Source organism: Cheilinus undulatus, linkage group 15 (assembly GCF_018320785.1).
Source record: "Cheilinus undulatus linkage group 15, ASM1832078v1, whole genome shotgun sequence".
NCBI lineage: Eukaryota > Metazoa > Chordata > Actinopteri > Labriformes > Labridae > Cheilinus > Cheilinus undulatus.
Window position 1 is genome coordinate 42,470,617 of NC_054879.1, and position 72,089 is coordinate 42,542,705.

General features: G+C 38.1%; 2 protein-coding genes across 4 annotated transcripts; both read left to right on the top strand.

The window, feature by feature from the left end:
- Positions 1–15,184: 15,184 nt before the first annotated feature.
- atp5mc3a (ATP synthase membrane subunit c locus 3a) lies at positions 15,185–17,647 on the top strand. Of its 2 annotated transcripts, none has more exons than XM_041807855.1 (5): positions 15,185–15,275; positions 15,476–15,572; positions 16,395–16,469; positions 17,056–17,246; positions 17,345–17,647. In XM_041807855.1, exons 2-5 carry the CDS (start codon positions 15,534–15,536, stop codon positions 17,457–17,459), a joined length of 420 nt encoding a protein of 139 aa, XP_041663789.1. In that variant the 5' UTR covers positions 15,185–15,275; positions 15,476–15,533; the 3' UTR covers positions 17,460–17,647. The 2 variants fall into 2 exon arrangements, with proteins under 2 accessions (XP_041663789.1, XP_041663791.1); XM_041807857.1 differs by having other exon boundaries at positions 15,261–15,363.
- A 1,307-nt stretch (positions 17,648–18,954) lies between these two features.
- atf2 (activating transcription factor 2) lies at positions 18,955–49,349 on the top strand. 2 transcript variants are annotated; one of them, XM_041807784.1, is made up of 12 exons: positions 18,955–19,008; positions 19,696–19,766; positions 22,411–22,507; positions 22,580–22,698; positions 22,785–22,910; positions 23,279–23,457; positions 24,237–24,351; positions 27,143–27,253; positions 33,225–33,467; positions 36,858–37,064; positions 41,576–41,681; positions 47,535–49,349. In XM_041807784.1, the coding sequence occupies exons 2-12, from the start codon at positions 19,719–19,721 to the stop codon at positions 47,738–47,740; spliced, it is 1,557 nt and encodes a 518-aa protein (XP_041663718.1). In that variant the 5' UTR covers positions 18,955–19,008; positions 19,696–19,718; the 3' UTR covers positions 47,741–49,349. The 2 variants fall into 2 exon arrangements, with proteins under 2 accessions (XP_041663718.1, XP_041663719.1); XM_041807785.1 differs by lacking the exon at positions 27,143–27,253 and having other exon boundaries at positions 18,984–19,008.
- Positions 49,350–72,089: the final 22,740 nt, after the last annotated feature.

Consider the following 72,089-nt stretch of genomic DNA (forward strand, 5'->3'; position numbering starts at 1 on the left):
CACAAGGGGGCATTTGATATATTTTATTTCTGGAGCCTTCACCATGTCTATCACTGAGCTTGATGTTAATATGCTGTGTCGTGAGGGGCCATAAACACATGCAGCAAACAGATCCCCTGTAAGGATTCTCAGAGGGGGAAATTGCACTCTCAAAGAGTCTTAGTCGGAAAATTGATGCAAAAAAGTTTAAGTTTAATCAAGATAAAAATAATGAGTATGTGTTTACCGTGCCAAAGTACAGTGTGCTTGTCTGATAAGCCACTAGGTTGAAGGTTTTATTTAGACTTCAAGAAAAAAAAATCATAACAATAGTATGCCATATTTTGCCCTTTCAAATTTTCTGAAGTTAATAATCATTTGGGGGCCGGACGGGAAGCCATGAGGGGCCTGATGTGGCCCCCGAGCCTCCAGTTGATGATCACTGCCCCAGATTATCTAATATTTAAGGCAACTCAGACATCAGGATCTGCACATAACACATAACAAGGGCTGTCAAAAATTTTGAATCACGATTAACCTCCAAATTTCTGTAGCTAATTGCGATTAATGGCATCCTTTGTAGTGCATTTTTAATTCCTTTATTTCTCATTTTAACAGTTTTTGCCTAATTTTAAATTTTTCTACTGTCTTAAGGGGTAATTGACTTCCTGTTTGAATTCTGACGTGCATTTATAGGTAGATTGAAGATTATAAATTAACTTTACCACAGAAAAATGTCCAGAGCTGTCTGTGCGTTTTTTAAAGTTAAATGAGAAATTAAGATGTAGTGGTGTACTTACAGTGTATGGCTTTAAACAATGAGACTGTGCTTATGAGGATAAAACCACGAGGTTAACACTTACAGAGTGTTTTGTATTAAAGGTTCACGCACAACTCCTGTAAGTTTCCAGTAAGTAATTTCTTTAGTTCCCTGCTAGCTACAGATTGAAGTCCACATATTTTTGCTAAGGCATTGAAAAATGATTAGCTTAAAAGTTGAGGATTAGCTTGAAATTTTGGTGAAATTGAACAAAACGGTAGCTGAATCTTTTCCTACATAAACGGAGGTGTATGAGGAACTGTCTGAATAGCACCGAAGATTTAGTGAAGGCAGAGAGGATGTCCAATACCATGAATATTCTGGATGCACATCAAAAACTTTATTCAACAAATTGAACAAATCATTCAAAATAATCAGCTCAGTTTAACAGTTATAGCAGGAATGGTCTACATTGATAAAGAGACAGTTCTGCAAATTTTGCTTGAAAATTTGAACATCACCGAAAGTGTGTGCCGAAGTTGTCCCAAAACTTCTGACTCCTGATCAAGAGGAGCAAATTTGCGGAGAAATTTGGAACAAATTGAAGGAAACCCAATCTTTTTAGAGAGTTGCTCAACTTTTAAGCATATCATTTCCAACACCCTAGTAAAAACACATCAGTTCATTCAGTAGGTAGCAGTAAATAAAAGACATCACATTTGAAACTTACAGCAGATTTGTGTGAATTCCCAACCTTTAATATAAAACTCTGTGTGACTGTGAACCTTGTGGTTTTATCCTCCTAAGTGCAGTCTCATATTTAATATCCATACCTTGCATGTTACATCACTTTGGCTGCAGGGAGATGCTAACATGACTTAATCAAAGGGTGATGAAAGGGACAATAAAGCATGCAATTAATCATGATACAAAAAAATGTAATGCAGTAATTGGGGATCTTAGTAAATCGCAATTAATGAAATTAATCTTCTTTAAAGACTCTGTAAAGTGAAATCCAAAGTTTTTGTCTTAACACACTCAATATGTTGGAAAACGGTTAATGTAAACATGTGAAAACACTGAAATCTACATGTGACTGAATTCTGGATTTAGACCGTTACAAAGTTTTTCACCTCTTTTCTGGCTTGGTTTAATGTGGGCGGGGCTAATATGCAGGCTCATGATGTCACAAGCCCACAGTGAGGAATGACCCTGCCTCTCTAACACTACAGTATAAAATCACAAAGCAGTTCATCTCAGCACAGTCTGTTGTTGGCTGATGTCTTTATTGAAAGTTAACAGTCAGTTAAATGGGGTTTTTTGTTCATTGTGAGGTAAATTTGCCAAATCTATCAGTTAAAGTGGACTATGAATCATTCAAAGCATCATAACAGAGATTTGAGCCAAAAAACAGACTTTGTCTCTTCTCTGGCACAGAGCCAGGCAGAATTTCTCCTGAGTGGGTGTGGCCTCAGCTCTTCCAACAGACACGCCCACACCAGAATTTACGGCCTCGTTTTTCATGATTTTGAAGCTTCATTTTATGAACTTAGAGATATTTTATTTCATTGAAATTTAATTTAGGGATTCATAACACAGTGACCTATCATACAGCAAACCAAAATACAGATTCATTTTTCACTTTACGGGGTCTTTAATGTATCCTTGTTGTACCTATTGTTGTATGTGTGTTTTGGATATTTTTTTCTGTGCCTTCATGTGTAAATGTAATATTTTCTGTTTTAACTGGCATCTGTTTGCACGTTAAAGCCAAAGACACATTCTGTCACCTCTTCTTAATTTCTCAAAATAAACTCAGGTGTTTCATTTTATTGAAACGACAGTACTTACCCCCCAAAATAACAAGTCTTTAACAAGTTTGACCTCCAAAAGCATGATATATTTACATGTATGAAGCTGCTGCTGTTAAAAAAGACCATGCTTAGGGTTGAAAGGACTGGAACGTTTGATAATGTCATGCAAACTAGCTGCACAATCTTCTAATTTTTTTCTTAAGTTTTTTCTGGAATATGGTGGATTCATACAACTCAAAGCACATCAGATCTGTTCTTAGTCATTTGCATTCCAACTCTGTATTTTCCCTTTAACTTGATTCCTTCAGAGTGCTCTCCTTTACAAAGCAAATGCCTAATATATTGTAGAGGAAGATAAAAAACAATGTGTTACCTGGCTGATGTGTTGCCAGCAGCGACTGTTTGTCTGCACTGGTACGCTGGAGAGAGAGAGAGAGTTAATGCATATTAATGGGGCCTATAAAAGCAACTAATTGAGCATTCCGGATCTTGCTGAGTTGGGGATCTGTGAGTGACATTGTGCAGCTCCAGGACCTCCACCAGACTGCCTTTATTAGCTCTCTGAACTGGGCTGTAGGTCGCCCCATTAAAAGCAGGAAGGGGCTCTTTCACTAAATATTGCTGTGACAGCCTCATATTTGACACCCCAATCTGTGAGCGCTGCTTGGGAGATGTTTGCAGCAGGCGCGCGCTGAACAGCTCCTGAGTAAGGAGACGTTATATAATGAATCGCTGCTCGAAAAAGTTAATCCTGGTTTAAAGCGCTTTAATTGAACACAATAAAATGCAGCCATATGCGCCCTATAAAAATCAACAGCGTTCCATATGAGTGCTAAGTAAACATGCCTTGAGTATCAGCTTATGGGTAACAAGTCCACGGTTGGTAATGAAATTTTGTTGATGATTGAAACAAAGACGCTGTTTACTCTGTGCATGTATAGGGATTTTTAGGGTATTAAAATAAGCTCAAGAGTGACATGTTGATGGAAAATAAGCCGCACTTTATGAGCCCATTATTATTTTAATATATAGTTTTGTTGTTTGACAGCCTCCAAATTCACTTACAAGTAAATATAAAGAGCTCAAATGTTTTATAAAGGAGCTCCAGCTTAAATAAACCTAAATAGACTTAACATGACAATAAATCAGGCTCTTAAATAGGTGATAGTAGGGCAATAATAATTCAACAGGGGGCAGCACACTGCCATCACAGATTGGCTTTTAAATCACATTTAATTGCTCTTTTGTGTGGAGGTGTATAACTAGTATATCTGCAGCTTCTAATGCAGGATACAGTGTGCACCATGTACTGTCTGTCTATCAAATCCACCCTCCATATGCCGTCTTTAACAACCTTCTGTCTGCTGAAACTATCGTGCAAAATCTCTTTTCGGTGTTATGATAAAAACAGACAACAGTACATCCTGGTAATGGATCACAGTATGAGGTCAAGCATGTTTTCTTCTCCTGTCGTCAGTTCTGGGTGGCTTTTACTAAAGTGTCATAAGCCGTTTTGATTGTAAATCTTAGTGACCTTGAAGTCACCAGAAAAAAAGCACAGATCCGTAAACCAATCATCGCACGGCTGCCCCTGTCAGCCACGCTCCTGTTCACACAGTCGCCGCCTGAATTTCCTGATGTTAAACAGAGGCAGGAGAGGGGAATAAAGCTCAGTGAGAACACAGTGTCAGCTTTAAACTTTATTTAAAAGCCAGTAAATATCAGCCTTGTGGTGCTTTTGTTTCAGAAATATTAAACAAGATCGCTCTGAATATTTCTAAGCATAGCGTACCCTGTGGATGTAAAGGTGTTACAGACTTAGCTAAAAAAAACTCTGGCTAAAGAGTAATGATACTGCAAGCCTCAGCATTTCTTAGACCACTCTGCTCACCAGCAGCACAAAGATCAGTGTTATTATGGATTTGTTGAAAAATCAATTTGGTGCATGCTAATGTCCTTTAAATCTTTCTGAGATAAGAACGCTTGGTGCATTTCTGTGGGATGATTTCCAGCTGTATCCGAGAACTCCCTCCTCTCTATACTCCTACTGAGGATTATTGGGCCAGTATCTTAAGGGCTCTGGAAACAGGAGATCTCTTGTTCTGTGTTTGAGCCACACAGGTTAAAGTATCATGTTTTAATCTTTGAAATTTCACAAGTTTGTTAAGGTTTTTTTTTTTTTTAACATGTGACCTGGATTTGGTTTCCACCTGATTTTCCAGCTGTTCTTTCCTTTGCTCAGGGAATAAAGCTGCAAGTGGTGAATGATAATCACTGTTATATTTATCAACTGTGCCACCCAGGAGGAATGGCAGCAACATATTTTTTAGACCTCATGGCATATTTGTAAAGTTAATCCTTCATATTGCCACTAAACCCCAGAAATTTCTAATAAAGACTAAGAAGTAAGGCTGTCAAATATTTAAAGGTTTTCATTGTGATTAATATTACATTTTTGAAATTCCACTATTTTGTATTTAAACAGAATTTATTTGAATATTTGTGCTGTCCTAAACTAAGGGTTACTGACTTCCTGTTTGGATACAGGCCTGCTTTTATTTTGAAATACAATAAGTAGATCAAAGATGTCGTCATTAATGGAAAAAGGATCTTGTTATGGATCGAAAAGGAAATAGGTGTCCACTGAGCTGTAAGTTTTAAAGCACAATAAAGCACAGATTAATGGGATTAAAAAAAATTAATGCACTAATCTTGGACCTTATTTTATCAGCATTAATACATTAATGCTCACAACCCATCTGAATCAGTAGTGTCATCAAATAAAAAAAAACCCAAGAAGTTCCTTTTACTACCAACCACTACCTGATTGAAACCCATGCAGTTTTATGATCATTTGAAATACATGAAGAAACACAAAATGCACTCATATGTTTCAAGTTTTATGCAAACTTTACATGTTTAAGTCCTTGAACAAGCACCTTAAATCAGAAGTACTTTATTCATTCTGTGGTCAATTTAGTTGTTTTGGATATTCATGCTCACAGTGAGGACTACAGAACAGCATTGGGCCTATACATAAATAACAAATGAAATAAAATAATGAAAAATGTGATTTAAATAAAAAAAAAAATAATGCATAAAAAACTGAAAGAAATGTATGTAAAGTGCATAAGAAATAAGCCATATATATAACTGAACAGATGGAGGAAGAGTATTTAGAAGTAAATATGTCAGAGTATTGCCTTATACCCAGTAAAATAATATTATCTGGTTTAGTCCTACTATTGCAAACATAGGCTACTGAACTCATTACTGACCAGTTTACAATAATATTAAAATCACACAGATTGAATAAATTAGGAAAGTTCAACCGATACTGGTTTGTCATGGTCAATATGGATACCGATTATAAGTAGTGCACGTGATAATTGGAATCGATATGAATTTATCACAACAGGGAAAACTGGCAAAAATAAAACTGCACGTTAAAAAATTGAGGAAAATAAGCAATTTAGCACTAGCTCTGTCAATATGCGAAACAGCACAGTAGCAGCAGGAAACAGGAAGTGATGCCATAGGCTCCCTGTGCCAGTGCCACCCAAGCCTTAGTGCTGATTGGCCAGTAGTTGTGTGACATCAAACCAGTCAGATAGTGATGTGGGTGGGACATGAGGGAAAACTGTAGAGAGTGAAAACAAAGCCAAAGTAGCACCCCTTCATATTGACAATTGGCTAAAGGCCACATAAAAGCCTCAATAATGAGCCAGGCTGATAATCGGTCAACTTCTAATTTGAAGGACCACTGTATAGCTACAAACCACCTGTAAAGGTGTGGACACTGGTTTAGCTCAGTAGGTAAAGCAGGGGCCCTCATGCTGAGGCTACAGTCCTCAATGCACTGGTCACACAATCAATTCCCGGTCTCTGCACATGTTTGGTTCATGTCTTCCCTGGTTCTCTCTTCATGTTTCCTGTCTCTCTTAAGCTGCCCTATCAGTGAAGGCAAAAAGCCAAAAAAGAATCCGTACAAAATTGTCTCTTGTTCCCAATCTAAGATTGTGTCGTCCCCTGAACTCAGATCCTACTGTAATATTTATTCATTTCGGATCTTAGAATTTCAATTAGGACCCCATGTGTATATAACATGAACTATCACTGCATCTGAAATAGGCTTCCACAATATGACGCATACACATGATGTGTGGTAAGATTTTCCTTTATACAATAATGATATAAAGCAGAGTAAACACAAATTTGAGTGTGTACTAACTATAGCCCACACTGTCCATATCTTTTAACTGTTGCTGCATGGTCAAATAAATCCTGAGAGCTGTTTTTACGCATTTAGTTGCTTCATGTGGATCTGAGGATTGATGATTTCTATCTTGATCTTTATCCCATTGCATCATGGGGAAAAAACATGGACATTATACTTAGACCTCCACCAAAAAATAAGAAAAATAAACATGCTGATTATGAACCCCTTCTTATTTATTACCTCCGCCAAGGAGGTTATGTGATCGGCAGGGTTTGTTAGTTAGTTAGTTAGTTTGTTTGTTAGTTAGCATGTTAGCAACATAACTCAAAAAGTTGTGGACTGATTTTGATGAAAATTTCAGGAAATGTTAGAAATGATATAAAGAAGAACTGATTAGATTTTGGGAGTGATCCGGATCACCGTCTGGATCCAGGAATTTTTTTAAAGGATTCTTTACTATTGGGAGATAGGGCTAATGGCAGAGGTCTGCACTCTCCGAGTGCTTTTCCAGTTGCAATTAAAACAGGCTTTTACAGGGTATTGCTTTGAAAGTCATTTTGTCCCAGTTTAGATGAAATTGTTTAAAAGTATGTTTTTTATTTGAAGAATTTTGCTGGAGCAATTGAAAGTGCATTCATTGTGTAATAACTGGTTTGTGCAAGTCAGTTTTAGAGTTATTATTCATTTGTTAAAGGGTTTGACCTGCAGAGACTACCTATATAAATATAGCATAACTTTATAACTAAGTCATAAGGCAAATAGCAGCTGCCCTATCATGAAAGTGTACATAGAGATAAGTGATCCTGTGCTCAGTCTTCCTCTGTCTAGGTTGCAGGAAAGTGAGTGGATGACGTATAGAAGCTGCAAAAATGTTCAATAACTTTTGTACTTTGCATAGTCAGTGTTTATTTTTTCATCATAACACAATTTAAGAAGGTATCCGTAGCTATTTTCTCCTTCTACACAAACAAGTTGGATTGAAAGCCCAGCCAGATGTTTCCATAAGAGCCTGTTTAATTATTATCGACTTTAATTAATACTTTGAGGAGAATGAGCTGCCTTCTGTGATGTTTGGGGGAGTAAGAAATCAGAGTTAGAGCGCAGCTGAACTGTAGCCCTCCAGGCTGTGTATCCTTGGTCTTGACAAAGAAAGGAGCTTCAGTAGTTTCGTGCAGCATCCAGGAATGGAGATTAGCATGGAGCCATCAGCGGCGCCGTAGTCCCTCCCTACCCTGCTTCTCCTGTCAGCCCACCTCCTCCCTGCTTGTCAGGAGCTCCGACGAGGAGCTGTAAAAACCTTTTCCCCTCTCCTTAACAACTGCAAAACAACACGCACACATCCTGGCTGAGGTGCCTGCTTTTCTGAGGCCTCTGACAGGACGTGCTGCAGGCACAAATTGTAATTCATAAAGGTTAAGGGGGTCAATGCCTTTTATTACCAGTCTGAGTGCATCCAGCTTGATGGGGCGGGCATGCAAATGGAATGTCTCAGTGTTCTATGCAAGAACTCAGACAGCGAGTGCGTGCGTGCCTCTGAATGGGAGGAAGTAAAAGGTGGGCAAAGGGTGGTGGTGGGGGACGGTGCGTGTGGGAGAGAGAGAGATGGGCTGCTCTCTCCACCTTCCACAGCCATGTAGGACCACACAGCCGCTGCCCGGTTAATTAGACAGTATGACATTGACCTCAGGTAGTTAACGGCCACTTTGATATGTGCTGTCTTGCAATTAATATATTGTAAATGGTCATGTTTTATCATGCGGTTAGCTCTGACCTATAAAAGGCTGCAGAACACTTGGGCCTACAATACATTCTTTATTTGACATCTACTTTAACTCAAATACAAAATCAGCTGTGTGAAATGTAGAAAAAAATAGTCATTCAGTAGTGTTGAGTTCTGCTATTCCTCTGTGCACTGACATAATAAGTAGGATTTATATTTAGAACCAAAGACATAATATTAGGCACTTTATCAGAGGGGTAGTTTGCTAAATAGTCTGTCAGCATTAGATTGCCACTGAATGTTAGAAAACTGTTGTAGATCACTTTAAGTCTCTGTAGTGTTGTTGCTGTGACCCAAGCAACAAAGGCTCCATCACATCAGACCCGATTGCACCCTCTACTGGATCTTTACAAAAGTGACCTGGTCTGATAGAGGCAGTGTTCAAGCTTTTTAGGCTGGACTTACTGGAGTAAAGGGATAACAGGGATGGTGATTGTTCTAGTATTTTGGGCCCTTAATTGAATGAAAACTTTAGGGTGAGAAACCATGCAGAGAGAGAGAATAGGGGAAGGCATGCTCTAAATCAGTGGTTCTCAACTGGTGGGTCGGGACCCAAAAGTGGGTTGTGGAGCAGTTTTCAATGGGTCGCCACTAGGTGTCTGGAAAAAAAAATGGTGGCAAAAATCCTGAAGTCCTTATTGGATATGTATTGATACCTTTTATTTTATCCTGTTTTACTGTGAAATTGGGTAAATTTAAATGTTTGATCAATATTCAACTAATTTATCTCCTTCTCTTGCAATAAATGGCTACTTTTCCCAAAGATAATGAAGTAATTTCTCAAGATCTCCGGAAAACTGGCAAAAATTAGCACATAATGAGGATGATGATAATGATCATGTTAAAATGTGTCAGTTTTTTCCCTTTTCTTTTTTATATCAGGTGTTTTGGTCCAATCATGTTCCAAACTGCATATTCAATTAACTTAACATGTGTTGTTGAAATCTTTTTGAAAATTTGGGTCTCGATCTGTTGTCAGACAGACTGGTGGGTCCTGAAGCCAGACCAGGTGAGAACCAGTGCTCTAAATAGCGTCTGAACTGGGGCTTAAACCTGCAACTCCCAGCTGAGCTACACCCAACAGTTTATGATTCCACCATAGAATTCTTCTGGATATGAGAAGCATGTCATGATATCAAAATTTAGTGTAACCATGTTAACAACATGGTAAGATATTGATATGGCCTTCTTCTACGACTTAACAGGTTGAAAGTCCTTCATATGTACAGTGCTGTCTAAAAGTTTTTGCCCCTTCCTGATACCCTTTTTTTTTTTTGCATGTTTGTCACACTTGCATGTTTCACATCATCAAACAGTTTTTTGAATTATTTATTAATTTTGTATTATTTTTATTTTTTGTGGTTTTTTTTTAATGTTTTTTTATTATTTTTTATAATGACAAAATACAGCTTTTAATTCCTAATCTTATTTATCAAGGGGAAAAAAGCCATCCAAACCTACATGGCCTATGCAGACATGTAATTGCCCACCATGGTTACATCATGAACTAAGTGTGATTAACCACAATTTTTTGGAAGGCTGAGTTCAATTTCACTAGCCACACCCAGGCCTGATTACTGCCAGACCTGTTGAATAAATAAATCATTCAAACAGAACCTGTCTGACAAAATGAAGTAGGCTAAACGATGTCAATAAGCAACACATCATGCCGCTATCTAAAGAAATTCAAGAACTAAAGAGAAAGCCATTGACATTTATCAGTCTGGAAAGGGTTACAAAGCCACTTCTAAGACTCGGTTAGAGCCATTATCCACAAATGGAGAAAAGTTGGAACAGTGGTGAACCTTTCCAGGAGTGGCCAGCTTATCAAAGTGACTCCAAGAGTGCAATGACAACCCATCCATGAGGTCACAAAAGAACCCAGGATAATATCTAAAGACCTGCAGGCCTCCCTTGACTTAGTTAAGGCCAACAATAAGATTAAACAATAAGAAAGACACTGGGCAAAAATGGCAGAGTTTCAAGGTCAAAACCACTGCTGACCAAAAGAACACAAGGCTCTTCTCATATTTGACTGAAAACATCTTGATGATTCTCAAGACTTTTGGGAAGACATTCTGTGGACTGATGAGACAGAAATTGAACTTTTTGGAAGGCGTACCTCCTGTACTGGATTAGTCAAGTCAAACATGGTGGTGGCAGTGTGATGGTCTGGCGCTTCTTTGCTGCTTCAGGACCTGGACCACTTGCTGTAATTGATCGAACCATGAATTCTGCTTTCTACCAGAAAATCCTGAAGAAGAATGTGTGAGCATCAGTTTGTGATGGGTTATGCTGCAGGACAATGATACAAAACACACCAGCAAGTTCAGTTCAGTTCATTTCAGACGACTTTATTAATCCCTGAGGGGCATTTCAGTTTACAGTTTACCCTGCCTTATTAAAAGTTGTGTTTTATTCTTAAGCCCACCTCTGAATGGCTTAAAACAACAAAAGGAAGGTTTTGGAGCAGTGTTAATTTCATCGACTGAAACTATGACTAAATGTTCGTTGACACTTTTTTTCCATGAGAAAGACTAGACTGGGATTAGCCAAAAACAGATCTGTGAACTGACAGAAAGTAAGTTTAGTTTTTGTCAAGAGGACTTAAAATAGACTAAAGTGTATTTTGGTTTTTGTCAGACATTCAAAATCCATAAAATTTCTCCGCTGTAGGTAAATCTGTCAAAATACAATGCATCTGTAGCTATTCTGCCTCTCAGCTGTAGAAAGCAGGGACCCCAGGTTTGGCGGGGTGCATAGAACATACTTCCATGACTTGGTACCAGATTTAGACAAGAAAATAAAAGCCTGGACTAAAAGTGAAGACTAAAATGTGAGGACTTTTATGGACTAAAACTAGACTAAAATATTTCTGAGTTTTCGTCAACTAAAATTAGACTGAAACTATAAAGGGTAGAATGACTAAAATGTGACTAAAACTAAAAGACATTTCATCTTAAGACTAAGCCAAAAATTAAAAATAGCTTCCAAAATTAACACCGTTTTCAAATAGTAAACCAACATTTTCATTTTATGGATGAATGTCACAATGAGGGAGAGCAGCTAAAAGTGTCTCTCCTGAGTCACGCTGCAAGCTACTTGCAAAGTTTTCTGGGATTGCTCACAAGGCCACTTTTAACAGCTTTTCTCCCAAGCAATCTACTTGTTATAGGGGTTTTAAAAAATGGCAGAGATTGAGTACCAGAACAGCAGCTTCCAGTAGTATTTCACATTTTCTTATGTCTGTGAAGCAACATCTAGAATTTCCAAGATAATCCGAAACATTTTGTGCACATATTGTTCATTTTGCTGTCACAGCAAGTGGATTCTGGTATTTGTGGTTACAAATCTGATCTGTTTCTGCTCACTTAGGTCAGGAGTGTATGGCTCCATGCTGACTGTAAAACTGCAAAGAACATACCTGAGGAGTCACTGGGACATTCCTCCCTTAAAGCCAGCCTGAAGTCCCTGTGCTCATTACCTCTCCATCACAGACCAGCTGCTGTGGAGTCATTCATCACGGTTACAGTCCACCCGGAGCTGGTAGCCTACAGCTCCACCATCAGCCTGTGAGATGCACACACACAGCCGGAGTCATCAGTCCCTCTGGACGGAGAGTTAAATTCACACCACAACAGGTGGCAGTGGTGGACAGTGTCAGACAGGATTTTTTCTTATGAAAGGAAAAACTCATTTTGAAATGATTACTCAATTTTTCTCACAGCAAAAGGATGTGGACGGTTAGGAAAAACACTGCAGGGTGTTTTCTTTGTGATGGTGGTATGGTTATTGTAAATACTGGTTATGTTTTTGTCCTTTTCCCTTATTTCTTCTAGCTATGATCTAGTTTTTATGTAAGTAACAACCACTGAAAAGAAATATCAATGTGCAATATAGAGTATACAATAAAGCATGGCTATTCAATTACAAATTCAACAGGGCCAAATTTTAAAATCAAGAAATTTAGCCCAGCTAGACATGTTTGGTACCCAGTAAGTGGCTGATAATGTCAAAATTCGAAACTAAACAAATCAATTTGACGAAAAATATGCACTTTTTATTCATAGTCTCCCTTTTAAATTTGCCAACATGACAAAAGCACATTAAAAAGTGCATAATAACCTGAGGTAGTAGAAATGTTTTTTTCACTTGAATAAAAATTAAATAAATAGAATGAAAAAAAAAGAAATTCTGTAAATAATAATTTTGGTCACATCTTACCCAGGCATATCTTAAAGTGCATAAAAACTAAATTTGCACAGTTGTAGGTACAGTAGAAAAGGACATGTTTTATACTTGGTATCTTGGGGCTACTTCTGTCAGCATTGCTAGCCGCGCTTCAAAACAACGCAGTGCAACGCAGGTAGACTGTTGCTAGGCTACGTGGAGTGTTGCATTCACAGTCTGACATACTGTGGGAATTTATGAAATCTTGCGAAACAGGTTGCCCTCTACATCTCTGGTATGACCACAGGCCGAGCACCTTGGGGGTTGGTTCTGGGTTGCACGTGGCCCCGGGCCTCTAATTGAATAGGTCTACAATAAAACATGGCATTTAAGATGGTTCTGACCATGATAGCCTCAACCAAACAGCAATTATTATTTAATTCTGTCTACTTTTGATTGATCCAAAGCAATGCTGTAGATAAGAATTTTAAATCTGCATCTGATTGTAATTCAGCAGCTGAGCCAAGGACTGTTCTACTCATCAACTACACTGTGAGGACAGTACTTTAAAATGAAATAAATACATATTTAGATAGATACATATTTTGTTCTAATTAACATATTAATGTTTAATGTTTTTATTCCAAAGGGCAGTCATTTTTAGCCTGTAACTGTGAGTAAACCTCTATCTCTTTTACACTTCAGCCACAAGGGGCGACTGACATATTTTAGCAAAATATTTCTTGGACTGTCATTTTGTCCACCACTGAATTTTATTGGTGAAAAACACATGCAGAAAAAAACAGATCTTTTGTTTGATTCCTGAGTTAATTGTTAATTTAGAAAAGGTGTTTTTGTCTTATCTTTAACTTTAGCAAATAATACCTCCATATGAAATGTTCAGAAAAACAACCCTGGCTAAATAGTACTCCTCTTTTTTTGTGAAAAAGGAAAACTTTGGAAATGTGTTGTTTTTAAAAGTCATGTTAAGTATTGAACATTTTAAACCGAAATGGCATGTTACATGCAGACAGATGAAGAGAAAAAGAACTGTAGAATTAAAAGTGCAGTAAAGGCCTCTGCAGTTAAGTATAAAGTTGCAAAAAAAAAAAAAAAAAGATGTAAACACACCGTGGAATTTCCCTTAGTGAGGAGCTTTTGAAGTTAAATTCCAAATACATGTAAATGGTGAGAACTTTTCAGGCATTTTTTTTCATCTTTTGTCATTAAAATAAACTACATATTTATATATGTATATATATATGTGTGTGTATATATAGAGAGAGAGGGAGAGGCATGGTACACCCTATATGAGTGTGTATATATATATATATATGTATGTATGTATGTATGTATGTATGTATATAAAACACCTTCCCTTGAAATTTAGCTCTTGTTTTCACTGGACATAGACATCTTGATCATCCTGGAGTCTAATCCCACTGAACAAATACTACACTGACTATGGAGCCCCAAAAAAACCTGCAGGGGTCTGTTTGAATCCTCAATGAAGCAATTTGAAGAGCTGGTGCACACGGGCTTAAAGCTAGATTACCAACCTGCCCCTGGGCCCCAGACACTCACGAGTCTCAGAGGTAAGAGATTTATTCTGAAACAGATGATTTTTTTATTGGTTTGATTAATTGCTAATTTTCTTATAAACAGGCTCCACTAAAGCATTAAATTAAGAAATAGATTGCAAAAAAAAAAAGACTAAGGTGAGAAATATACATTTTTATTATCAACATGACCACTAACAGACAAAAAAGCAGCCAGGTGTCGTTCATCTCCTTCTCTGCTTATGACGCACAGACCCAAACTTGTGTCTTGATACCAGTGGTGTGAATGTTAACAATGATAGCCATAATTTACAGATGACACAGTGGAGTTTTTTAACCTCTGCACACAGTGCTTTGTAGATGTCCCTCAAACTAGAGTGAATGAATACTAGAGGTGTGGGCTGTTTCCATGGCTTTGGGGCTCCTTTGAGTATTTATGTTTGCAAGAAACTGCCTGAGGAGCTGTTAGTGCCCATGATCATTTCTGGAAACTATTAAGTATATATTTAATGCTTTTGCCTACAATGTAGTTGATATGTATTTGGACAAGGTTATTGCTTTTTTCCTCTTTATGCGGGAATTGTTAAGGAAATATGTCCTGACATATCATTTAAGAATAGTTTTTATCTTTGTTTACTCATTGGTTGCTCATCTACTCCTTAATTACAGTCAGGATCCATTCAGTCTCCTGTATTAAGGTCACCAACAATGTTAAGTAACACAAACGGAAGCTCCAAGTCTCTGTACACCCATGAAACTACATTATTTTACCTTCTTTTATAAAGAATCAGACAGCAAAAGAGTTTCCACCAATTAACACAAAGCGCGTGATAAAAGAACTTTTAGTTTTATGAATGAACATTGTCAACGTGATTGTGTTCAATAAAGTTTCCGTGAAATGACCTTCCCTTGTCATCATCCGGGTCTCTCCTTCCTCTACATACATCACATCGCGCATGCGCATTCTTCCACTGTGGTTCGACCTCTGCAGTCGGTAAGTGTGTAATGGCAGTTTGAATGAGAAGCGTATCGTTAGAAATCCCCTTTCATCCTCTCATCTAACTTCACATTGCAGCGCATACGTGAGGATAGCATGCAGAATGGCTGTGAATGTACATATGAGTGCCTTTATTTTCTCTGTGGAGCATTTTTACACCCGTTTGACCTTAATTCTCTCCGGTCTAACTTCCTCAGAGAGACCCGGGCTTCAACCAGATTTGACCGAACCGGTTAAAACTCCCTAAAGCAGAAAATGTACGCCTGTGCAAAGTTCGTTTCCACGCCGGCTCTGGTGAGTTTGTTTCATCTGTGTGTTTGCATGCACTGAGTTTGTGTACGGCTGTCTTATTATGACCAATAATTCCGGTGGGCCTCTGATTGAACTTGACTGTATCTGACTGGCAAGGGTATCTGCAGAGTAGGCCAACAGGCTAACTGGCTAATGCTAGAACACAGTATGACAGACTTATTAATGGTTGCACCGTGGTTTGTTGATAATTAAGGGGAATGCATTTAGGGTGTATTCTACGGACTGCATCTCTCAATTTTGCATTGCTCAAAGCTATCGTTTTCGATTATTACTGCTAGCTTAAGGTCATTTATAGCTTGTGTTAGCTAAATCTAGTGCAGAGTTCACCTGTAAATCCTCACACAAACGTTTAATTTTGATACCCCTCTAGCTTCATTGTCTATTGTTTAATCCTTTGCCTTAATAAAGTGGTCAGTCTATGTGGATTGTCAGACTCCAAGGTCATATTTCTGTTTCTAGTAGCTCTTGTAGGCTAACTACCTGTACTTGCAAAGAACCACTACTTTACAATATTTCAAGCAACATTTTTTTGTGGTTTTCTAGCATAACAGGTTAACAAAGCCTGTAGCTAACCATGAATGACTTTGACAGCACACACTGTACTCCCAGAGCAGTAAAGGCCACAGGTCATCTGAAGTTTGCACAGCATTGAATAACACTAAAGACAAAGTGGCACTCAAGGTGCCTTCCACTTATTCATTTGTCTGCAGAGTAGAGAGAGTTTGCACCAATGTTTGTCTCAGTGAGTTTGTGTCCATGCTGTTGATCCAAATCTGTGCTTTTATATCTGTGCTGTTGCTACAGGTCCGTGCCGGTTCCCGGGCTCTTTACAGACCCCTGTCTGCCTCTGTGCTGTCCAGGCCTGAGACCAAAACAGAGGTAAGGAGACATGAAGCATTCTAGTAGGACTTCAAACATCAGATTACCACGTACTTTGCTTGTGAGTTTGACCCACTGGATCTTGATTTACTGTGCATACTGCATTGTGGCAATCATATTTGTTTCATCAACTTGGAATAGAGCCTCACACAAAATCAAGCCAATTCTTTTATTAATGCTTTTCAGAACAATAGAATATTCAGTTTGTTCTTTGAAATAAGGGAAAGCTATAAAGTTAAATGAGGTAGTCTTGGTGGTCAAACGTGGAAAACTACTCTGATGATTGGAGTTATTATTTATTTCTTTTTTAATTGTTTTATTTACATTTATTTAACCCAGTTTGTCTCATTTAGATCTGAGATGTTTTTCGAGGGAGACCTGGTCACAGATTCAAAAATCAAACCTGCTCAAACTTGATCAGTTAACAAAATAAACAATGAATACAGTAATTATAAAACATCAGCTAAAACGGTGACATACAGGACATTCTGATTCACGCGTTAACAGTTGTGAAACTAGCTGTATTTTTTTTCTTATGCCATGATTATAAAGGTGAAATTGACATGTTTTTGTCCTCTGGTTCTAGAGCAGTGTTGCTGTGATGCCACAGAGCCCTCTCACTCAGGTCACACTGAGGGGCTTCCAGACCAGTGCTGTCAGCAGGGACATTGACACTGCTGCCAAGTTCATCGGAGCTGGAGCTGCCACAGTCGGAGTTGCTGGATCCGGAGCTGGTATTGGGACAGTGTTCGGCAGTCTCATTATTGGATATGCTAGGTTTGTTTTCACAGACAATGCTGATATTCACCTGGATTGATTCTTTCCCTTTGTGTACTTCTGTCATCGAGGCATTGACGGTTTATCCTTGTTTGCAGGAACCCATCTCTGAAGCAGCAGCTGTTCTCATATGCCATCCTGGGATTTGCCCTGTCTGAAGCCATGGGACTGTTCTGTCTGATGGTTGCTTTCCTTATCCTGTTTGCTATGTAAAACTGCTGTCAAACAACTTTCATTACAGATGTGACTACATATTTTATTGTGGCTACCAAAATTGTTCCGTGTTGCTGTCAAGGAAATGTACATTTTCAAGTCTTTCAGACACTGTCGAAATAAGCAAAACATGTATTGTACAAATGTAAGAAATTACGTAATTAAAATACATGTATTTGACTATTTAACTATGGCGGAAACTTTTATGTCTGGAGTACCTTGCTAACACAACCGAAAGCAGTCAGTTTTCATGAATGTCATCTTTCCTGTGAAGCAGCTGCTAATACCTGCCATGAATCAGCCTTGTTTTCTCAGAGCATCACATACAAGCTTTTTGGGGTCCACCTTCAGGAGTTATTGGTTCAACTGCAGTTAAATAGTACTGTAATTAGGCAGCAAGTAATGCTTGCTTTTGTAAATGGCATTGAATAAATATAGACGATTTAATTCAGTTATTTATTGGGTTTTGACTTTTTTTAATTCTGCAACTGAACATCCGAAGTATCAACAAAAATGTTCAATTGCCTTCCAGCTACTCTGGGAAAGTGTGGATTTCTGAATTGGTTCTGTCTGACAAAACCTTACATTGGGTGTCATTTGTGAAAGCTTTTGGCTTTTTTAATTTTACTGCCTAGATTATTTTACAAAATAATGACTGCTGCTCTGCTGTACAAGCAAAAATCAAGAGTTGCATACCTGGACTTTAACATTTAACCATTGTTAACCAAATAAATGTGAAGTTGACGGTTTAGAAAGCTTGATTAAAAATGGTAGGTAGAGTGGGCACCCATAGGCGGGGGCTGTGGTCGTTGACCCACCTCATTCACTCTCCCAGTGTTTCCTGTCTGTCTTCAGCTGTCCTATCGAGTGAAGGCAAAAATGCCAAAATATATACAAAGGTTGAATAAAGGCAAAATGTACCACCAGTTTCTAAAATGCAATTACTACTAGCCATTTTATAATGCAATTTTACAAAATTAATCCATCTATAATTTTGCATTAAGCCTTGCAAATAGATGCAAACATAAAAGGCTAACTTTTTTTGAAGGGGAATGTATTGACAGATATGCAAATTGCACTGGAAATCAACTTGATGTGCTACTTTCTCATCCAGATATATGTACATTTAGATCTTCTGAAATTTGAAACTGGGAAACGTTATGAACCTACGGTAAAAAATATCCTACCCAAAAATTAATAAATGGTGCTACATATTTACATTTTTAAAAAACTGAATGGAAGAAAGCCATTAAACCCTAACAGTACTAAATTATGCTTCAAAAATGTATTTACACAAAAATATTACAATACAACACAATAGTACGATGTCAGGGTTATGTATTATTAAAATAATGCATTAAACATAGACATTCCCGTCTATATACAGTATTCAATGTGATCCTAAATGGAATCTTCTAAAAATATTGTCCAAAAAACCAGAAAGATTCATGCCCTGACTGTGCGTGACGTTTACGGAAGTACTCACTCCGCTCTCGCGATAGTTGCGTACAGACGTGGGATTTTGGAAATCAAGGGTTGTGGCTGAGGGGTAAGTGACCACAGAAACTGACAGCGTATGGATACTAAGCTCTTGTTAAATGTATCATATGCGGCGATTTGTGGGTCTTTCCCCCCGGTACAATAAAACGGTCTCAAAAGAAACGTTGACATTTCTTCTGTTAACTGTGAAATTTAGATCCAAATATGGCGACGGTTGTATGTTAACGCAGTGCTCAGGCTAACGTTATTCCATGGAAGCGACTGGAGCAGATGCTCACAGTGTGTTAATAACGGTGTTTGTTTGTTGTGGAGCCTTTATTGATGAGCATTCATATTATATTTTATTCATATTAAAACGCAAAAGCAGACGAGTCAGTGGAGGAAGGAGTCCGTAGTCTTCACTCGCGTATTCGGACCAGAGCAAACTGAACGAGAACAGGGCTTTATTATGACACTGAGATGTAAACAAGCACCGCAAACGCCCATCATCGATAGCCTTTGTCCAAATTTCTTGCTGCCCTTTTTAAGAGCTTCACAGTGCCATTATTAATTTGTCTAAACTTATTTTATATCATATTTGTACAATGGATGGTTTTTGTTCCTATCCCCACAATGTCAACTCTGCATCCTAAAAGGACCCAAACTCCATCCATCAAAAATAGCTAACCATCGACTCTTCTGCATCTACTGGTCTGATTTTGACTTTGTTTTGTTGCTTTGTCATGTTTATTTTCAGGGTGACACTAGGAAACCCTTAATATGAGTGATGATAAACCTTTCCAGTGCACTGCTCCTGGGTGTGGACAGGTAGGTCATCTCTCTTTTATCTTCTCTTTGTGCCCCTATGTCAAATAGTCCTGAATATAAGCCTCCACGGTCCTATCAATTATAGTGCACAGTATTACATAGATTGCAGCACCAGAAACCAGACAGTAGTTTTACAGTGCAGTGACATCTGGTGTAAGTGGCATTTAGTTCATGCCTTATGCTGCATAGATGAGGTACTACTTCATGGAAAGAAAACTTTCATAAGGAAAGTTTATACTTAAAATGAGAAGTTTGATCTTATTATATATTGGAATGTGTACACACCACTTATAAAAGTATCCATACAGATCTACTCAAAAACATTGCCACTTTTTTGTATACATTTCTAATGTAGCTCAAACCAGATTAATCTTGGTATAAACTATTTTTTTTTATTAATAAACAAGAAAAAATCCAAATAACAAAACCATCTTTTTTAAAGTAGATTTGACAAAACTAGTCTTTATTTTAAGTAGTTCTGGTATCCTTAACACTGTAGGAATTCGTGAGATATATTGAGATGCACCTTGCAGTGTTAATTTTTTTGACTAATTATTTTCATTATAGTTTTTCATTAATAGCCTTTTTTCCCCTGACGAAAATGAGACAGTAACTATTAATAACAAGTGCACATGGAAAAAACTAAAACAAAATTAGTTGACACTTTAGTCAACAAATAAAAATGAAATGAAAATGTTTGACAGAGCCTTTATCCAATCAGACCTAATTTCGTCATGTAGAAAGTAGGGGCAAGTTAGGCATATGTCAAATCACAGCTACTTTGGCTGTGTGGAAAGGTGGGATGAGATACGAGGGAGTTCCAATCACAACTGCTTTTGCTGCATGGTGGCAGGGTAAGTTGGGGAGAGATCCAATCAGTCGACTAAATTTACTGTAAATTTTGTTGACTAAAATGTTGGGAAGTTTCATCAACTAAAACTAGACTAAAACCAAAACAATTTAATGACTAAATTATGACTAAAACTAGAATATATTTTTGGCAAAAGACTATAACTAAAACTAAATTAAAAAGTGCTGTCAAAATTAACACTGGCACCTTGGTGTTCTTTTTACCCTTCCTGGATTTCACCTCACATTGAGGCATTGACACACAGAAGGCTTCAGACAGGTGGTCAGCTCACTGTCAGGAAGTCCTCACTTCACTCATGGTGCAATAGTGTTAAACCTCAGAACAGCAATAATCCATCAGAAACATGAACAAAGAAATTTCAGGAGTGATCTCCATACGACAGTCAACATCTGAACTCATTGAAACGCATGTAAACACTGCCCAAGGGCATCATGGGAGAATATTGCCTGAATATCCCAGATTTGAAATCCACCACCTTATCCATCATCTCTACCATTTTATCAGCCAACAGTTCAGCTAATCGTGGTTGTCTAAGAAGCTTTTATTACTAATTTGGAAAAACCCACAATGCAACACATGGGGTGTTGATAGTCTATGTGTACTGTGTTATTTTGTGTTTTCAAATATAGAATGGAGCAAAGTAAAGATAACATCACTCTTTATTTTTGTGTTTTAATTGAGGATGACGCCCGATTTCTTGTGATTTAAAAAGTATGAATTGACAACAAAATTAAACGTATTTACGTAAAGCTAGATGCTTGCATTTTTTTGTTAATATCACAGGTTAAATGAAGATTAATTAACTTGTAATGCATTTTTTTAATCCAGATGGGACTTCTTAAAAACATGGGCTTTTGTGGGAGTCTGGGGCTGACCCATGGAAAATGTTTGCAATTCCCATCTTGTCAGCTCTTGCGCACTTGAACATGCGCCAAGCCAAGATTTTAGTGTATTAAAGTCAGTTAGCCCATGCCCAAACCTGGAGGTTAATATTTATAGAGGAATTACATATTTATGGATTTAGTTTGGCTTAGTTTCTTAAAGTAGCCCTATTAGAGAAATGCAACAGTTCCTATACGTCTTTGAAATTTAAGACCTAATGGTATTGTAGAGCTGAGTTGCCCTACATCAGTCAGTTCTCAGACTGACCCCCAAAATAAAGGTGCCATAGATCAGGAACCCCCACTGTACCTGGAGGTGGTTGAAGCATAGTAGAACACAGACGTGCAAAAATATGTGTGTGCAGACTTACATTTCAAAGATATTCTTATAAAAATGGGTCAAATACACAATTTTAAATCAATTGAAAATATTCTTTGTTTTTTTGGAGGCATCTCGTGACCCCCTCTCATTGTCTCATGGCCCCCTGGGGTTCCCAACCCCATGTTGAGAGCCAGTGCCCTACATGATAGGGGAAAAGGTTTTTCATTATTTGGAAGGGACTTGTGCTCATTCATCACAGGACATTTTGATTTTTCTTTTATTTCAGTGCTTGAGAATCATAGGTAGTGAGTGTTAAAAGTGCCGGGAAAACCCTTTTGGGAAACTAACTATTGTTAACTTACTATTGTTAAAATTGTGTAGAAGATGGCCCTGTGAAAATCAGGTACACTTAACATAATCAAATCCAAGAAAAACATGAATTTATAAACAGCACTGCAACTAAAATCTTAGAGTTCATAGATGATGATGTTTAGTGTTTTCGTGTCAGTTATAGAGAGGTCTAAGCTGATCATTTTCACTTTTCTGTCTGTTCCCTCTCTTCGGACATAGAGGTTTACAAATGAAGATCACTTGGCTGTCCACAAACACAAACATGAGATGACACTGAAGTTTGGCCCAGCAAGGACTGACAGTGTCATCATTGCTGGTAAGCACCCAGTTTTTTATGTTATTTGATATTATATCAAAGTGTTTGCCTAATGATTTTCCTTCCCTGCAGACCAAACCCCAACTCCGACCCGATTTCTAAAGAACTGTGAAGAGGTCGGACTCTTCAATGAACTTGCAAGTCCATTTGACCATGACTTCAAAAAAGCAGCAGAAGATGACATTAAAAAGGTTGTGGCTATGCTACCTGCAAGCGGATTGTATTATTTGTGATTGTACTATTGTCAGCCTTTTTACTGAAAGTTATTTTTCTGTAGTTACCGCTGGATTTGTCACCTCTTGCAACACCTATCATACGCAACAAAATTGAAGAGCCCACAGCGATGGAGGCACATCGAGACAGCCCTTTGCCTCACCCTGAGTCTACAACAAACGATGACAAGGTAAAGCCAGGCTGTCTTTTAGTTTTCACAGGGAGTTTTAAATCCTGTCTTTCTTTTGAATGAAAGTTTTACTGGGCTTTATATGAATTTAGTAATTTGTTTGATTTAATTTGGCTAAGAGGATGATTCTTGTGTTTTAATGCTGTGAAACATTACTAACATTTCTGCACAAAATTATTACAAATAAAAAATAATTGGAGATATTGGATGACTTAACCTATGTGTTTGTTTTCTTCTTGTTTTGCTCTTTTTATCTTAATATTGAGAAGAGTAAAGTCATATCTGGCCATCATTTTAATATTAGAATTCTAAGTATAATCTGTTGATTAAACAGTTCCTGCAGCTAAGGTTTTGTATGATGTTTTCAGGAAATATCTTTGCAGCCAGCCTCACTGCCAACTTCCACTATAGTCCATCCTGCATCCCTCCAAGTTCCCAATGTACTTCTAGCAACCTCAGAGGCTAGTGTTGTAATACAACAAGCTCTCCCATCACCAACATCTAGCTCTGTTATTACCCAAGTCCCAGCCACTAATAGGCCTATAGTGTAAGTAACTCCAAATGTCCATTTTTAAAAATCATAGTCATCTCTTATTTTTGATTATTTCAATTTGTGCAGTTTGTGTTGATGTGGTCATACTTTCACAAGGCATGTGCTTGTGTTCTTTATTTATTTGCACTTTTCTTGGACTAAATTTTTAAGTTCTGGCCTCATGATCAGCATCGACATTGTTCAAATATGGACTAGTAGCTCTCATTGAATTTCAGGAGTGGGAAAAAAGGAAGCTGGGTCCCAGACAAGTTTTACCTCAAACATTTTCAATCATTTACCTCTAAAAAAGTCAGATAGTCATTTATGCTCACAAATAGCTGCAATAAAACCCGTGAGGGTGTAAATAAATGTCTAGTATGTCACTGAGTACAACAAAAGTAAATAGATCCACTATGATCTAACACTTTCCTCAGGCCTTTGAGAGCAGTTATCCAGAGTGAAAGTCACGCTTCATCTAGGGAGGATAAAATTGGATATAAATGTTCAAAAGCCAAACAAACATGAAAATCCAGTGTTTTCTAACAAATCAGAAGTCCTTATCTGGGCAAGTCCGATGTCATATTGGGGTCAAATATGGCAACAGTAAACGGTACGTCAACAGGTACATTTTAAGTTGGGTTTGTTTTAGTTACACTTTATTTCCATTCTTTTTTGCTCAGTTTGTCATGATCTGTTTCCATATTTGCTATTTACTTGTGACATATTCTTTTATACATGTTAATAATAAATTTCTTTGTCGCATTTCTCACTGGCTTTTTTTCTGTCCCCCTCAGCCCGGTGTCTGGTACTTTCCCTGTGCTCTTACAGCTGCCTAACGGTCAGACCATGCCAGTCGCTATACCTGCATCTATTACAAGCTCAAGTGTACATATACCAACTACGATCCCTGTGAGTGTTCTGATAAGTCTTCTGTTTCAGTGTATGCAAGTTAAAGAGGAATTTAAGAGGGTGATCCCCTGATTGCTGAGGGACTGAGGGTTTTTAAGAAGCTTTTCTAGGGCTTTAAATCTTTTTACATGAGCTTTAGGAGCAGATAGTTCCAAAGGTCTTATAGGAAGTATATATGCATGTGTTTTCCAGCATTTTAAGGATTAGTCACTTTCATTTGCTTGGAAATACAACTTGTCTGCATTCTGGTTAAAAAAAACCCTCCCCTTAAGGTCCGTTTAGCGGAAAGTCTTCAACTTACATTTTGGTCAAGACGAGAAATGATGAGAGAAACAGCCATATACTTCAATATTAACACTGATTTTTAAGTTTTTTAAGAGGCTGGAATTAATACTGTTACCTCTTTATGCCCTAAAATAATGTACAAGACTACCAGTGACAGATCAGATTATTTCTATAAAAGGATTTTATTGTCTGAAACTTCCACCAGGGGGAAGGTGTCAGGTGAAGTTCTGAACATCACATTTAAAAATCAAACTTTTGTTTTCTACATGTGCCACAGCAGAGATTCTTGGTTAGTGAGATATTTGACTGGAAAGCATCTGAGACTGTTGCTTTCTTATACGACAAGAAGAACCACAGGTTATTAAAATTTAAGTAACTTTTGAACCATAAATAGTCGCCACTTTTTTCCCCATTGAAGCTATTCTTTGTGCCGTTTCAACGATGCTATCCATGCCTTTGTAGCCCTTACAGAAGATTTTCTAGTGAGCCTGGAACTTGGGTGAATTTCTGAGGTATTAAAAGATTAAATCCACACAAGTTTGTGTAATATTGAATGTTTTTTTAACCCATTTTTCAGTCCTTTTTGATTGTTTCTGCCGCTGGCTTTGCAAGGTAACAGCCAGGGCTTTGACAACCAATTGTAGGCTGCCCCGTCGTCATGTCATGCTTTGTCAAACTGCATATCTATGGCTGTGCAGATCATGCAGGAGATGGCCTCAATAGCTCATAATGGAGAGAAGAGGGCTTATTTCTCTGCAGACAGGAGCCCCTTTTAGTAATGGCAAAAATGGAGCCAATACAGAAAAGTGCAAGGACTTTTTTTGTAAATATGTGCACATTTTAAAGATTTTTTTTGTCAAAGAAGTTTTTTTTTTTTTTTTACACTTTTGGGTCCCTAAGAGATGGGACAACACGTGTGTGCAAATATCTCTTAAATTTTTTGAATTCCATTTAGTTTTTTCTTTTGTCTATAGTCCCATAGTTTTTAGTTCAAGTGACTTTACTTCAGCACACATGCTCTTAAAGCCCAGATTGTCCAAAAAAGGATGTTAAATGCTCAACTGTTCACCACAGGGTTGATGTTTTACAAGCTTTTTCAGACAATAAGTCCAGGTGAGACAAAATGGTTAAAAGCAGGTTAGGGCTTGAAGGGTTAAATTAAACATGAAACAAGCTCAAAGGCCAGTGCCAGCAAAGAGACAAGAGGTACCACTTTGTCAATATTTTCTATTCTATCCTCACCTATTATTTTAAAATTTCAAAAATCTGTTAACTTTATCAAAATACACGTTTCATAGTTGCCCTCAAATAAACCTCGAGGTTGTATTGTTTAGTACTTGTTGTTCCAAGGTCATGAAATAACTTTCTAATGAACCACAGTATTTTTTCCTCCAGCGGAGTAACTTACATGATTATAGTAGTCCTGTGTGTAAAATAACAAAACTGCTGGACTGTGTCGAATTACTGCATGCTCTGCTGGACACAAGTTTACTGTTTCTTACTCATATTTAGGTTGCAAATGTATTTTCATGTATAAACCCATCTAAAATGACATTCAGACTACACTTTGCTGTTGTGATATCATTAATACCAAATATTTCCTTCACCCTACTTGGACAGAGGGCTTATTTACAATGTTGGCACCTCAGATTTGGCAGCTGAAGTCGAGTTGTGGAGGTTGAGCGAAATAATGGACTTTAGAGCACGACTGTGGCAAAGACATAGTGTTTGGCAGAGTCTCAGCAGGCTCTTGTCCAGGATCCTTCGCTGCTATTTGTCCTTGTACAATTAGAATCAACACTCTTGATTCCTGGCACAGCAGATAGATGATGCTGCTAATATGTTTTGCAAACCAATTACAACTGCAGCCCATGACAGTGTCTAATATTGTAAATTAGTTGTAAATGAAGGTCCTGTTGGTGTTGTTTTGAACTCCCCCATGTGGAAGCTTGTCGTGTGAGTCCTGATTGTCTGTGTGGAACACTGAGCAGCAGATGATTATCTCCTGATAGCAGCACAGCAGGGAAAAAAACCTCTCTCTTCCAAATCTTTAGGGATCGGGAAAGCTGGTGACAAGTAAAGGAGGCCAAAAGTAGATGGAGAACACGAGCCACCAGTGGGCCTCCTTTTCACTCGATCATTCGCCCCCCTCTTCTCTCCCTCCGTCTCATTGTCAGCTGCAGAGAGAGGAGGCCTGGCTCTGGCCTTCCGACTCGTGTCTCTCCATCCTCTCTTCAGCTTCCCTGTCCATATGCTCTCACGCAGGCAGGCAGAGGTTCATTAGCGTGCACTCTGCATCTCCATGTGGCGCTGCCTCCACAAAATAACAGGCCATCCAACCTAATGAGGCTGAGATATGAGGAAACAGAAAGCCCACCGTGGCTTCATATGTGTGTGTGTGTTTGTCTTGTGGGGTGGGGTGGGGGGTGGGGGGCACCGCGTGCCTTTTTTACCACCAAAGACTAATTTTCTCTGTGCTGATCTGTCTCTGTGTCTCTGCTGTCAGCTTGTCAGACCTGTCACCGTAGTGCCTAATGTCCCCGGGATCCCAGGACCTCCCTCGCCACAAACACAGCCACCACCACAACCACAGCCCGCCCAATCAGAAGCAAAGCTGGTATTAATTATCTCTTCTTTCACATCAAATGTTATCTCCATATTGAATCTGTTATTTCCCATCTGAGACATAATAACGACCAGGGTAATAAGTGAGCTGAACAATGAGGGAGCTGTTGCTTTCCTTCACCAGAGGAGGGCACTAGTGATAGGCTGGCGGTGAGGTGTTCAAAGATGTGTCCTCAGTACTATTATATACATGTACTATTTCACTTTTTTAGATTGACTGTATTTTACAAATAGAGAGCTGCTTTTACAAGCTCATTAACTTGTTTTTATTACTTAAATTCATTTAAAATTCCAGTAGAAACAGAACGATACAAAGCTTCTTTAGGTAAGGGAAGTTTGAAATAGAACATTTTCACTGCATTGCATAAATCAGTGGTTCTCAACTGGTCTAGACCAGCAGTTCCCAACCCCCCAACTCATAACTCGGCGAAGCCCCCCCAAGACCCACATGGAAAAATTAACCATCAATTTTAATTGTTTTTATTGGAAAAAAAACCCAATATAATAGGCCTACATACATTTGTTCTTACAAAATATCTTTGTATAAACTATCCATTATTATGATGTGTATAATAAAGAGGATCACTTTAAAAATTGTTAATGTACTTGAACCAAAACTTTGAATTTTTTTAGACTATAGAGTCAAAAATCCAAACCACATTTTCACATTTCTTGTATTTTTTTTTTTCTTTACACTGTTGTAGATTCTGGGTTTTAAAACTTGAAATTTTTTAGTTTTTGGTGCCAAATTTTAACCTTTTTAAACTTTGAAATTTCTGACTTTTTGAATGCTGGAAAGTCTGAGTTTGATTGTAAATATATGACTTTATAACCTCTAAAATTTCTTTTTTTCCCCCCAAAGATGTTGATGTTTTTGCACAAAAATTTTCTTCATGTTTTTCAGCTTATATGTAGGCCTAATACATTGTGTTTCTAATCATGATTTTAAAAATATATGTACGTCTAACTTTAGCAACATCAGAGCAGACAGACTCCCACACTCCCCCCTGAAATCTTTGGCGTCCCCCCCTTAGGGGTGCCTGGACCCCAGGTTTGGAACCACTGGTTTAGACTAAAGATCCACCACCACCTCTTGAATAAGCAATCAGGATCCAAATACCTGAACATTTTCAGCAACTTAAATTATTCACAAAGAATATTGAAGTTTGTGTGGTATATGGAATTAAACATAACTAAACAAAGCAGCATGACAAGCATGTCATTATAGACCCTAAATTCACATGCATGAATACATGTTTTTTCTCCATGACACGTGTAAATTTTGATTGTTTTTTTTACACTTTGAGAAATCAGCACATTAAAATGAGAATGCAAGTTTTGATTCCCCCAGAAAAGGATTTAAATAATTTTTGATCTTAAGAAAATTATTTAGGTACACAAAACCTCCACGGAAACTCTTCCCAAAGTGAGGACTTGACACCTTGGGTGGGCCCCACCTGTACTCCAGCTGGGTAATGAGAGGTCATTTACAGCAACTAAATACCATAGAATATTTTTTTACTACATTGTAAATAATTATAAAATACTTAATATTAAGACAACATTTGCTGGGCCATAAGGTGCATTTACAGAGAGGAATAATTAGAAAAGAAAATTTGTTTTCAGTTGACTTTGCAGATTCCTGATCAAAACAACATTAATGTCATTGGCTCATTGACTGTAATCGAGTAATGTTAATGTATCTGAAATCCAAGACTCCCCATTTCCTGTTTATGAAAGATAGATATGATAAATAAAAGGTAAATATTTGAGTCTGGTTTTTGTGGGCCTCAGAGGATTTCAGGTCTTAGATTGAGCCGTAGCGTGACAATGTTTGGGATGGCATGCTCTTCGGGTTTCGAGTGTTGGACTCAAAAATAAAACATCTATAGATGTCACTAGACTATTTTCTGACTATTAAAAGACAAAATATGAAATTACTTTAAGCAAATAATGAATATGTATGCATCAATATAATTGGAATGACGTCAATATCAGCAGATTTTAGCTTAAATTGATACTTCTGGTATCAGCAGATATGACAAATTTCTGTTGATATTTACACCTAATATATGGGCTGTACATGTCTTCCTATGAATATCAGCTTCATGTAGGAACAAGTTTGTGAAGTTTGAGGCAGGACCAGCAGACCGCATTCAGCTGAAGACTTTGATTTGTTCATCCTCATTCCTCAAACTTTAAATTGTGTTTTAAGGACTGAAGTTTTAGGTCTTATGTAGGGTTGGGTATTGTTTATTTTGTTCCTGATAACAGTACTAAATGGATTTTTTTTAATGCTGCAGGTGCCTAAACTGTGACTTAATTGATCATTTTAAAAGAAGAAAAAGTGTGTTAAAAGCAAGCGGAAACCTTCGCAAAAATTGAGCCTATATTGGCAGAGTGGTCATTGGCACAAATCCAATGCCATGCTTCCCTGAGGTGAAATTACAGCTTGATTTGAAATAGCCAATTGAGCCCCACTGTCTCAGGATTATCCAGCTACAAATACTCCTAACATTTCTCTTTAGGGAGAGTACTTCATTGAAGTCTTGTAGCCGTTTGTCCTGTGTTAAACGTGAGTGTTGAAGGGCAGGGATATGAAGTGTTGTGTGGGAGTTCAGTGGCAAAGTGATGAAGCAGGGATCACAGAACCTGTAAGTGTTCGCAGCATGCTCCGCCTGTGGAAATTAACAGATAAACTGTGGAGAGGAGGTGTGTGTGTGCTGTGGGAGGGAAGGATTGATCCTGACTGGAGAGGAGGAGTAGGGGGGTGTTGTACGGGATCATGGGGTATGGAGATGACAAACGTGTAGACAGCGTTGTGCTCAGCACGCCGTCACCGGGGCCAACCGGAGGGGGGCTACCAGCGAGAGCCAGCTGGGGGCATCCTGGCACACACTCAGCGAGGCACATTAAGGCGGCCTCACCCTGCATGGAACCTTTTGTTCAGCAGAATCCTGCCTGACCTGCGTCCACCCCCCCTCCCCTCTTCATACTCACGACACCTCCCACCGCACTCAGCTCATCAGCAAACACCTAATGAGCCCGCGTCAAGAAAACAGACCCACACTCAACCTGCCTGCTCCCCGCCCCCACCCGGCTCTCAGGGGGCACGGAGACGGCACTTTACAAGGACTGATGATGCTGCAAAGACCACAATAATGATAATTAACTTGCTGAATTTAGAAGATTATGCTGTTAATTAGTTGCAAAATAAAGATAAGTAATATAGTAGCAGATGGTTGAATAACACCCATGAGATGGAGGGTTATTACACTGATGAGGTTTCCATGGCAGAGATGAAATATGAATCTGACTGGCTTTTCCCTCTTTCTATGGGCCATTCCAGGAGAATAATATCTTGTTTCTGCCAGAAGAGCTTCTGGAAGGGTATTACACGATAAACTAATTTGGTAGATAGATTGGTCTGGCAAAGGTAGTTGTTAGAATAATGTGCTCCTCTGTTTTCTCATGTAAATGTATTCCCTCTCACTTTGTAACTGCTTCCAAAGGCTCATTCACTTTCACCTTGTTTCTCTGTGTTTGATACTTGAGGAATTGGCCTGTGAATCATGGACACAGATCTGACTTCCTGTGAATGAGCTGTGTTTGAGCTTGTCGTTGAAAGTCTGAGTCAGTGAAACATGTTTTTGATAGTTGGGGGAATGTTTCTGGCTGTGAATGTCCATCAGTTTTTTAGAAAATATTACATCTAAGAATGTGTTGAATTTTTACAAGGTTTGCATTAGAAACAGGGTTATTTCAATTCTCCATTGTAGAATAAAATTTGGAGCCTTCTATAAATATAAATTGACACTTACTTGATCCCATTGTAATTTGAAAGTCCTATTTAGAAAGATTTAAAACTATGGGAGACGTTGAGTACCAAAATAATTGCACAAAGAGCATATGGATGTATTTATAGTCTGTGTATAGTGAGCATCCCTGATAATAGTCTCTGCTAACTGCTCTAAACTAAGTAGCTTCATTGAAGCAAGAGGTTTCAGTCTGTTCACTAACTGCTATAAACTTATGCTAGGTCTATTATTAATAAGTCCAACTTTCCCCGAGTACTTTAAGAAGAAACTTTTTATTTTTAAAACTGTATTTTAAGGTTTTAAACAAAGCTGTCAGATGGTTAATGGTTCATCATCATTGCTGCTATTTGTAATCTAGTGAGTCAGGTCTCAAATCTTAATATCTAATCCTATCCAGGATGTAAATCCCATATGACACCATCTTTGTTCTACTGAAGGTTGCATTTAGTCAACAGGGTTGGTCTATTGTAGTCCAGATTGGTTTGCAATCATTCAATACGTCCACATACAGGTTGGAAAAGATGCATTATTTCCTTCTCAAAGTGGACTTTAAAAGATATGTGAACATGTTAAGGTAATGCAGATGGAGATGGATTTGCCCGAACATGTGTCCACCTCAGTTGACCCAAACGGACGTGACAGTCTGCACATGCTCCACAGTGTCTGTGCTGGAATTTTCACCTGGAAGTTGAACACTAGGAATGATCAGAATCATGTTTGAGGGTGTTTGGGGGGGTCTTAAAAAGTATTAAAAGTTGATAAATCAATTTAGCTAAAATGAAGGCTTTTAAAAAGTAAAAAAAGTAATAACTTTTTAAATTTTTTATTTTTTTTGAACTACAGACATTACAGTCTACATAGACTTATGAAAACAAAAAAATAGAAACTAAAACAACTTAATTAAACAGCGATATGGCTGATCAGCTGCAACGGTAAACCGATCATTGAAACATTAATGCTGTAAAACCAATAAAACAAAAGGAGTATTTTTAGTGTCCTGAAGTGTGCATTCACATTTGCTTTTCTACTTTTTAGCTTTAACTGCAGTGTAAAACTTGTAAATAAGTACTTCTAGATTGTGGTAAAACTACTTTTTGGCCTCTTCAGTAAAAAAAAAAGTCCTTACACTCAAGATTCCTCATGGTATCTGTTTTGCTCCAAGAAAGTCTAATTTGCATCATACAATAAGAAATGCTACCTGCATTTTCACTGCTGTTATATTTGTGTCTTACTATAGACACAGAACCCTTTTGAAACTTATCCATGCAAGAGGTTAGAAAGTTATTTATTTGTTTAGATTTATTTAACTGGGAAAGCGTCATTGAGATTATAAATCTCATTTATAAGAGTGTCCTGGCCAAGACAAGCAGCAGCACATTCACAGAGTTACAGATAAACCAATCCTCACAGTCACAGATCAGAAATTCATCAGTCAAAACATCTACATCCTGATGCATCTTCCTCCAAAGCCTTCAAACAAAACAATTTAAAGAGACCAGCTCCCCAAGACATAACTGTTCCTGCAGAATATTCTAGGCTGCAGGAGCAGGGTACCTGAAACTCTTTTTACCCAAATGAGGATGCAGTTGAGTCATATAATGGAAAAAGAGGGTCTTTAAAGGTCTTGAAACCGTATTAAATTTAATGTCAGATTTTCTGTATACCCTGATCTCACATGTACCAACAGTAAAGCGTAGAGTGCACATGAAATAGCCAAATTCACCTATTACTGTAGCTCAACATAACTGTACGAGTACTTGTAATTTCTGGTAACCTTGTTTGTCTCACATCTGAGCTCATCTTTTGCTCAAAACCGAGTTTTTAATGTCTTAAATTATAGTAATTTTGGGACACTTGTAGCCTAGAGGTTCTGTCTACAGTGCAAGCCCGACATATAGCAGCTGTTGTCCTTGATGCAGGCAGTCTGGGCTCAAATCCAGGGTTGGGACTCAATCAAGCAGCCCTATTTGAACAAACCTTTATAGATAAAAAGAGAATTTGAACATTGGACACTTTGACAGCCTGTAAAAAAATTTTGAAAAAAAAAAAACTGTCTATTGTGACGCTTAACCTCTTTTTGTGTTTTCTTGTATGGGTTTTTTTTGTGTCTGTGACATTTTTTCCTGTGTCTTATTCTTTTCCCAGAAACTAAAAACAACAATTAGCCAGCAGATTCCTCAGGTAACAAATGGAGATGGTGTTGAAGTTCAGAGCAGCTCTGTCACTGCTGCACCCTCTTCCCCTGCTCCGCCCCTGACACCAACTCAAGCACCAACGCCAGCCCAGATGGCCGTCCTTTCTCCTGTTCCTCCTCCACAGCCTCCCACCACTGAGGACCCTTCACCCCATTCACTGCAGCAGCCAGCCACCTCCACCACAGAGACACCTGTGAGTATCCAGTACTACAGTGGAAAACACTTTCCCTACACGGGGCTCTTGTAGAACCTTGAGAAGTCCTGAATTGTGTCAAGTCTTTAAAAGTCTTATTTTTACCAATGAGAAGTCTTAGATTTTAGAGAGGGACTTTAACTAAGACATGACTTTATTTATTTTTATTTTTCTAGCTAAATTTCTTTTGATTCATTACATTTTTAATTTCTTTTAAATGTATTGATAATTGAGCTTTAAAAAAATGAGATGAATCATCTGAAATGCTATAAAACCAGTCACTGAGGCATGGAGAGAGAATGAGACAGCCAGAGTTAGCATGCTACAGTCGGGGTTTCTGAGCCTTTTAAGCTTTTTGAAGAGTTTTGATTAATAAAGAAACTTTATTAAAGGGTCATTCTGCCTAACATTAATCAGCTAATCCTCTTATTTTAGTGAAATCTGTACTTTATACTTTGTTGTCTGGCTGTCAAAATCAATAGCTGACACTCTGTTTTGTCAGGTCTGACTGAATTTCCACAACAAATAGTAGCCTGTTCTCCAGAATTCACCCCTCTCTTATCATATGGCTCACTGTGATTAAATAAACTTTGCGTTGCTGTGAAATACTAGGCTATCAAGTTGGTCACCTAAAACTTTGTGCAACTCCCCCTTATTTTGACAGGTTTCTCTCATAAAAAATACTCTCATTTTTATTTATTAAACTTAATTATGTTATTATAAATATCAGTATACTGCTTATTGATTGAATAGAGGCAGTAAATGTGACAGAAATAATTACTTTCTGTTTATATAATTTTAAAAAAATTATATAAACAGTACATTAAACCAGAAAGTTCTGCTTTGTTCTATGTTCTAAGAAATCTTCTTTTTTTTCAGATTTACCATGCAAAAAGTGCTGTTAACTGTGGTCAGTCCAGGTCTTTAAAAGATCTTGAAAAGCTTTATATTAGGTTTTTACAAATGCGTAGGAATCCTGCCTTAAATACACAAAGTGTCTGCATAGGAGATCCACTGAAGAAAATTCTTAAAGTCCTCATCCGTCTTTAACACTTTTACACCAACTTTGCTTTTACTGCATCTCAGAAAAGCAGGCTTTATAAGAAGAGGGCATTTTCTTTATCCAGTAAAGTCTTTCTTTAGGTGAAGATAAAGTTGCAATTAAAACACTTGAAAGCTGCCATCACATGTGTGATCTTAACCTGCAATAGGGCTGAGCAGTATGGATCAAAAATCATGTTCTGTCATCTTTTTAGTTGAATGGAGATCAAAAATATTTACATCTTTTTCTTTGTAAAGAATAAACAAAACAAGTCTTTTCAATGTCAGATTTGAACGGCCAGATGCCAGTTGTCACAGTGGCACGCTGAAACAACCGTTTTACTGAGCATGAGGCCTGGCATCTTTTTCTTTTGCTTATTTCCAAATCATCTTAAATTATGTTGATATGAGTAATACCTCCCTTTATCCCCACGAGCCCGGGTCGTAACACTCACCCTTTGTCTTGTTTTAAAATATATCTATATGTGTTAAAGAGTTAGTGAACACTTTAACATTCTTCCAGCTGTGCACTGAGGTATCTAACTGAACTATGATAAAACGCATCATTTTTGGTGTTTTTCTGACATTTGATCCTAACTGAAAAAAATCAGCATTTTATGGCTTTTAATAAGCTTAAACATCTGCTTTGAAAAATCTTTTCTGAAAAGGCATGGCTCATACGATGGTAGGTTTTTACGTCACAAAATTTATATAAAAGGTAGAACGTTACCGCCTCTAAGAGACCACTCCCATCCTCTCCTGCTCCTGCACTGCCTCAGCTCCAAGAGCTCCAGTTTTAGTAACGCTGGTGCTGAAGCCAACGGCCCAAACAGGTAGTGCTCAGACCACCATGGTCCACCACCACACTACAGCCTGCTTCAGAGGACTCTGGAGAGTAGAAATCCTCCACCTCCTAAGATCGCTCTGAGGCAGCACTGCTGTGGGACTCTGTAGCCATTTTTACACAGAGATTCCGCATCAAAGGTGAAAGGGAATGCCCATCTCTGTTCTGCATCAAGCAGCTCACACAAGGTGTAACAGAGCTGTGCACGCCCGAGCTTACACACAAACCCCGGCGTCCCGTAATCAGATGGCAGCCGTTGCCCGAGCTGCTGCTTTCAACGAAACTCGAAACTCTGGATTTCTCGGTTCAAAACTTTGTATTTTCTAAGTGAAATACGGGGTAATTAACATGAACATTAATTTTGATCGATTAGATCCAACAGACTTTTTTTCCTCCCTGTTTCTGAGTTGGAGGTCCGACTTTAGGCAGTGTCACAGCGCACGTATTTACATCAGAGGTCAGAAACTTCACAGTACCGAGCTCACTTGAACACATCATGGAACTTTTCAGACACTGCTGTGAGCAGAGATGTGTCTGCTCTCTCCTCTCTTGTACAGAGTGTGATCAGCTCTCTAACCTCGCAGTCTCTCCAGTTAATCCACATTATTCTTTGTTTTATCTTGCTGTTGTTTTCTCCGATGAAATGCCGCTCGATTAAACCGTGCTGGTTTTTAAACCTCCCATTTATGGAGACAGCAGCGCACACTCACCGTTGCGGAATGCCATGACGTCCTTTCACACTCGTTGTGGGAAAGTCTGTTACAGCTATAATACTACCTCTCGATCCGGATCAGAGGTGGGGTGAGATCGACCCCCCATTGCGGAACGAAGGCGAAACAGACACGGAAAAGCGAGGCAGTGTGAAAGTAGCTTGTGCCACTTTCTGGCAAGAGACCGTCTCTGTCACTCCAGCCTCATCTGGAAAACCCCGTACTTTTCCCCTCCCTCCTCTCAGTACCAAACTGCCCATTTTTTTGTGCATTTTTCAAAAGTCTAAAATGGGCGGGGTTAGCTCTGAGCTGTGGGTTTACGTAAAACATTTCCTGGCTCGACCTACTACTACTTTGTATGAAGGCGACGTGATTACATGGAGCATGTTTTCTATAGGACATAAAAGCTTGTCACCAAATAAATGTATTCAAAAAGAAAATTAAGCTTTTTATACTTAAACATGTATTAGCAGAACAATCAAATATCTGTAGGTGTGACAGATTAACCAACATGCATTCACTATTAACTTTATTAGTTTAAACTTTTTAAACTTTGTTACGTAAACATTACCAGTTTCTGAATTTGATTTCATTCTTTTTTAAGTGTTCAAAGAGAAATTACTCTCCTTATCAATGTGCAAGGGCAATAAATCAGACACTATGGTATTATACTTGTTATATTTATGATTAAGTACACAATATTTCAGTGCTGCTCAGTGATTCAAGCAGCACATTACAAATGTGGTGTTGGTTTTGTTCTGATAGTAATTGTTTCATATTACTTTTACTTTTCAGGCTTCCCCGGTCCCCCCTCCGCCAAACCCTCCAAGCACAGGAGGTCGACGGCGCAGAACCACAAGTGAAGACCCTGATGAGAAGCGGCGCAAGTTCCTGGAGCGTAACAGAGCTGCGGCCTCTCGCTGCAGGCAGAAGAGGAAAGTGTGGGTCCAGTCTCTGGAGAAGAAGGCCGAGGACCTCAGCTCCATGAATGGACAACTACAGGTACTCTTTACCCCTACAGCAGCTACAGCACACAACATCTACTTTACCTGTCGTTTGCTCTTATGCTTCACTGTGTCAGTGTTGTGTGTATACAGATGCATGCAGATGTCTGTTTTCTATTGTGCACGGTTTGTGCAAGCGTGTGCACACAGACTTTTCCCTTCTGTGGTGATGAAGTCATTAAAGCCGATTAAGAAGAGCTGCCGTGTGACAGCAGCGGTGTGTTAGCCCTTTACATCGATACATCCCTGTCAATAAAGATGTATCCTCCAGATGTCAGCCGCGCACAAGCGTGTCTGCGCTTCTGTCTCAGCAGTTTACTGAATGGCCTCAAAAATCTCCCAGGGAAAGGTGTCTTTTTGAACCTTCATTTCGCAGCAAGCAATTAGGATCTGATGCTGACAAGTTCGAAACAGTTCATGTATCTGCTGTCTCTGTTGATAAGTGTGAGCCGGGGGTGCGGCACATCGGTGTTCCAGACAATTAAATGAGATGTGGTGTTTATTTGCTCACTGTCGTATATTTCTATGAAATCAGAATAAGATATGAAGAGTGGAGGAGGGGATAGACAGCAGTGGAAAAGAAATGAATTTGTGTTGTTAATTTCTGATTCAAAAGCAAGTTATCACCATACGTCATGGGTCTTCCTGAGCTTTTATTTACTTAAAGCTGGGCGAAAAGGAAATGTAGTGAGGAAACGGGGTGATAAACAGATCAAATCACTACTAACTACAAAGAAGAGAACAACATGTGGCAGAGAATAAAAGGGCGCTTTATATGAAGGCATTAATCAGCGGTGCAGTTTTTGTAAAAACCCCCATGCTGACATGGCCCAGCTGATCAGTGAAACTGCCTCTAATGATGCACAATTATTTTAACATCATCCTTAACTGGCTTTTTAATGAGGTGTCAGACCAGGCGGCTCACAGGGCTCCCAGCATCACCCAAGGCCCATTTGCTCAATTTCGATTAAATCACAAAGTTGAAAACAAGTTTAACTCTCTGAAGTCCAGTTTAGTCTGGCTTGAAAATCCAGGTGTGGTAGCAGTCGATAATACTGCTTTACATCAGTACCAATAATACTGTCTTGTTTTTGTCTCATCCCTGTGGTTAAGGCTTTTTTTGAGCACCTGCTATGCATGTTTATGTGGGCTTAAACAGGCGGCAGTCATGGAGAAAGCACAGTGAATACAATATTGGCTACATGTGATACATACGCTCCTTCCAGCTGTGTTTTAAATCTGTCTTACAATAGCTCAGCGCTGCCAGCAGCAGCAAGGCTAAACAGATGGAATCAAATAAATTGGCTGCTTTTAGACTAATAGATTAAGCCGCCCGTAGTCCTTTAAAGGAGAAGAGAAGGAGCTTAAATCTGCCATTGGGTGTTTGCCGGGCCCCCGGTTGCTCTAAATCCAGTTAAAGTCACCTTCAGCGTAATGTGGCTCTCTTTTACGACATGCAGAAATCCCCAGCTCCCGCGGGAGCAGTAACGACATGAGAGTGTAAATCTCAGCAGCATCTACAAAGTTGCTCTGACAATCAGAACAGCTCACCTCTGACAAATGTGCTGGTCGGAAGCCAGTGAAGGCCCATAATTATTGTGCAGGGACAACATTATTGAAGAGGTGCATCATATTTAATTCTGAATTCATTCATTGTGTTGTTAGCTTTCCCTGTGTTTGCTCTTTCTTGAGAAGAAGTAGTGTAGGGGACACATTAGCTTATGATAAGGAGAACTTGACTCTGGGATCTCTTCAAATACACATGGAGGTAAAAGGTTCAGATCCTAAAAGTGGAGAGTGAGCAAAGGCACTTTTCAGTTTTGATTTCAAGCATTTATTCTGTCAGGCACTTTGTTTAAAGTTTGTAACTGATTATGAATCTGACTAAAACGACTGAGCACTTTAAGTCAGTGTTTCCCAATCGTTTTTCCTTGGACATCCCCCATACATGCCCCCCCCCCCAGGACCCAAGAAAGAAGATAAAGTTACCCACTGCTGCCAAAAATTAACATAGATTTTAATTCTTTCACTGATAAAACCCTAAAAAAGGTCTATGCATGCTTTTCTTATCAAAAAAGACCTTTGTATAAACTACTTTATAACTACTTTATCATGGTTTTAGTCAATATTTGCAAATGTGATTTTGGCGGTCTCAGAGCAGACAAAACTTTGCGCCCTCCCAAAGATCTTTTGATCTTTTGTGCCCCCTCTGTGGTACCCGGACCCCAGGTTGGGAACCAATGCTCTAAGTGACCAGCAAATGCAAATAAGACCCTCAGCAACAATATTGATCATCTCTATGTAGCTATCTCTAGTGTCTGGAACCACTGTTGTGGGGTTGGTGTCAAATGAAGTGAGACTTTGTTAATGTTTTGAAAGGCAAAGACTGAAAATAAATGATACCTTTGACTGATTTTTATAGGGCTGGGAAATTAATCAAAAATTTGATTGAATCGCAATATGGCCTGCTGCAATTTCTAAATCACAGAAGGTGCAATATTTATTTAACCTGGAATTTATGTCAAAATACCAGTTTGAAACTTTTTTGCAGCAGCAGCGATGTAATGCATTATATAATTATGCAATCATTCAAATGCCATTTCTTTTTGGAAAAGTCTACAAAAAAATCCTGCCAAAATCTGTTTTTGTATTTTTTTTCTTATTAAATATGAGAATTACAAAAACCTTCAATACAAAAATTTATATCCAGTTTGCAGTACAAGTCAAAATCATAACAATTAGGTATTTTCAAAATTGTTTGGGCTTTGTTTAGTCTAATATTGTGTTGGTTGTATTATAGAATGCTTTATTGCTTGTGTCTGTTGGAAAACATACAAAATGAGGAACTTAAGGAATAATCACATTTCACATTGCAATTGCAATATTGAGTAGAAAAATTGCAATTCGAATATTTTCCCAATCTTTCAGCCCTAATTTTTAATCAGAAAATGCTCCCTGCACATGATGGACAAGATCAGCAGAAAGAGATCCTGCTTTGTCGACAGGGGTGCCAAATTAAAAAGCTCCTCACAGGAGCTTGAATGTGTGTCAGATTTGTGGTTTGGATCCTGTTTTTACTGAAAGCTTCAGTTTTATTTTTAGGATTCAGACACATCCAAGAGTTTATATTTGCATATACATAAAAGCTGTAAAAGAAAATCAAGAATAACTGGAATGCGTAAGGGTTAAGATGTACATGTTTACATTTTTTTTAGTAAAATAAACATATTTATATTTCTAACCTTTAATGGGAAAAGGAACCATGTATGATCACATCGGTCGACTCCCTTCACAGCCTTCCCCCAGTAGAACAAGAAGGATTTTTCTCAGCCAAACAGTGGAGATTAGTCAACATCACAGAGAGTGATATCACGTAATCTGACCAATCAGTAATGGCCGAGAGCATCTCAAACTTCCTCTTTCCTCCAGAACTGTAAAAATGCAGTTTTATTTCTCTTTTGCTCCTAAACCAAGGGCTCTAAAATCATTGCTAACCATGATAAGTTAAGGAAACTCACACATCATAAAGGTGAATAGTAGTGCTTAATGTCATGATAGTTTTTGTCTGCCTAGGATTTCTAACAGCTACTGAAATCTTAGTGTGAAAAATGGATGCTCCATATTTGATCGTGCACCTGTTAGGGGGTGTAAAATGTTCTCTATATTAGGATATAAAGGCAAACTCATCTAGCAATCATACTAAGCATATTTTCTTGACAAATACCCCATTATTGTGGAGGGTAACAGGCTCTATAGTGTAGGTAGATGTTGCCACAGGTTTGTGAAATAATTCAATAGTGATCCAGTGGTAAATCTGACTAATATATAGATATTTTCAAGGTATAAATAGTAAAAAAAATGGCAAGATTTCTGGTCAGTTTTTAAATTTAAAATATTTTTATTATAGTCATATGCTTCATATCAGTTTTTATTTTACTTTAAGCCTTTTTTCTGATTAAAGCTGTTTAGACATATGATATATGAGACATTTTTTAAATTCTCTAGTGGAATTATAAAAAAAGAAGTATGAATATTCTGATTTTTAGTCAGTTTTACTATAACTGTTTTGTTAAACTTTATTAAACATCAGTTCTTGTTTTTATGTTGAGTATCATCACTGCTAAAACTGTCTTTATTATTTAACTTAATATGATTATTATAGGTGTCCTGCTGAGATAAAACTGGTCCCACCATTACTTAAACAGTATTCTAAAGCCCCTAGAAGAAGTCAGAATCTAAAGCCAACCTCAACATGTTTTGTCAAATGATTATTTTGTATTTTCATATTTTTTAAAGTGCAAGTAAATACTCATTAGAATTTATATGTTTATTTTTCCATTGTTCACATTTGATATGTATACATACTCTCAATGGATTATTATTAGTAGTATAATTTTCAGAGATTGAACTCCAGATGTCCTCTGTGTTTGCCTCCTGCTTTAATCTGACACACTGTATCCTCCATAGTGACCATTTTTTGACTGTGGTTGTGTCTCCTCTCTCCCAAAGAATGAAGTCACCCTGCTGAGAAACGAAGTGGCTCAGCTGAAGCAGCTTCTTCTGGCTCATAAAGATTGCCCTGTAACCGCCATGCAGAAGAAATCTGGCTATCACAGTGAGTAATGTTCCATTATTCTCAGCCCGAGGCTTCAGTGAAAGGCGCCTGAAACGAGCTCCAGCTAACCACTAGACCAGACAAGCACGTCTTACTTAAGGCCTAACAGGAAGAGATATTGACATATTAGGCCCTTTTCTGTGAAAAACTTTGCAAAAAGTTGAGATATTTATGTGGACTGTTTGCGTGCAAACTGAAGGCATAGTCTGAGGTATTTTAGGAGGCCACAGGTGGCTACAGTGAGACAGAAATCGTTTTCTCTTTTCACCCAAATGAAACTGAAAAATGAAGTCTGCAGGGTCCATTCAGAATAAAATGTCTGAAAGAATAAGAAAGCCAGATCTGTCTTTTTGTAACACGACTGTAGATAAAATCTACCTTTTTTAATCTTTTTTCTTTAATCTATCTGCTTTCATAAAATGATTGTCTCAAACTTGGAAAGACTCATTTTAAACCTTTTAATTTAAATTTCATGTAGTCAGCCAGTGTTCTTACTATGCCAACTTTTCTTCATTTAGAATTATATCCTCAATATTTCTTGGTTTCCCAACACGGTGGCTCTTTTGTTCAGATATTAAGGTCATTACTCACCTTCCCTCACAGATGAGCCAGTATGCAATAGGAACAAGCGTGCTCTAAGCCACTTCTCCACTGTGCTCCTAAAGCCTCCTCTGACTTGTATTGACAATGATTGCCTCTGAAATGAGTCCATTAAAGCAGCGAGCCTGACAAGACTGCAGCCCATTCTCGTTGTGGGGTGTCCACCAAGCTAAGGCTGTTCATTACGCATCCCTTATTGCTAACCATAGCACTGACACACGTCACGGGTGTTAGGGGACTGATGGTTTCCAGGCTACAGCGGGCTGTCAGCGGCGGGTCTCATTTGGTTTCGTCTGGATTGTTTTTCACCGAGATCTGCAGATGAATTGGGTCATCTTTCTCGTGCGTTTGATAAGGACGTCTGTCCTGTGTTTGTAGACCTTTCTGAGGGATGACATTTGAAGCAGTTTTTACCCTGTTTGGAAAAATATAACCTCATCCAAATCGCCCAGTTCATCTGTAAGGCTCATGATGACAGGTGGGCTAGATTTAATACGAGCCAAGACGGAGAGCCAGCTTTGGAGTGTGAGTGAAAATAATTGTCTGTCAGGCGGGAATAATCCAGTAGTTTGAAACTTTCCTTGTCTGACACGACCCATCATGTTGGAGGTTTTTTATGTATTCCAAACAGGACAGTCATACTTACACTATTGATACAATAAAAGTTATATTTTTCACAATGTTTCTCACCATTAAGATGTCAATTTTAAAGCAGGTTGGAGAAAATCATTGATAATACTGCTAGGTGCTGTGATAGAAGACAGAAATTTCAGCCATTTAACCATGACTTTAAATATGTATTTCAGGTTTTATCTTCTGTAGTGAAAAAGTTATCAAGAGCTACCTACAGCTAATTTAACTGTTCAGTCATTACATTTACTAATTTGAACAGTTAAATCATGACATTTAAAATGAAGTCAATCCAAGTTTTCATTCATTTAATTTCTTTTAAGCTGCTCAGCAAATCATTGTGTAAGTCATCTTAAAACAAAGATACAAGTCATTGCAAAAGAATGCTTTGAATGCCGTGCATAAAAGAGACTATGGTAAGGCTGCATGCATTTAAAAACAAACATTTGACCTCTTATATTAAGATAGGATAATGCATTTGCGTATTTTAAGTGATGACATGAAATCACTCCTAATCATCAGCTGTAATTTGCTCGTTTTGGATGGGACTGCAAAGTAAGCATGATCAAAGTCTGAGCAAGTGGAGAAAAGCAAGGAGGATGTGCCAGATATCAAGGAAGCGGACCTGAACAGCACTTCTGATAAATATAAACATAAACATCGATAAACATCCACCGCAATTTTGCTCGGCGTAATGACATTGCTGGTGTGGAAGCTTGCACTGACTTGCTTGTCGAAGAATAAATATTTTGTGCAGATTATTCACATGAAAAAATAGCATCTGATGTGCAAGGACCTTAAAGCTGCATTCACATTGCAGTTAAAAGTGACCCATATCTGATTTTTTTGCTGACAGTGTAAACACCACAAGTCACATTGAATCTGATATTTCATATTAGATTCAGGCCACTCTCATATGCGATACTAAATCAGGAACATATCTGCTTTGGGTTGCACCGTCTGTGCGGAAGTTTAAATGTAGCTTAGTTTAAACATAAGTTCATACTTTAAACTGAGTTAACGCCTTGCTAACATTTAAGGTGTTGCACCTGCTGAGATAGTTTCAACATGGGCTTGAGTTGTAACTTAAATTTTACTCCTACCTCCTACGAGACTCAAGGTCTGCCTTATATGGCTTTCATGGTGATAGTTTTAAAACGCTGGGATAGCTTGTAGGATGATGAGGATTTTTACGGGCTATTTGGTGTCAGCAGTATGTTCTCCATGATCAATAACACTGTTGTTTTCCATGAGCAGAGATGTAGACTTTGGTGGCCATATTTGCAAATGCTTTGTCATATTTTCATACTCTTTCAGGACTGTTTGAGGATTACCAGCAGTTAGCATAAGTTATTTTCAGCCATTAACCTGCTTAAACACAGGAAAGGCAGTACTAGAACAAACACTGGGTTAAAAAATGCTTAGGTGGTTGGTTAAATTAAGTGAAAACGTCATATCTGTGACAAGATTTTGCTTAGTTTTGATGTTTAGCTCTACTAGTTCACATGGATTAGTAGAGCTTAAGTTTTTGAGGTGCAGTCAAAAAAATGACAAATAAAAGTTACAACTTAACTAGTAGTAAACTATGGAATTTAGCATGGACTTAACACCAGGACTTAAACATAGCTGGTACAACAGTCTACTGGATTATAACTACTGCTGGATCATCACTTGGCGCGCATACAGTCGAGTGGTTTAAGGCGTGGCCCGAGTTGGAATCTGGCCTGTGGCCCCTCGCCACATGTCTCTCCCCAGTCTCTCGTTAGGAATAGGCGGTAATACCATATACCGGAGTATTAAAAAATGGCCACGGTATTGCTTCAATTACCGTCATTAAGACAGTGCCATGTAATGAGTGCAACTTTTTAAATAATTGCCTTAAAATATTCGTCCCCCTCCACCAGCAGCACCACTGCCAGTGTGTGAAGATGCTTTAACATGATAAATGATATCCTGCCTATGATTTCATTTCAATTTGGCAAATGATGAAGGCACTCAGAGCTATACCGGCATTTAAACTCGCGGTGCGCAATGGCCTGGCTCCCTGGCACAGCGGTGAGGTCTGTCTAAAGTCAAAGTGTTTGAGTGCCCTGCTTGCTGTAATGTGATCCACGGTATCGTGAGTTTAGAAAACACGCTAGTTCTTCTTTCTGTGTGTAGATCAGTGATGAGAAATGTTCACGTTTAGGCTATTAATAACCACAGGTGCTGCGTGCTGCAGCAGCAAAGTTGAGCATAATTACCCCATCAACAGATTTTAAAAATGTCTGAACTTTTCTTAAGCCCTTTTCTGGGAAATGTAGATGAAGTTTATCAATATTTGTAAGTTATTCAAAGATCTAAAGTGGTCCGTAACTTTTTTTAAGCTTCATATTAAGTAAACCCACCAGGCTGCACAACGTGGATATTAATAATAAAGGCAGATCTGTATCTGTTTAGAAGCACATGGGGCATTGCTTCACATTTATAGATACTGTATAATAACAGTTGTGGATTTTTAATTTTAATTTATCCTTGTACAATAGGGTAAAGATGTCATATAGATAGGCACAGAGACACTGAGAGAAAGAAGGCACAAGAGAGGAAAAAGTGAGGCGAAGGATGATTTCACAAAGCGAAACGAAGCAGTTTTTAAAAATAAAAACTCAACTGAATCAACAAACTAGCTGTAAAAGGTAAATATAACTAAACTGAAATTGGGCACAAAAACTGAAAACAAAATAAAAATGCCTGAAAAATCTAAAAATAATATAACCTTGATCTGGTTGTTTTGAACAGGACTAAGGTTGATGAAAAGAATTAATCAAAAGAATTTGGGATGAAATATTTTTATGTAATTTTTTAATATGTTTTTACACAGTGGACATTTTTGGCTTATTAGTATTGTAAATTGTCCAGGGTAAACTATAGGCTGTTTAAAAGTGACACTGAAATTTCAAAATTTATCAAGAAACAATTTCCTATAAAATATCATACTATTTGCAGCGACTCAGACAAAATTCTGGCAAAATAAAAGTGAAAAATTCACCCTTTTAGACAAAAAAGTCCAGAGTGGCAGGGGGTCTGAAATTTAGTGCCAATTTAACCTCTGCTGTATTATCACTCTTTAATCTTTTGTTTTGTTCTTCTTTGGCTACTGAACCTATTTTCATGACCCTTGTTTGTTTTATGAGTGCCACCATAATAAGTCATCAAATACCGACCCACTGAATCAGATTGGCGGCTATAAGGGTGCTCCATTTTAAATTCAAGTATCTGTATTTGGCGCTACTGTATGGGTAATTGCAGCACACATCAGAAAAAACTACTACTACTGCGTATCATCACTACAGTGTTATCATATTGTATGCATTCCAATTCCCTCCTTTTGTTCAGACCTTCTATTAAAGCATTTTTATTTAAGTAGTTGAGCCACTCCCAATCTTTCCACCCTGGCACCAGCATTAAGATACCCCGGTGCAAAAGTACTCTTCCTCTGGACTCCCTGAAATAATCCATCTCACTAATTAGTAAAGCACAGCGTTTAATTCTGACTGATCTGTGGCTCTCGCTCATGTAAAGGCCTCATCAAGCCCTCCATTTTCTCAGCGTTACACATCCCACAAGGCTACGTTGCCCTCCAGACCTGGTAATACCCTTCATCGTCCTGCCCAGGCAAAGCCATGGCAGGTGGGAGGAAATTACCCAGACAACCCCGCAAACAAGCCAGGACACGTTTTCACTTGGCACACCAAGCTGTCCATCTGCTTCCAGTGAAGCCCACTTCAGAAACCAAGGGAGCAGAGAGACGCTCCGGCTGTGCAGGGAACCCAAAATTTTCAGAGTATTATGATATATCAGCTCGCCGGCCCGTAATGTCGTTAGGAGCGATAATGCTCACTTGAACATGGAACAAAACCACCAGGCTGAGTTATTCTGGGGTTGACCTTCTGTGTTGTAAAACAGCGAGGGAGTTTATAGCACTTTGACATTCACTGGCACTAAATCACGCGGTCAAAGTCCGTTCATGACGCCTCTAATGTGAAGACATTTGTATTGAGCTTTAATTGCCTCTTCTTGCCGTGGAATCGGCACTTTACATTCCCAAATACAAAACCCAGTCATTAATTACAAAGTGCCATAACAAGTGACTTCATATCATTAACAATATTAATTATCGCGGTGCTCCTTATTCCTTTACGAAACAGAGCATGAGAATAGTTTTTTTTTCATCAAGATCCAATTAATTCAATGCAACTGCCTAACAGCTGGTGGCATTTCGACTCCAAGTCTTCCCTACTCTCCAGTGTGAGCATCATTAAAATCAGGTGCTGTAATCATCTGTCGCTACAGTAGTTGGCAAGGTAACAAAAAACAAATGAGAATGCAGTTAGGGATGGGAAACAGTGCCACATGCCCCCAGAATGTAATGCACCCTTATGATGTGGGTTTAAATTGACATTGGAGCTTTAATTAAAGGAAAGGGTGCGGAAGTAGCATTATGGGGATTAATGAAAGCGTTTGCATACACCACATGCAATTAGCCGTTCTACATCTGATTAGTGTGTCTGAGCTTTTCCCCGAGCCGTCCTGGATTGTATCAGGAAAAGTAAAAAAACCACTATCATTTTTCCCCCGCCACAGTCTACGACAAAGACGAGAGCTGCGAAGAGATGTCCGTCCCGGGCAGCCCTCAGAACGAGGCCATCCAGCACAGCTCCGTGAGCACCTCCAACGGGGTCAGCTCCTCCTCCACGACCTCGGCCGTCTCCGCCCCCTCCGGCGCCGCCAACGCCACATCGAACCAGAGCACAGAGGAGAGCGAGCAGACCCAGCCTTCAGGGAGTTGATCGTCCCCAAACCGTGGCCAACTTCCCTCTCCTCCTCTTCGAGCGTCAACACTGGAGCGCCGTCGACTCAAAAAAAGAGGAAAGGAATTCTCTCTCAGCTTAAGTTTGAACCGCACTGATTTTCATTTATTTATTTGTTTGTTCCTTTGTTTTTGAAAATGCAATGTTTTCTCTGGATTGATGAAGACAACAGAACAGGCACTTTAGGTGTAAGATATTTAATGAGTGGTTCTTGTGACTTATTTATTAATTTATTTTTTTATTTAATCAGCCTGAAGGTTGATCAGCGAGTTGTTAGAGAATTGACCAAAGTGTGTTGGGGCTCATTTATGATTAGTTTTTGTGACTTTTTCTAAGCACTATCTTAATCTTAACACGACGAGCAGTCACTTTTTGTTTTCTTTAATATTTTGCGTTTCTATTTTGCACATTTTGAGAGATGACGGGTTTACCTTTTTTGGGAGTCCATATTTATCAAGTACCGGCAGCTTTTTCGAGTAGATTTTAATACAGTCACGTCAAACACAGATGTAAATGGCTGAGTCAGACTTTGATCTTTTCTGTGAGTGAGATCAGCTGTAGTCGCATTGTGCAGTTTGAATGTTTGTAAAAAAATTAAACTAGTCTTAAGGAGGAGAGCTTGTTAGAAATCTGTCATCGACATTCCATATGTAGTCTGATTGTTCCTGAAGCGGTGATTGTAGGATTGCAGTATCTTTTTCCATTACTCAATCATGGTGATGTTGACTTCATTCAGTGCCATTAATGTTTTTGTAAAGACATTTTTAACGCAGATTAGCTTGAGTTCTCTCAGATCAAGGCTCTCAGTAAGGAAATCTCTTTGTATACTGTCTTTGCTTTCTAAGTGACTGTTAATCGCTTCAGTGTCTTTTGCAGAACACTTCAGGACATGGCGCCGTTTTGTGATCGCTATTCTAGATGACATTTTTAGGAAACATTGTAAATAACATGTCTGTGATCTTTCTAGGTGTTCTGTACTTTGTTTTTTACAGAATAGTCTGGGTTCAGTCGCTGAGCCTGGTGATCACATGAACTCTGTTAGCAGCTTGTCATCATTCTAGGCCTCTTCCTGCCTGACTCCATTCATTTCCATAGAAGATTAAAGCACTCAGATGTGAACTGGAATCACATCCTGTATATGAAAGTAACAACACTACTGCTTGTAAGAAATGTCAACATTTTATCAATGAAATTATCGTAGGAAGAAAACAAGTCAATTTGCCTTTTCTCTTAGTCTGTACTGGCTTACTACTGTGTAGTTTTACAAGAAGATAACACCTTGTTTCTTAAAATACGTTTTTTCAAACTTCTACTGTTCTGTGCTATCTGCATGAGATAATAATTCTCTGCGAGAATTTAACTGTTTATTAGGAAATGTCTCAGTCGGTTTAATATAAAACAAGTTGGTTCAACTTGAGTTGTGGCTTTAAGTTTATGAAAGTTTCGGTTGTTTGTTTTACCTGGGCTAAACTGATAAAAAAAAAAGGGGTGTGATACTGTGTTCAAAGTGTACTTGTAACTTGTGAAAGTTCTGTATAAAATCTGAATTGATAAGTTGTTGTAATAAACCTTTTAATATCTCTTTAAATGCAGTGTTGCTTTTATTTAATAATAAATCAAAACAGCTGATCATTTCATTCTAACAATAGCATTTTTTTGTAGTGGGAAAGCTTGGAACCTCTGATAAAAGCATGAGGAGCTGTAGACTTCTTTCAGTGTGTTACTGGTGCACTAAAAACATTTCTGTGGTGTATTTTGCCACCTTGTGGACAATCTGAAGATAATCATATTTAACCTCCTGACACTTGAGCTTCTGCTCTAAGTTTTTATTTTCTCCCTCTTTGTTGGGATAAGTGGGACCTGAACAGTTCAAACCTTAGCCTTGTCTTTGAACAGGAAGTAGAAAGTATTTTTCACAAAGAATATATAGAAAGCCCTTTTCTGCAGAGACACCACATCACTGTAGGTGTAGGTTTCTGACTGCATGTTTTGGCTGTGTCGACCAGTCAGTAAAAGGGCATTCAGTCGGTAAGTAATGGGGTGAGTCACAAACAGACCTACGGTGTTGTCATTTTTAAAGCGAAGAGTGAAGGACTAAATGTTCTGGAGTTCTTGGAATGATTTTTAAAATCATTAGAAATGAGAGATTTCTTCCAGAGCATAAAAACTTAGAAAAACGGAATATCCCCCAAATTCCATTTTGAAAAAAAATCCAAGACATTACCAAAAATCTCTGTGGAAATTCATAAACATTAAAAAAAAAAAAAAAATCTATAATTTCCCCCAAATGCCGCTGGGAGACTTTAGGAAAAAAGCCAAAAATTTCCAATCAAAATTTTCAAAAAATTTCAATTAAATTCCTAAAGATTTTCAAGCCAATTCCCCAAAATATCAAAGTAATTCTCTTCAAACTTTCCAAACAATTTCCAAGTAAATCCTCCTAAAATTTGTTGGTACATTTGTATACATATTGCATCAAACACCCCCTAAATTTCCATGAAAATTTATGGGATTTCAAAGGAACAACCAACCATCTCAACGTTTCCAAATTCCCAAAACTTTACAGATAAATTTCCCTGATTCCTATGAAAACATCTAAAAATTCTAAGCCTTCCTTCCTGCCTATCCTTTGTTTAATTTTTGCATCACAGATGTAAAACCACACGAGTGTAAAAGTGTAAAGTGCATTCCTGCAATCATCACTGCTTAAGTATAAAATAGGGATAGACAATACTATTGGCACAATATTTGCTTCAAAAGATTATTATCTGTAGCTGCAGATATTTAAAGTTATATTTATCAGCCGTTTATATCGGTGGAATGTGAGATTATGTTTCTAGAGTTTATGTGAAATCATCACTCTTATCTCAGGTGCAGTACGTTTCTCTTTCCATTCTTATTCCTTTAACTTTAAAGTGATGTTCTATGGACTGAAGTTTTAGGTCTGAGCTACTGTTAGTTTTATTTTTTTACATTTAGAACAATATGTTTATGTTTTAGGTGTTTTAAGTATGAGCTCCTTAAAAATGGCCACATTTTTCATTACTTTTGACACTGAAAAACATAAGAGACATGTAATCCAATGAATGTTTTTCTTCACTGTTGTATGTCTATATTTGGAGAAAAAAAGTCATTTATCAATAATAGTAGAAACAAATGTTTTTCTTTCTTAACGTCAGTAAACAAACAAAAGTATCATCACAATAAGAGGAACAGGTAAAATCAGGAGAAACTTGGTGTTCTGTATTTATTATTATTGGTGTCTGTAATGGATAAAACCAGTTTTGAAACACTGATTTATCAAATATTGACTAAAGTCTAATATTGTGCATCCCTAGTTAAGGTACAGAAACACAATCAGCTCAAATATTGGTAATACACACAACACAGTAAACACACGACACAAACCAGACCAGCAGAGACTGGATGGACTAGTTCTGGGTATTTATATTTATATCATATATTCAAGAGACAGATTACAGACGATAAACTAAAACAAACAACAATTCAGGAGTGAAAACTAGTTCATGTTCAGAATGCAGGAGTGACAATATAAAAACAGGCACTGTTCCATAGAGGGCATTGTCCATCATTTAAGACAGACAGGTTCAACATCACTACTGACAGACATCAGCCCTCTTTACAGACATCAGCAAATAATGACAGGAGATTTTCAGCCGTTGTATCATCGACTAGCTTTTTACTAGAGCTGGGAATCTTTAGGAACCTCACGATTCGATCTGATTACAATTCATAGGGCCACGATTGATTCTTAATCGATTATTGATGCATTTTGATGCACTTGTTTTTTTTCTTCAAATTTCTGTTGCTCTCACTTTGTCCAACATAATAAAAACATTACATTTGTGTTACGAAAAAAAAAGAGATTGCACTGAACCAAAGGTAGCAGCATCCTTTTCTTTGAAGTATATCTGGAATGACAAACTTAAAAATGTCTTTTTTCACAGATGAACAGCTGGTAATCTAAATCTTGCTGTTTCAGGCTGCATGTCAGAGTTCGGCCTTTTCATTCTGGCTATTCCACAGTGTTAAATATTTCATTAATTGATTATTGGATATTTATAAACCTCCAAACAACGCAGAAAGACTAGTCTAAGACTAAAAATAGATCTTTGATGACTAAAACTGCCAAAAAGAAAGTTCAGTTTTCATCAAGATAACTAAAACAAGACTAAAATGAAATTAGTTTTTTTGTCAGACATTCAGAGTTCATGATGTTTCTCTACTGTCAAAACACGACATGTCTGTAGCTCTTCTACCTCTCTCCTGTATGCAGGGATCCCAGGTTTTGCGTGGGGCATAGAACCCACTAACATGATCTAGTAGCAGATTTAAAGAAGAGAATAAATGTCTGGACTCAAAGTACAGACTAAAATGTGAGGACTTTTAATTCACTAAGACCAGACTAAAATGATAAAGGGTAGAAAAGACTAAAATGTGACTAAAACTAAAAGACATTTAATCTTAATACTAACACTAGGACTAAAATTAAACATGGCTGTTAAAAGTAGTACTGGTCCGGACCCCCTTTGGGGCAGAGAGAGGGGGTCAAAAGTTCTTAGTGGAGAATGAAACTCTGCTCCGAGCCTGTCAAAATTACAGTTTATTCAAAGTTATAATGAAATCAAATGGAATATTTGTTAACATTTGAAATGTATCACTTTATTTTTTACATGGGCTCTGGAGTGTCTCAGCTCTTTTAGATACAAGGAGATCAACAGCATTTGGCCTGAAGTATCTTTATTAAATTTCTAATGGTTGAAAAACACCACTTACAACTGTACTGAACAAAATGAACATAATTCTGGATTCAGGACTAACCTGAGGGCCTAACAGGGTCACCTTTTTAAACATAAACTTTCAGCCTCATTTCACCAGTAATAAAAATATGAAAAAAAAAACTTAGCACTGATGATAAATAATTTTGACATTTAAAAAGTTAAAAAGATAAGTTTAAAGGCTCACAATCTGAGAAAAGTAAATTTATTAGTTTAAAAATGTCAAAACATGAAATGTAAATGGAAAAGCACATATTTTTAATGGCAAATATATTAGAAAGAAAGTCAAAATCATGAGTTAAAAAGGTCAAAATATGAAATAAAATATGTAATCATGAAATTAAAATTCAAAATATGAGTCAAGATTTTAAATTGTGAGTAAAAGGTCAAACTATGGGATTATGACGTCAAAGTTTGGAGTTGAAAATATGAGGTTAATACAAAATAATTGTTAAAAAGGTCAAAATATCACTTCAAAATGAGAATTATGAATATTGAGGCTCAAAATATGACATGAAAATTCAAAATTATGAGTTGAAATGCTCAAAATATGAAATTAAAAGTTAAAATCCTAAGTTTGAGTCCTAATGGTGAGATGGAAATTAATATTGTGAAATTAAACACAAATTAACTTCTTTTCCCACATTCCTGACTTCTTATCTAAATATTTTTACTCCTTTTTCCGATTTTGTAACTTAACAAAGATATCTTAAATCATCAAGGATAAGTTTACATTTTTATACTTGAAGAAATCTGTAGACTATCTTATACTGATAGGCCAGTTATAACAGAAATATGAGATCATCTTGTGGGCCGGATTTAACTGTTCCACGGTTCAGATTTGGACCCCAGACCTTGAGTTTGACACCTGTGATTTAGACAGTATTTTTCGCAGTAATCTACACTCAGTACCTCAAAATGACAAAGTGAAAAGAGAAGTTTAGAAATTATTATTATTATTATTATTGCAAATTTATGAAAAATTGAAAAAATAAAAAAACTCACATTGACATAAGCATTCAGATCCTTTGCAGCAACATTTTTACCATCCCAACAGTGAAGCATGGTGGTGGCAGCATCATGCTGTAGGGGTGTTTTTCAGCAGCAGGGATGGGACACTGGTCAGGGTGGGGGGAAAGCTGAAGGCAAGACAACAGGGGTGGATAGAGATGACTCTATGAACGTCCTAGAGTGGCTCAGCCAGAGCCCTGACCTGAACTCTATCAGACATCTCTGTAGAGACATAAAAATGGCTGTCCAACGAGGACAATGGTCCCCATCCAACCTGACTGAGATGAGAGGATTTGCAACAAAAAAAAAGGCAGAAAATCCACAATTGCAGGTGTGCAAAACGTGTTGCGTTATATTAAAAAGACTCAAGGCTGCCTCAAATACCAACGTCAGTGTGGTATTTCAGCTTTTCTTTTTAATGCATTTGCAAAAAATGTCTAAAATTCTGTTTTCACTGTGTCATCATGGGATACTGAGAGTAGATTACTGAGAGTAAAAATGAACTTAAACAACTGTAGCATCAGGCCAAATCACAAGAAAACAAAAAGTGAAAGGGGTCTTTGTGACAGCACTGCTCCATGTACTGAGGTTGTTGCTCAGTTTCTAGTCACTTTCTACCTCTTAGTTTCTGCAATGTCTCATCTCATTGTAGCCTTAAAAACCCAATAATAAACCTTTGAATTAGAGAATTCATTCATGCTCTGCACTATTTTTTAAAAATGATCCACCTGCACCACATGTGAGTGTCCAGCAGGTGGCATTACATCCAAAACAATCCCAAGGAGTGGAGCGCGTCTGAATGAATGAATGCATAAACCAGCTTTTCATGGCAACATCACCCAGATCACTGAGAGGAGGGCTCACAAAGATGATACACTTCTTTGTTTACAAAGAAGATTTTTAAAAAATACAAAGGCTTATTGCTCATTTATTTCATTTTTGATGTTTGCTAATCAAAGTGAAAAGAGAGTGACTTTAATAATAATGTAAATAATCATCAGTTTTACTGTCAGTTCTGGGTTTTTTTCTACATTTCATGTATGAAGGATTCTGCCTGCCAACACTCAGACGCTCCCTAACTCGGTGTAACTGGGGCAGCCCTGATTAGCTGCTGATCACAGAGGGGGGAATTGTAAATGTTGCTATATCTAGGTCACATCAGACACTAAAAACAATACTTTACGCTTTATACTTCTTATTTACAAAGCCAGAACTGAATGATGCTTCTGTTTGGAGCCGAAATTAAATCAAAGGGGATGTGAGAAAAAGTGGAGCATCACAGTCTTATTCCTCACCACCACCACCATGCAGACTATTAATTTTGATTGTTTGATTAATTAAAATCCCCCTGGCAAACAGCCTGGCGTTATTCATTATTCATTCTGTAATTCTGATTTTAATTTCATGCACGTTTCATTAATGAATGCATGGCATCTATAGAGGTATCAGTGTGCTCTGGATGCTGCAGACAGAGGAGAATCTCTGCATCCACAGCTGAATAAGACCCACATACTGGTCTGTGAAAAAGCATCATTTTGCCACAGCATTAACTTTTTAGGGCTTTTAAATTGTATTTTTTGCTCTTACTTTGGCAGCTGTCATGCTAAGTTGATGATATTTGAAAAGATGTTAATTTTTTGATTCATTTTTATAAATTTCATTATTTACACTGTATTGAGAGAATTTTCCACTGTGTAGACAAAAAAAACTCACACTCTCCCTCCTAAAGCCCTTTTAGGCCTCATTGACTACCATTAAAACCACTTATTTTCATTCTACTGCCACTGCAAAACAGAAATATGAAATCCTAATAATTCCTCTGTAATTCAGTCATTCAGAGGTAAAAATATTTGTACACCAAAAATATGCCACCAAATATTGCCGTTTTTCAAGAGAGAGGCATTGTGGGAGATAATGACCTTCTTTGAACTGATAAGATTATATCAGTGACTGTAGTCAGTGAAGTTAATTATTTCAACTAAAACTACTTTGGGTGTTTTCTATGGAAATCAGAGTCTGGTGAAAAAATTTAAATTATGAAAATAAATTCACATTTACTATACATGATAAGGGCTGGAGTTAAGGACCAAAATTTTTTTTTAAAGTTTTTTTTTTCATGTTTAATATTTCTAAATATATCCAAAGTCCTAAAAGGGCTCTAAGAGGGAGAGTGTGATTTTTTTTTTTTTTTTTTTTTTTTTTGTTATTACACTAAACTTAGTAGTATGTCAAAATCAGTGTTGCTGCTAATCATTGACATATCCAAGACTGATAATCCCTGCACACACAAAAATCTGATAGAAAATAATTCACACAGAAAATGTTGCATAATGTGAATAAACTGGCATTTATAGGGTTAAAATTATGAAAATGAATTCACATCTGCTATATATGACAAGGACTGGAGTTGAGGACCAAAAATTTAAAAATGTTTTTCTTCATATTTAATATTTCTAAATATATCCAAAGTCCTCAAAGGGCTTTAAGAGGGAGAGTGTGATATTTTTAAAGGAGGGCCTGAGGGTTAAACATTCTCTGTGTTTTGTTAAATTATGAGCTGGACATGGGCGTTGAGCTTTAATGCATGCAGAGCTTAATTGTTAAAGAATCGAAGGTTAGAGTCTGGGTTAGTCTCTGTTTCAGCGTGTGGATAAATGAGCAGGATAATAACGCGGAGCTGATCTGCTGACAGGCGCACTGCTCCAGCTGTTCCCATAATTCGACAGGTATTAGGCTTTGGCCCTTAGCGGTCCGCCTCAGCAGACTGCCACTTAATTAGGCAAGGATTAAGGCCAAAAAGCCTCATCTACGTGAATCGTATCATAAATACAAACAGACTGGCCTTTTTTTTCCTCCGAGGGGCATCAGGGGTAAATTTAAAAAATGCAGAGGTCTGCTGAATCCTAGATGCTTCAGGCCACAAACTCCAGATTTCTTCAACAATGAGGGCTCTTTCCTCCTGCTGAGGGCTGCTGTTTTTTGAGCACACGCTTTAACCCCTCGAGTCCTGTGAGACAGAGATGAAACAGCTTGATTTACATTTAATTCAGATTATGTAAATACACTGAATGTGTCTCAAACCAAACACGGGACACAATGAGAGCTGCCTACAGCACCCAGCAAAGATGGCCTCTATTGTTATTCAAATATATGGGATAAAATATTTCTTTACAGCATAGTCCGGGCATTTAATTAAACTCTTTATGAGACATAATGTGTTCTCTCTAAAAAGTCTGATTACTGTCACTTGGCTCTGCCTCTTGATTGGAGTGCAACTGAGCCGGATATCTGCCTCTGCCACCAGGACTGTTCATCTGTTTAATACTATTATAGTGCTGTATCAGCTCAGCTATCACACGGGACACTGTGGGGGAGGAAGGAAATCCCCAGTGGGCACGTGCATCGAGTGAGCTCGACTCTGCCAACCCCTCCCCTGGGCATCAGGGTGCCCTGCTATCGTGAGCGCCTGGAGGTGGAGATGTATCATCCATGGGTCTGTGCTGACATTAGTACCACTGCCTCTGCATGGCGGGACGTCTGCTACTGTAATATATTACTCAGTCAGTTCTATTTCCCACAGGAGTTTGATAATTTTGTTATCAATATTTCATGTTGGTCCGCTCCACTCTCTATAGATGCATGGAGATATCATGAAAAGGACCCCCTACTTCAAAAGGCCTCTACCTCTGGTACAGGCAGGACCGAAATCTAATGTTTGCATGGAAAATGATTCTGGGTTATGAATGAACAAAGGGAGAGTCAGACAAAATAAGAGAAAAAAGAAGAATGTAATGTTCAGAAAGGGTGAGAAAAGTTAAAAAAGAAAACTTTTTTGGAGTTATACCACTATTGTGACTGACAGGATGCAGAACTTGTTAAAGCATTTTATGGATTTGATTTGAAAAGGGTGAGTTATCATGCTGAGAACTATTGTCTCTTCACAGAGGGAAGGAGTAAAGTTAGGATGATTCTTAGCACCATAAGAGAGGACTTTCTTCACTCATCAACAATAAGATGGTCTTATCTATTTCTATCTGTGCAGTAAAAGTAACTTTAAAGTTTTGCTGAGTGATATGGAACAAAAACATGAAACGCATGATGCATGATATTTGTCTGAATATATTTTTTCCATAAAGAAACAACAAAAGATTTTACTAATACCAGAATATTAAATGTTGATATAATTCAGGGAAATCCCAAATCATACTGACAACAGCAACAAAAATAGAGGTCTTAGACATGCAGCATTCAGCAATTTGTCATTCTTATTTATCCAAAAATGCACAAAACTCCTAGACAGAAAATAAATTGTAAGGAAATGAAAGCATCATTTCCTTACATTTAGGTTTTTGAAAATTCTGATCATCTTAAAAAACAAATGTGGAGGAATTGGGGTAAAAGTGGCAGAAAACCTCCTGAGACCTGAGCTTTCTTTGGCAGAGATTTTCCTCTCACTTATTTTGAATAGGTGTGAGTAAAAAGATCATCATTGTCTTTGAATAATTCAGAAAGTTTCCTTTCCAAATCTGAACAAATTTCCTACATTTTCAAAGAAGTACCAACGATTTCAGTGAAAACATACTTCTAAAGCCTCCCATAGAATCCTGTTTATTCATAATAGAAAGAACCTCAAATTTTCTTTAGAGTCCTGAGATCTTTCAGGAAAACTATATCATAAAACCTAAATGTTTCAATGAAAATTTTCCCCAAAAGTTCAATTTCAAAACCCTCAAATATCAAAGGAAATTTGGAAACATTTACAGATAAATTCTAAATAATAATAATTAAAAAAAAACATGGAAATGAAGGAAACATCCAAACAAATTCCTTAAAATGTTCATAAAATCTATGAAAAAGTTCTATTCCCAAAAAATAACAAAGACATTTCTCAAATTCCCATAAAAATGCAAAAAAAAAAAAAAAATCAAGGCAATTCCCCCCCAAAATCACTCCCTACATTTCCATGAAAATACTTGATGTTTTCCAAGCAAATTCCACAAAAAATCCAAACAACAAATTCTCCAAACATTTTAAGCAAATCACTTAAACTTTAATGGACATTCTGGACAATTATATAAAAAAAATTCTATCAGCTACTTTGTTGTGGGAAAGCCAAAATGTAAAGTCCTCATTTGGGCATGCAGGCCCCGAGGAGGTTACGGAGCAAAAAAAGATTTTAAATGGCTGAAAGTGACAAAAAGGTGTTAGAAAGGTGTTTAAAGTTGGAAAAAAGTGGGATAATAGAATGAAGAGTCAAAAAAGGTGTTGAAAAGCGGTTAAAGTGACAAAATAAGTAGAAAGAATGGGTTTATATTGGTAAAAAATGTGGAGAAATTGAGATTAAAGTGGCAGAAAATGGCAAAAAAAAGGCTAAAAGGTGTTAACAGTGACAATAAGTGGGGTAAATGGGCTTTTATTGGCAAAAAGGGAGAGAAATAAGGTTTAAAGTGGCAGAAAATAGCAAAAAAAAGATTCAAATGACAAAAAAGGGGAAAAAATTGTTTAACGCATCAAAAAAAGTGGTGAAAATGGATTTGAAATATCTGAAAGTGGCAACAAATGGTTAATAAAGTGGCAATATGTGGCAAAAGTGGCAAAAAATGTGAAAATGACTTAAAAAGTGGCAACAAAAAGTTATTAAAAATGTCCAAAACAAGATATAACGGGTTATTATAAATTGCATAATGGGTGGAAAAGGTGGTGAAAAACTGTTGGAAAAGTGTCAAATGGGGAGGGCCCATTCACTGAGGTTTCAGGATTCTAGCCAGCTCTGTGGGCAGCTCTGTCCTAGACTAATGTCTTTTCATACATTTCCTGCACGTCTGCTCTTTAGTACCAAGTACCAGAGTGTTTTTGGCCTTCTGTAACATGTACAGGGCTTTTTAATTCTGTGTTTAGATGAAATAGCCTCATGATTACAAACTGACCTTGAAAAAATTAAAATTTTTGCTCAGAATTGAGTGTCTTACTCATGTATTTGTGAAGAATGTGTTCCTTTTTCTGGATTACGACATGTTGTGTCTCCTTGGGTTCTTTATCATTGTGTTAAATCCTTGTCAGCATTTATCGACCTTTATAGTAATGATATGTTCAGTCTCTTATATATCGGGCATTTCATCCTCTTACCATTACTAAAGAACTAAATTATCCTTTAGCAATGCTTCATTCAGTAAGCTCATTTCTTAATATCTTGAGCAGTAAAGTAAGTGAGTTACATAAAATAAAAATGAGTGGGTTACAGTCACCACTGGTGGCTGGATGTCTGAATAAAGGCCTGTAAATCCAACAGTGTTATTTTCAGCCTCTTCACACATCTTATGTAATCCAACACCCTGATGGAAAAATGTCCAAGCAGCTTTTACATCCTGTTTTTCCACCTCTGACCTAGAGAAAGTCTTTAATTCTCTAATCCAGGCCTATGCGGCTGCGGCTGGCACCTTGAGCCCACTGTTCAGGGTGTGGAGAACATCAGTGTTTGGCATTTCAGTTCACCTATAATAAGAGATCCTGTAAGCCCCTTACTGCCACCCCTACAGTGGCCTCTGAGCGAGTGACCTGATGACTGATGACTTCCAGAGCTGCACATGTCCTGAGGCCAGCTGACATTCAGGGAACGTAATTTCTTTATGTGCTGTATGGCTGATCCTCCATGTAAACCTTTTAGAGATTTGTACCTGTTTGGAAATGTCAAAGGATGTTGTTGTGGCTGGTAAATCCTGCTGTAGCCTAAATGTTATGGCAAGCCATACTCTATATTTTCGGTACTGTAAACACAGGACTGAAACACACTGGACCAGTGGCTGACATTAATCATTATATGTGCCCATTTTAGAAATATAGATAGATGTAATTCCCTACTCTGACATCCAACTAAATGGAACGCTCTGTTAGTCTCAGCTTAAATAACTTCAATAGTTGAACAGTAGATACAGACCTGCTGCCCTGAGGGGGCGCCAAAGTTTTCAGGGGTGGGTACGAGTCTTGTCTGCTCTGAGGTAGATTGGCACATATTAACTAAAAACCAGCCCTCACCTATGGTCGTGAACTCTGGGTAATGGCTGAAAGAATGAGATTGCGACTAGAAGTAGCTGAAACAAGTTTTCGGGCATCTGATCAGGATGCCTCCTGGACACCTCTCTTTGGAGGTTTTCTGGGCATGCCTGACTGGGAGGCCCAGAATGCGCTGGAGGGACTATATTTCCAGTCTGGTCTGGGAACGCCTCGGCATCTCCCAGCAGGAGTTGGAAAGTGTCGCTTGGGAAAAGGATGTCTGGGTTGACTTTCTTACCCTGCTACCACTGTGACCCGGCCTCAGATAAGCAGAAGACGATGGATGGACTTTTGAAACATCACTTCTCTTTTCAACGTCCTTTATCCCTCAACTACCAACAAGGCTGAATCCCAATTCTCCCCTTAATCAAAATGCTCTTTCCCGCAAGGTGCAAGGGCTTTCCAATTTCCCAAGAGAGTTGAGTTGAGGGGAGAGTTTGAGGGCTTTATCTCCCTCAATTTTGAGATGTTCCTGGAGCTCCCTTGGTATTGAGGGTAACACTCAAAGAAAGATGGCAGCAAATGCAGGGAAGAAATCAAGCTACAAATGTAAATTTCTTAGTTAATAGAGATCTAAAAATTACGAAAACCAGTCCAATATCTTAGTTTAATGTTATTTTATGGATTATTTGCCTTTTTGTAGCATAACATCAACTGTTATTTTTACGATCATAAGCCGGTAACCATGCTGTTGTGGACAAGCCTACAAGTTACAACTAGTGTTTCGCGTTTGCTAATGGCTGTTTTATATGGTGAATCTCAGCTGAATATGTCAGTGGTTGTGGTGTTTACACATGTTATTTGGTTGAATATTAACATGTTCTCGTTCTTATTCTTCTTCCTCTGAATCGACAGACTACGCAGTTTTGGCACATTACTGCCCTCTACAGTCTGAAATCATAGCTGCTGTTAAGGGGTGTCCCATTTCTAAGTCACGAGATGGCCCTTGTGCTTGGTTTTAGGGGCAGATTAAGACTGAGGGTTGAGCTTGAGGGTAAGATTGTGGGTTAAGGGGAAATAGGGATTCAGCCTAAAATTAAAGAAGGGGTGGGACCTTTGAGATTTACATTATCAACAGTCATCGAAGGTGTAGGTCCCAGCGCTGTATCTCAGGCATGCAGACTTGTTTTTTCAAGGTCATAATTTCCACATCTAGTGCTGAGTTATGACACAGCTCATCTGTATTGTTCTGACATTTCCTAGATACAATATAAGGCATACAGAGCAGTTTAAAATAGATTTAACTGTGTCTTACAAGAGAAGGCAGACAGGAAGTGCTATTATAAAGGAACAATAAAAATGAGGCTGTGGACAAAAAATGCCCCAAAAATGAAATTTTAAAATGTTTGTGAAGCGTTTCAGTGACAGATTTTGCTTAAAGCTAAGCTAAATTAGAGAAGCCAGAATTAAAAGAGCAAATGCTGTTAATTTTAGATGTCAAAGGCTTTGTCAGTAACATTACCTGCTTGTATTTCTGTTCTCTCCCTAAAGGTAAATCATCCGAGCGTCTATCTCCTCTCTTTGTTCATGACACTATTTTGAAGTCAAATATCCTGGTGTTTGTTTCTCTTTCATAATTCATAAACATCAATTCCCTGATGACAGCAGAGGCGGAGTTGTCTTCTGTTCTCAGCGTGAGGACAATTTTCCTCTCAATGATTTTGAAACATGCCGTCGAAGTGAGCCGTCTCTGAGCCCAAGTGTTGATTGACCTTTTCCTTGAACATGCTTACACGAGGGATTCTTCTCCAATAACTGCTGATCAGAGCAAAGCTTTATCGATCAGCTGACACTTCAGCAGGGATCTGAACATTGATCCCACCTTCAGAGACCTCAACAGGAATCCTTATTAACTGTAAAATTAGCATATTTACATGTTTCTCAATTTTAGTGCTTGATTATTTTATGATCATGTTTCAGAATGAGTCCACTCTTCATCGTGTGCATGCAAAGTGCTTCTCTGCTCTCTCCAAAGCCATAAAAACATCATCAATATGCTCTTGACATTGACTTGAATTGTCCCCCTTCCCCCCGTCAGCCCCTCCCCCCATCCTCTCCCAGCTCTGGCCAGTGTTCCTCGTTGCTTCTGTATCGTTGTAGGCACAGTTGTGTTGATTTATTGGCTCTGCAGCGATCCTGATCCCCCTCATTAGCTCCTTCATTACGCCGTCGATCATTTCATGGCGGGCCATATTGTACGCAGAGTTTTACAGAGCAGCTCCAGAACCGGTTAGTGGTCGGTGGTAATCATGATGGATTTCTTTTACTCTTACATTCAAGCTCTGGTTTTATTTACTTTTTCACACCTTGGTAAAAATATCTGAAATATAGAATTCAGGTTATTAATGTGTAGAAGCTGGAGCCAAATTCAGGTAAACTGGACCAAATCAAGCAGCATTGTTATGGGGGGGAGAGAAGATATATAAGTAGGAAGAAAAAAAACATAAATGTACTCAATTTAGTCTCAAAGGTCCCGCCCCTTCTTTATTCTTATTGGTAGTTGAGGGAGAATTGACATTGACAAGGACAGTGATGTTTCAAAGTGTACTACTACTGTATTCAGTTAAAAATGACATTTGGACCTTAAGTAGGGCTCACAACGTGTGATTTAAAGCCAACTCTTTGACACTTATGGAGGAATATCAACTCACACTGAAACTGAACCATTTAGACATATAACTAGGGATGTAACCGTATCAAAATCTCATGGTACAGTATTTGTTGTGTGTTAAAAATGATCGTAAAACAACAAATAAAGACTTGGAAAAATAGAAGTCTGTACTAATTAAACTACTACACTTTAAATATTACACAATGGCACAAAAGTGTTGTAGGTGTTCATTAGGCTTAGAGATATATAATTATACTTTTGCTCCGGCAGTGAAATGCATCCTCCTATACCTAGGGAATAACAATTCTTACACCTTATGCATCATATATGGTCAAAAATACCCCAAGATTCATTGCACACCAATGAAAGAGCTTGCAGACTCTTAAGATGTGAATAAAACTATCTAATTTCAAGTAAAAGTTTTTATTCAACCAAATAGGTACACTTACTAATTTAAAAAATAGTGCTATCGATTAAAAAAATGAATCAAGTTAATCACATCCCTATGCTGTGATTTAATCGTGATTAATCACAGCATTTCTTTAGTTTTAGTAGTTTTTAGATTTTTAAACGTTTTTATTATCAAGCGTTTATTTTCATTATTTTAATGTTATGTACAGCACTTTTTTACTTAAAAAATGTATTTTTTTATTATTATCTATGCATTAAAATTTCAAATACAACCATTTACTTGCATTTTTGGTTGAGATAAATTAGTACCAGTATGGTGTTTAAGTGAAGAAATATCAAACAAACTTAAGTTTTTGAACTATTTGTGGTTTGTAAATCAGAGCGTCTTCATTCACTGAGCAATAATATTTATAAACTGCAGTAGAGCCCAGCAGACAAACACATCAGGTAGAAATTAACTTGTGCTGTAGAGTGAATGATCAGGTGTGCTGTTACCTGAGGTAGCTAAAGTAGCTGACTGATGTCCAGTGGTCTCTCGTCAGTGTAATAAATGTAGCTGGGGCCAGCTGCTCCACTTTAGTTGCCTTTTTAGCTGTCATACAGTTCAGGATTCTTGTGACAGTAGTTCCTGTAGGTGTTACGCGGTACGGGTCATCTGAGGCGACCCGGAGGATGTCTTGAAGCCCCTTGTCGTCAATGATGTCAGCGGTCTGCAGTCTCTGGCGACCCATTCGTGATCGCTAGCTTGGATGTTTTCATTAAGGGGACAAATCTGGGTCTGCTGGATTGCGCTGATGTAGCTTGGCATTATTGCTTAATCCCGTGTTGTTGTTAGTGTCTTTGCTAGCATTAGCAACATTAGCCATCATAGCTTGATCCAGTGTTGTTGTTAGCGTCTTTGCTAACATTAGAAAAAAAAGCGTTTTGCCCGGAGGTGGTACTTCAGACTTGTTGTGCTTCGGTGTAAAGACAGTTCATCACAGCAGTATGTACACACAACTTTTGTTTCATCCTGACTTCCATTAGGCAGCTTTTTAAATCGAAATTGCTGTAAAGCAGCTGGCTATGTTTGACCCGCCTTTAACCTTTTTACCCCAGGGACATAAACATCCGCGCAGGAGGACTATGAGAGGTCAAACTTAATCATATGATTAAACTGCGTTATTTTTTTGAACGCGTTAAGCCTTCCAGATTAATCACGAGCGTTAACACGTTTATATTAACAGGCCTAATAAAAAATGAAAGTGGTGTTGAAAAGTAGGGGTTGGGTTTCATCTTTTTAAATATGTGACCACATATAACGGTTAACTCTTGGTGTCATGAGACACATTTACAGATTGAGTCATCATAACTGCATTTAGATACAAACCAATTCTCATTTTGACTTCCTTCAAACTTAACAGTTTAACTTAGAAGAGTTTGCAGTTGTTTTTCCTATTTAATGTTCATCTTTATGGTATTTGTAGTTTTTTTTCCCCCTGTGCTTCTTTTTGCTTTGGTCAAAGCATCTATCCATGCTGTATCATGTGTTTAATGACCTTCATCAGTAATCTCAGATTATTTTCTATCAGCACAGATTTTTGCTCTTTTTGTTCCTTTCACTATCACCTTACAGACTCATCACACCACATCTGTTCAACAAATCCAGCTCAGTGTCACTTCACTAATCATTTGGGCATCAGATGACGGTGGGGGAGGTTTCACTTTCTGATTTGATGTGATGTTTAACCAAGCAGCTTTAAAAACAGCTGTAAATAACCCCGCGCCTGCTGCTGCATTTGTTCATCTATTATCAAAGTGATGATGTGCTGTGCACAAAACCCAGGGTCAAATAAAGGACACCACAACTCCACACAGACAGACTGTTTTTAGCTGTAATATTATTGATAAACTGCTGATATCTCATTGATTTCCTCACAAACTTTTGCTCCATTTCCATGTGTAATGCAGCATTATGTTTCACAGTTGCAGCTCACTTTAAGTGACCTTGAAGGATGGAGGTGAGATTTATATAAGCCACATAAACAGCATGCAAAGCACCTATTTTCTTCTGTCACTCTGAATTACATCAATCAGCTCTCTTTGCTGTCTGTTTCTACTGAATAGTATTTTGTGAAGTTAATATAGCTTTCTCCCATTCATAACTGAACATAATGACTGAGATGAACAGCTATTTATCTGTAAATCCCCCTCCACTGTGGTATGATTGTGCTTCTGCATTTATATTTTCATCACAGTCTATAAAAAATGAGCTTGGTCCATTTTTGTCACAACAGCTGTATCTTCCAATTTCTCCCGCTCTAACTCAAGTCAGTCACCCTTTAATGGGATTTCCATAAATCTGCTAAATGGTTTTAAAAACTGCCTCACCCTGTCTGTGGATTTTCAAAATCCTGATGTGGACTTTTAATGTATGTTGAAGATGCACACAGTTTGACAGAATTAGTTCTGTCTGAGCACGCTCCAGAGAGCGATCACACCCATTTTTCTGAACAGTTAAGTCTGAGCCCGGCACGATGAAGTTAATGGGATTACAGATGAGGCTGCTAACCCGGGATTTAACTAGCAAATGTTTAAGATCAGCGGCGAGCTAATGAGGGCGTCCTCATCACACATGAAGGAGAGCAGGATTACGGCGCTTTATCAGATGACACCAGGGACTGTGAGGTCACCGTTTTTATTGGCAGTATTACAGTCGCCTTATGATCCACATGCTCGTAAAACGGTGAGACGGGGATCCTGTCTGTCTGGCAGACACATAACAGAGACGTCTTAACTCTGATAGGGACTGATACAATGTTTTTTCTTCTGCTGTCACACAGCCCCAATTCCAAAAAAGTTGGGGCACTGTGTAAATTGAAACTAAGATATTTTACCATTTCATGAAAACTGTGAGCTCATTTTAAATTTGACGGCAACAACACATCTCAAAAATTAGGGACTAGACCATGTTTATCATTGCGTAGCATCCCCTTTTTATGGCTGCTGAGGTCAACCCATACATATAGGTCTGTATGTGACTGGCTGACTGAGTGAGAGACTCTACTTTCAGAGCCATACATACAGAGCTGTGCTGTGGGCGGGGTTTAGTTGTACCTAAAGCCATCAGTAATGGCTGCCTCCACTGCCGTACGGATAAAGCTTTAGCACTTGATCTGTTTTACTAGAACTGGACCACATTTCTGTATGAAATAAAGAATAAAAACAACCCTAAAAGCTTTTAATGGGAAAGATGTTTTCACTCTTCTGATGACGTGCTTCTGCTTGACTATGTGATAGTTACAGGGAAACTTCTTGTGTGAATGCTTGTACACAATGGCTCCAAGTGAGCTCAGACCTAGCCACAGCGGCATGATGAACAGAACTGGACATTTCTTTATGAAAACAAGGGCAGGGAGCAACACTGAAGCTTACCTTGACAGAAAAGGTGTTTTTGCCCTTCTGATGACCTGCTTCAGTAAGAGTGTGTAATCGTTACAGGGAAAGCGCTAGTTGTTGTGAGTGCTTGTATACAATGGCTGCTAGTGGAGTGATTAGCTCGGACTTAGCCACAGTGGCGCTTTGCTCAGAACTGGACAACATCTCTTTAATTGAAACAAGGGCAGAGAGCAACACTGAAAACTTTCTGTGACAGAAAAGATTTTTTTGCTCTTTTCCTGCTATGTTTGGGCATGCTACAGTTTTCTGGTGTATCCAGGGGCTGCTGTTGCGGTAGCCGTTAGCTTTGTAGCTGTAGAAAAGCGGCAGTTCAATCAGAACTGAACTACATATCTTTTTAAAACAAACACAGAGTCACACTTAAACTTTATCTTGGCACAGAAGTCGTTTTTGCACGTCTTTCGAATGGCCTTGGCCTCAAATTTTCATGAAGCTCTGCCGTTAACAATCTAAGGCAGCATTAACCTGCACAAGGGTTAGCGCATCTGCACTGTCATTTGTCGCTCTGAATGTGCCCGCCATGAATATCAAGGACAGATTGTTCCTCCAATCACCTTCTGAAGATCTTCTGAAAAGTCCTGCCCTTCCCAAACGCGTTCTATGGGAGCTTTCCCAGATTTGTGTGGAATATATGCAGTCATTCTGGCGTGTTTTATGTTTTAAACTTTAAGGGTCCTTCAATTCTCAACCCACATACATTAGGGACAGCACAATTACACACCCTGAAAACTAATCACTCTGTAAGAACACAATTCAGTCTCATATTTCAACAGGAATCCCAGATAGTTGCAGTAAGCCATATACTAGGTTTTAACCCAGTCTTGTCTTTACTAGTAACACTTACTTTTCAAGCCTTTTGTCATCTGTCTCACCTTTTCTGAGATGTGTTGCTGGCACTCGGATAAAACTGAAAAGGATATCTTATGCATGTGTTGTCATTATAAGCCATCTGTAGAACAGACATGTTGACATATTACAGCAGTAAAGTCCTGCAAGATACAAACACAATAGTCCCAATAATGAATTCAGAGTCAGTCGTACACAATAGAAGCACCCTGAAACGGGCAAAGCTCAACTAATTGATGTAAGTTTTCATGTTATCCATTACAATAGCATGTCAGATTGTCTAGGTGCTTCTTTCCCAACTGATAAATATGCATGATCTCTGATGAATCCTGTAGGGATCTGCTAGATATTCATTTAGACACGAGTGTCGAGTTTGCCTTCATTGATCCGTCCTCATGCTGATGAGAACAATCGTGTCCATTGTCTCAGATTTGTGATTAGATCATTCAGTAAACACAGGGGAAAGACTCTAGTGTCAACACATACTTTTGAGAATAACACATTGTTTACATAAGGCATACTTAAATAAATGGCTGTCAAATTCATGAATAATTCACTGTTTTTAGAAGGCAGGAGTTACATGATCCTGACATAAATTATGTCAGGGCCTCTGATTGTTACCAAACCTGTGACACAAATGAATCCTTTGTTTTCAATGACTTCAAACGGTGGACTGTCAGAACAACAGAATAAAAATTACACAACCATTTAAAAAAAGTGTTTCAGATGATTTCAGTCAGACAGTCTGCCCTTCTTTAATCTCAAACATTTAATAAGATATGGTTCCTGATGTTTCTTGTTTTATCTTCCTATTCCATTTCAAATTTTGAAACTGATTCAGTTTTGATGTGTGCCAGATATATTAGAAGTAAATGTAGAGCACAAATAGTTCTTGGCAGAAAGCACACCACTAAGATTTTAAAGTAGCATGCATTCCTCGGTCACTTTATTAGGTATACCTGCTTAAATTCTAAGTAACAACATAATTCTGTGATGGATCCTCTTTCTTCCCCACTCTGATGCTCTGTTTGAACTCCAGTGCATTGTTTTGACCATGTCATGCCTAAATAAATTGCTGATTAGCTGATTATACATTTGCATTAATGAGCACTTGAGCAGGTGTACCTAATGAAGTGGCTGTGAGAATGTACCATTACTGTCATATTAAAAAAACACACTAAATCCCATTTTTTCTATCATAAACCACCTTTAAGTTCCTAATTGTTTATCTTTTTGGTTTTTTTGTGCTGGTGCATATTTTTTCACATTTTCTAAAGTATTTCCTCACAGCAGCCAGTTTACAGATTGCCGTGTTGTGTTGATTGTTCCTGCTGATTAGCGGACTTGCAGCTGCTTGTTTTCACGCCAGCGAATGAATTAATCAAGAAAACAAAGACGAGCTAATCAGTGCTTCAACATTCGCCCATTAAATTAAGTGATGGCTAATTATTGTTTGTGCTTTCAGGATTTTTTTTTATCACTTTGAAGTCAGATATCATCACTGATTGATCGCTAGAAGATCTCCTGTTCTAACCTTTCACTGGTATTAGCATCTTATTTTCTGTTTGTGTACGCTCAGATTTAAGGATGCTATTTGTCTCTGTTTGGGATGTATTCTAAATAAAATATTCCCTTAAATGTTACATGTATGCCAGAGTGTTTGACATCTCTGAGGGCTGGCTTAACAAAGCACACTAAAACACATTTCCCCACTTAGCTTCAGTTCAATCTGGCTATTTGTTCCCAAATTTGTCATTTGTTTCATTTCTATCTCAGTCTGAGGTTCATGTAATCACAGTAAAATAATGGAGAACAGTTGAATTTTATATGTGACATTGGTACAACTGAAAAATGATGATTTACATATTAAATCACAGTTTCTCTCTCCCTGTTTAAAGGACCTGCAGTATTTGTTTAGTTCTAATGTGATGGTCCATATAAAACTCACCTAACTGAATAGTCCAGAATAAATGTCAATTGATACAAGAGATTTTTTCGACGGGATGGGATCCAGCAGGATTTTTTGTTAGCTAGTATACTGTTTCCAACATTTATTAAATTGGCATTTAAACATTAAAACTATAGAACAAACAAGATAATTATCGTGTTTTTGTTTTTTCTGAAAAACCCTATTTTTTTTGTTTGCATAGTTAAAAAAAGAGTTTAGTGTGAATATGTATACAAAAGCTCCCTGAAATGACCTTTTTACAAAGAGAAAAGAAATTACACATAGGAAAAAATAAATTAAAGGAAAAAAGAAGAAATTCTGCTTTGTTTTTCTCAATGGATCATCATAAAATCCCATCATAATCTCTCATGCAGGTAATTCAGATAAGAAAACATTAACTTTAAAGTTACTTTACTTTTACTTGAGTTCAGTAGTCTGGTACTTTTTCCGCCTCTGTATAAAAGCAGCAAATATGGTTTACAAGAGGCGAAAAGGTGCAGAAATGGGAGTAAAATGGTGAAAAGCGGTTAAAAAGCGGCATAAATCGGTTAACAGTGGCAAAAATAAGAAACAGTTGGTTAAAAGAGGAAAAAGTGGGTTTAGTGGGGGAAAAAATTGAGCAAAAATGGGCAGAATTGATTTTAAAAAGTGGCGTTAGGAGTGACACAATCTCGGTAGTGTTCTGGATATCCTTGCAAATAACCAGGGGCACAGGGAAATAATCTGTAGAAAAATAATGTTCACACCTTTAACCCTTTGATGCCTGATAACTCAAATAATAGCCAGAGAATCCTAATTTTTTGAAACTGACATGTTTATTTAACCTTCTACCAAAATCCAAAACAGAAATACTGCCATAAAATTTGGCATATATCCTTTTTGTATCACATTTGATACATTAGGCATATTGGCAACGGATAATCCACTGGTGGGCCTTTTTGTCATTTATCAGATTGTGTTTAAAATGTTTTTTAATAATTCATAGATCATTTTGATTAGAGGTCGCATAAAGGTATGTATCAAATATAATATAACAGGCGTTAAGGAGTAAATGAGGGGAAGGGGCTCAGTATGGGTGGTAAACATGACCTGCAGTTCAGTGAATGTCCAGTAGGCTCCAAAACTACCGCCAGTCTCTGGGTGCACCACCAGGGGTGAAACGGCCAGACAAAAGAGATCCATTGAGCTTGACCTTGGCTGCCGAGAGGCACTTGTGTATCAAAATCTGTTGAGCTTGATCCAGGCTGAATCCTGATGAATCCTGAGTGCCCTACATGCCTCAAACTTATGCACATGACTGATGAAGATGGTATTCTTCATGAAAACACATGTCTCAGTCTGATGAAGGCTGCTAGTCTGAAATTAGGCGATGATGGCCACCACCTTATTTTAAATGCAGGAAATCCCCTGTATACATGCATATAGTGTCTGTTTCCCTCTTGTGCTACTCAGTATTGTGGTGTCACAGCAGCTGGTAGGGTCAGAATGATTGACACTGATTGTTGCATAAACCACAAACCAGCAGTTAGCAATGACTGAGTGTGTGTTTCAGCATTTGGCTTGAGGCAGTTTTCAAATCAGTGGGCCATGAATATGAAATCATTCAGAATAACCCCGAACAGATCACCCAGCGGACATCTGGTAGAGTCTGTCTGATGCTCTCCCCACACAGGCGGCTAGTTAGCATATCAAAGACACAAATGTATTATTCACAGAGAAAAAATTATGAAACTTATGAAAATATAGTTTGTCTGGACTTTCTCCTGCCCACAAACACACCTTTAATTTGTGATTGTGTAATGTCTGACTCAGAATATCATGCAATCTGTGGGCTAATGGCTGTAATCTGCCAGCTTTTTCACACACAGTCACTCTTTGTCCTCGCCCACTGAGTCTGAACTCCCCCCTACCTACCTACCGCCTCCTCCACTATTATCTAACCTCATTTATGAGGAAACATAACGCTGCAGAGAGAGGGAAAGTTTGCTTCTAAAGGTTCACCAGCAGAGACCGCCTTCCACTGAACTCCTGTCCCTTAATATTTCACATCTATGTGTCAGCTCCTTCGTAATCTCTTCCACGTTGAGTCAAAGACAGTGTAACTCATTGTGGATGCTGCCTTGCTGGCTCCAGAGCTCATTTAGCCTCAGATGATTGAACTACATGCACGCAAACTCATAATGCATCAGCCTTAGAGTGAAGCAAAGTCTAACA

Coding starts and splice junctions, on each gene's coding strand:
- atp5mc3a (XM_041807855.1), top strand. CDS start 15,534: ATGTACGCCTGTGCAAAGTTCGTTTCCACGCCGGCTCTG. Junction 15,573..16,394: donor TCGTTTCCACGCCGGCTCTG/GTGAGTTTGTTT, acceptor CTGTTGCTACAG/GTCCGTGCCGGTTCCCGGGC. Junction 17,247..17,344: donor CTCATTATTGGATATGCTAG/GTTTGTTTTCAC, acceptor CCTTGTTTGCAG/GAACCCATCTCTGAAGCAGC.
- atf2 (XM_041807784.1), top strand. CDS start 19,719: ATGAGTGATGATAAACCTTTCCAGTGCACTGCTCCTGGGTGTGGACAG. Junction 22,699..22,784: donor CAGAAGATGACATTAAAAAG/GTTGTGGCTATG, acceptor ATTTTTCTGTAG/TTACCGCTGGATTTGTCACC. Junction 27,254..33,224: donor CCCAATCAGAAGCAAAGCTG/GTATTAATTATC, acceptor TTCTTTTCCCAG/AAACTAAAAACAACAATTAG.